Source organism: Psittacula echo, assembly GCF_963264785.1.
Source record: "Psittacula echo genome assembly, chromosome: 8".
In the NCBI taxonomy this organism is placed as follows: domain Eukaryota; kingdom Metazoa; phylum Chordata; class Aves; order Psittaciformes; family Psittacidae; genus Psittacula; species Psittacula echo.
This window is the reverse complement of record NC_137744.1, coordinates 170,733-231,680: the sequence shown is the minus strand read 5'-3', so window position 1 is coordinate 231,680 and position 60,948 is coordinate 170,733. Positions and strand designations below refer to the sequence as shown.

At 51.3% G+C, this 60,948-nt stretch overlaps 2 protein-coding genes across 6 annotated transcripts; both read left to right on the top strand.

The window, feature by feature from the left end:
• The first annotated feature begins 2,366 nt into the window (after positions 1 to 2,366).
• Positions 2,367 to 22,604, top strand: PHKA1 (phosphorylase kinase regulatory subunit alpha 1). Of its 2 annotated transcripts, none has more exons than XM_080625107.1 (33): positions 2,367 to 2,490; positions 2,658 to 2,816; positions 3,360 to 3,407; positions 3,947 to 4,115; positions 4,493 to 4,575; positions 4,771 to 4,851; positions 5,255 to 5,353; positions 5,466 to 5,612; positions 5,933 to 5,986; positions 7,605 to 7,727; positions 7,830 to 7,925; positions 8,560 to 8,667; positions 8,871 to 8,949; positions 9,382 to 9,516; positions 10,534 to 10,643; positions 11,270 to 11,414; positions 11,618 to 11,696; positions 12,111 to 12,190; positions 14,147 to 14,323; positions 14,683 to 14,777; positions 14,982 to 15,121; positions 15,255 to 15,411; positions 15,578 to 15,657; positions 15,852 to 15,930; positions 16,019 to 16,148; positions 16,508 to 16,609; positions 16,827 to 16,942; positions 17,275 to 17,313; positions 18,387 to 18,431; positions 18,638 to 18,808; positions 19,271 to 19,324; positions 19,459 to 19,659; positions 19,885 to 22,604. In XM_080625107.1, the coding sequence occupies exons 1-33, from the start codon at positions 2,413 to 2,415 to the stop codon at positions 20,056 to 20,058; spliced, it is 3,633 nt and encodes a 1,210-aa protein (XP_080481233.1). In that variant the 5' UTR covers positions 2,367 to 2,412; the 3' UTR covers positions 20,059 to 22,604. The 2 variants fall into 2 exon arrangements, with proteins under 2 accessions (XP_080481233.1, XP_080481232.1); XM_080625106.1 differs by having other exon boundaries at positions 12,111 to 12,286.
• Positions 19,927 to 39,626, top strand: HDAC8 (histone deacetylase 8). Of its 4 annotated transcripts, none has more exons than XM_080625105.1 (11): positions 19,927 to 20,012; positions 24,923 to 24,975; positions 26,001 to 26,131; positions 28,059 to 28,200; positions 30,954 to 31,066; positions 32,120 to 32,197; positions 32,653 to 32,761; positions 34,470 to 34,642; positions 35,712 to 35,806; positions 37,386 to 37,491; positions 38,758 to 39,626. In XM_080625105.1, exons 2-11 carry the CDS (start codon positions 24,929 to 24,931, stop codon positions 38,778 to 38,780), a joined length of 1,017 nt encoding a protein of 338 aa, XP_080481231.1. In that variant the 5' UTR covers positions 19,927 to 20,012; positions 24,923 to 24,928; the 3' UTR covers positions 38,781 to 39,626. The 4 variants fall into 4 exon arrangements, 3 of the variants coding, with proteins under 3 accessions (XP_080481231.1, XP_080481229.1, XP_080481230.1); XR_013957587.1 differs by lacking the exon at positions 19,927 to 20,012 and adding an exon at positions 24,366 to 24,480 and having other exon boundaries at positions 35,708 to 35,806; positions 38,758 to 38,782; XM_080625103.1 differs by lacking the exon at positions 19,927 to 20,012 and adding an exon at positions 24,366 to 24,480.
• Positions 39,627 to 60,948: the final 21,322 nt, after the last annotated feature.

Below are 60,948 nucleotides of genomic sequence, written 5' to 3'. Positions count from 1 at the left end.
GTGCCCACTGCTACTGCAGCCTCGAGTGTGTCACCAGGGCCTGCAGGTGAGCAGGGACCCCTGCTCGTCCCCTGCATTACCCCCTGCCCAGCTGTCCTGGTTTAGCAGTAGCAGTCATTTTTCTCTACTGGTGCAGTGCTGTGTTTTGACTTTCGACCTGGGAATAATACTGATAAAGCCGATGTTTTCAGTTGTGGGTCAGAATGTTTAGACTGACCAAGGACTTTGTGAGTCTCATGCTCTGCCAGGGAGGAGGAGAAGCCGGGAGGAAGCAGGGACAGGACACCTGACCCAAACTAGCCAAAGAGGTATTCCATACCATAGCACGTCATGCCCAGGATGTACAATGGAGAGGGCCCGGAAGGGCTGGATCACTGCGGGGTGGGGGCGAGGTACCGGTTGGTGAGCGGTTGTATTCTCTTCCTTGTTATTTCCTTTATCATTATTACTATTAGTGGTAGCAGTAGTGATTTGTGTTATACCTTAGTTATTAAACTGTTCTTATCTCAACCCGTGGGAGCTGCATTCTTTTGATTCTCCTCCCCATCCTTCCAGAAGCGGAGAGAAGAAAGGTGGGGGGGGGGGGGGGGAAGTAGACTGCGTGGTTCTGATTTATGGCCGGGGCTTAAACCACGACACCAGCCTTGCCTGCACCCCTGGGACCATGCATATTTCTACCTCTGCATTGTGTCTAGCCCTGGCACCCACCCATGTACCCCAATGTCGCCATCCCTGGAGCTTCACAAGTACCCCAACCCCACCAGCCTCCTCAGCTTCGGGAGTTCTCCACCCTGGGACATGCCCCTACTCCCTGCTCTCCTCAGAGCAGGGACCTTACAGGCACCCCACTCCCAGTGTCCCCCCATCCCAGTGCCCCAGCCTGTGCAGCCCCACGGCCAAGCTTCAGCAGAGCCCAGCTTTGTCCCCAGTCCAGAGATGCGCCCCCCCGGGACTCTGGCACAGTGCTCATGGCCACTCTGCCTCACAGGGCCTGGTGCTGTGCCCCACCACAGTACAAGTGCTGACAGCCACCAGCAACCCCAGGAGTGTCCACGCTGCACTGGGACCACTGGAGACCAGAGTGCACCTTGTGTTTACTGCCAGGACAGGACTCCCCAGCAGCCACATGTACCCTGGCTACCCTGGAGAAGGACTGTGCCACCGAGCCCCTGGGGCACTGCTGTGGCTCAGCCACTCCGGATGCTCCATGTAGGCAATAAACCCGCTGCTCCCTGCCTGTGTCCGGCAGCTTTCTGCCCTGCCTGTGCAAAGATGAACAAGTTACACAGGGGTTACCCTATGCCCCGGGGTGGCATGGGGTGGCATAGGGTGGCACATGGGCTCCTGCCTCTCGCCCAATGGCTGCTGAGTCCACCACAGCCCCCACTTGGCCCCCACCTGCCCCGATGGGGAGAGGGATGCTGGGAATCCCCAGGAGCCCACTGCACCTGCACGCTGCCAATGTGCCTATGTGCGTGTGAGCGTATTTGTGCATATGCACGTGTCTGCTTGTATATACATATATACACATGTAGGTGTATATATATGTGCCTGTGCCTATGTCTGTGCATGTGCATGCGTACGATTATGTATGTGCATGGGAAATGTATGTGCGCTTGTGTGTACGTATGCCTATGCATGTATAGATGTGTGTGTATATGTGGGTATGTATATGTGTGTACACGTGTGGAGGTACATATGCGTGCATGTGCATGTATTCCTGTCTCTGTATGTGTGTATGTGTGGAGGCCAGTATGTGCCACGTGTGTATGTGCTGCGTACTCATGGAAGTGCACGAGTGAGTATATATGCACAGGTGTGTACAGACGTGTGTGCATGGATGTGTGTGCACACACGGGTCTGCCTGTGCACGTGTCTACGCCAGTAGGTGTATGTGCAGGTGTTCATGTCCATGCCGCTGTGTGCCTGTCCACACTGATATACACATCCATGTCTTTGTCCATACGCCGGTCTGTGCGCCCGTGCACGCACCCTGCACGCGTGTCCCTGTGTCCATACAGTCCCCGTGTCCGCACAGTCCCGGTATCCGCCCACAGCGCAGCGCGACCTCCTCCCACCAGGAGGCGCCGCCCGCCTCTTCCATTCCCCGCGCCCTCCACCGCATCACCGCCAAGGCCCCGCGGAGCTGGGTCCTGCCCGCTCCGTAGTGAGCACCTGACGGGCCGGGACCGCCGCCTTTGGCGGGAAGCGCTGAGCAGCGCGGACGGAGAGGGCGGACCAGCGCGGACGGGGAGGCCGCTCCTAAGGTGCCGCGATGTTCTGGGCAGTGCTGCGGGCGGCAGCGAGCGGGCGGTGCCGGGGGGCGGGGTGCTACCAGGACCCGGAGCAACGCGGGCCGGCCCCCTAGTGCCTCTGGCCGTCGCGCCCGGTGTTGCCGCCGTAGCCGCCGCCATGCGCAGCCGGAGCAATTCGGGCGTGCGGCTGGACGGGTACGCGCGCCTGGTGCAGCAGACCATCCTCCGGCACCAGGTGCGGAACCGTGTCCGGGGAGGGGGTTGGAGCAGGGCGGAACCTGCCCCACCGCGGGCCCCCGCCGGCCTCTGGGCCTGAGGCGCTGCTGCCCGGCCCCGCTGGCCGCGTCTGCCGTGGTTAACTGGGAAACGGGCCGCGGCCCCTCGGTATTGCCCCCTCTGCAGGACGCTGTGACGGGCCTGCTCCCCGCCAGCGCCGACCACCGGGATGCCTGGGTGCGGGATAACGTCTACAGCATCCTGGCCGTCTGGGGGCTGGGTCTGGCCTACCGCAAGAATGCCGACCGCGACGAGGACAAGGCCAAGGCCTACGAGCTGGAGCAGGTAGAAGGGAGCCGGTGGGAGGGAGGGCCCGTGACGGCCGCTCAGTCTGACCGGTGGTGCCCGGACCCAACTGTCACCTACCGGCTGGGTTGCTTTTGGCACAGCCAGGCTCTGGGACCAAAGGGCCATGGGAGGCTATGCAGTGAGGATGGGGACAGCGCTGGCCCTAGGCGCAGGGAAGGACACACAGTAGAAAGGGACCTCAGAGCCTGCTCTTCCCAGAGCACGGTGGAGCCCAGCTAGAGGGTCCAGCTCTCTGGCTCTGGGGTGATCTGGGGATGCAGTCCTTCTCCCAGAGGGCTAGCAAGCTGCGTCCTGCAGCCATGCCCTCCGTTCCCCTGTACGGTAGTTTGGCTTTGCTGGCAGGCCAAGAAATCATGCTTCCCTGTGCTGTTGCCTAGGGAGAAGGGGCCCTGGAAATGTTAGCAGGGGCTCCAGTTACAGACTCCAGAGCTCCACAAAGGTCAGCAGCCAGCTGATCCTGAGTCAAGACTTCTGCTGGCCACATGGGGATTTACAAGGCTGCTTTCCTTGTTCCTGCAGAGTGTGGTGAAGCTGATGCGGGGGCTGCTCCAGTGCATGATGAGACAGGTAGGGGGCTGGGGAGTGCCTCCAGGGGTCAAGTGGTCCCCTCAAAGCCCAGCTCTGCTACAAAGACTATCAGTCCCAACTGTGCCATCTCTCCCCAACCTTCCCTGGTGAGCGAAGGGAAGGCCTCCTTCCAACAAGTCTCGAAATAAAGTCTGAGTTGGCATCTGTCCCTAGTGTACTGGAAGTCCCAGTGCTGTGGGCTGGTGGCCAGCAAAGCCTTTGCCACCTGCTCCCTTCTTTTGTGGGCTGGCTGGTGCTGGGACTCTGCAGCTCTTCTCCTTGAGAGCATCTGTGGCCCTTTTTGCTTCACTCAGTGCAGCCATGTTTGCGGGCCTTCGATGGTTGCAGCCCTGCACTAGGGTGGCACATGACCCTTGGTGGGTGGAGGGGCTCAGTCTAGGGGCTGTAGGATTTCTGCTCTGCCAGGGGTGGCGCAACATGCTGGGCTGATGGCATGGGTCAGCCCTTGTCTCCAGGGCTGTCAGACCTCTCTGGAGACAGGGTTTCATGAATCCCTGCATCTCCTTGCCCTTCTCAAGGTGGACAAGGTGGAGGCGTTCAAGTACAGCCAGAGCACCAAGGACTGCCTGCATGCCAAGTACAACACCCATACCTGTGCCACTGTGGTGGGGGACCATGAGTGGGGTCACCTACAGATGGATGCCACCTCTCTCTACCTGCTCATGCTGGCGCAGATGACAGCCTCAGGTGATGCTATTGGGGGATGCCATTGCAGCTTTGAGCATGCTTATCTCCCAGACTTTTCCACGTTCTTGGTTTGGGTGCAACTTCTTGGGTGCCAAGCTGCTGCAGTGGTCTCCGTGACTTCCCTCTTTTCTTATACTCGCAGCACCCAATATGGATTTAGGCCCCTCGGTGGCTGTCTGTCTAAGAGCCCCTGTTTGCCTGAAGCCTCAAAGCTTCCATAGCAGGGTGGGAGTAAGGATGAGAGCCAATCAGGATGTGGCTCCCCTGGGGCAGACGTGCTATGAGGAGCACAGAGGCCAGCTTGGGTCACCACAGCCCCTTCCTAGGGTTGTCTGTAGGCTTGGGGCGACTAATGTGAATTGCTCCCCCTGCTTCAGGCCTCCACATCATCCACAGCCTGGATGAAGTCAACTTTATTCAGAACCTCGTGTTCTACATTGAAGCAGCCTACAAAACTGCGGTGGGTAGCCCATGCTGGGAAAAGAGGGTGAAGGTGGTGGGCTGGTGCCCAGGGGCAGCTGTGGGTCACTCCTGGGCTCCAGTGGGCAGAGTACCACTGTGTCTGCTGGGAGCACCACCAGTGGGTGGGATTTGAAGGCTTTCTGGGCATGCTGTGAACTATTGCCCACTCCAACGTGCCACTGCCTCTGCACAGGACTTTGGGATATGGGAGCGTGGAGACAAGACAAACCAGGGTATCACCGAGCTGAATGCTAGCTCTGTCGGCATGGCCAAGGTGAGCTGGGAGGAGAGGTGCTTGTGCCAGAGAGCAGCGGTGACCCCATGCTGCTTTTTTGTAGAGAAGGCTGGGTATGTTGAACTACTGAAGCTCAACTTCCCAAGCAGTGATAGTTCCCGGGGAGGAAGGCTTTTCACTGTGTGCTGGGATAAAACTGCTCCTCTTGCCCAAGTTGTGCCTGAACCAGGAATGAGAAGTTAATTGGGGTGTGTGGCAAAAATGGCCAGGGCCTGTGAGATGTAGTCATGTTCTTACCGGGGTGCTCTGCAGCCACAGCAGGGTTTGCATTTGTTTAAATTTCGGAAGTGTGGCACACACAGGGGCTGGCACAGGGTGAGAGTGCTTTCAGGTGAGCAGCGTGGTGCAGGACTTGCTGCTTTGGGTCTCACCCTGCTTGCAGGCTGCCCTGGAGGCACTGGATGAGTTGGATCTCTTTGGAGCAAAGGGAGGCCCAGAGTCTGTGATAAGGGTGCTGTCAGATGAGGTCCAGCATTGCCAGGTGAGACCTGCATGGGCTTTACACCATTGCAAGATGAACTGTGATCTGCTGGGGTTGTGTGAATGATGCCTGGCCTGGGAACCTAAGCACCCCTACTTTCCCCTCCAACCAGTCCATCCTCCACTCGATGCTGCCCAGGGCCTCCACATCCAAGGAAGTTGATGCCAGCGTGCTGTCTGTCATCTCCTACCCAGCGTTTGCTGTGGAGGACAGTGAGTTGGTGGAAATCACCAAGCACGAGATCATCACGAAACTGCAGGTGAGTAGCTCTGCCCTTGTCTTGCCCTCCCCAGGAGGCAGCTGCAGTCCCAACTGCTGTAGTCCTCTTCTCCCCAAAAACATGCTCACGGATGAGGTGCTGGGCCGTGTCTTCTCCCAGTCTCCGTGGCTCATGGCCAGGGTGTGCCAAATGAGTCCTGTGTGCTGTGGCCCTAGGCTGTGGTTGTAGTGCCTAAGCTCTAGGTGAGCAAGTGAGATGGTATTTTGCTGGAGGAGGACCACCCCTGCTTCTGCACTGAAGGTACGAGGTATATCATGCTGTTCCTCCTCCTGCTAAGCACTACTCTCCCTCTTTCCCAGGGGCGCTATGGCTGCTGCCGCTTCCTGCGGGATGGATACAGGACCCCCAAAGAGGTGAGTATGCTCAGCCCTGCCCCCTCCCCCCACCCCCGAACAGCAGTGTCAAGCATCAGCAGTGTGAGCTGCATTTGCAGACCCCCTGGTGCAGTGTCAAGGCTATGGTGGGCAGCACGGGGAAGATGTGAGCCCTGAGCAGCCCCAGGCAGTGTCATGGGTCTGGGCAAGGCTTCTCAAAATGCCAGAGCCCACTGCAGAGGTGGTACATCCCGTCAGTGCCCATGGCAGATGGGCAGAGACTGGCTCTGCATCTTGGGACCTGGCGGTATGTATCTCTTAGGCTTGGGGAAGATGGGACTATGCCCCATGGAGAAGCCCTGCCAAGGTGGGCTCTTTCCCCGGTTCTTTCCAGGCTGTACAAGTCCTGAGTGAGGGCCGGAGGCCTGTGGAGGTGACTGCAGTGTTCCTCCCTCAACACTGTATAGTTACTGTCACTGCACAGGCACAGTCTGCATCTTGGGACCTGGCTCTGCAACAGCACTGGAGGTCACAACCCTGCTTCTGCCTCTCCTGGGACAGAAGGCAGCTTGTGTGCTACCACACTCGGCTCTCAGCAGAGCGAGTGGAGCCTTTCTCCTGCTGCTCTGGGGAGGGAAACCAGGAAAATTTTATAAGCAATGTCCTGATTTTATAACCACAGAACCAGGAAATGGTACTTGGAGGGTCTTAAATCATCACCCATTAGGCCCATCAACTGCTGGGGTTCCTTTGGGCATGTGTGTCTCTAAATGCTTTTCCTCTGCTGTGCCTCTTCAGACCTGACTATAATAGGCAGCATATGTGGCTGCATCTCTCCAGAGCCAGGGAAGAGCAGCAGTGTCTCCAGTCTTTTTCCACCGCTCAAGCTTTGCCAGAGTCCAAAGCTATGGATTGCTTTTGGGGAGCTGTGAGGGGCAGGAAAGGCGGTGCTGCCTGCAGAGGCACTGCAGCTGCCTGGAGTCAGACTGGAGTTTGGGAGCTTGTGGCCATTGTGCAGGCACTATAGAATACACACGCTCCCTGTGTGCTCTTTGCCTGACAGTCTGCTAAGGCCACCCGTTTCCCTTCTTTGCAGCAGAGTTAAAGCAGGCAGCAGGGAAGGTCAATGGTTATAGGTCCCCTGGAGCCCTACAGCACACACATCTAGGGTGGGAGGATTCATCACAGGCAGGTCTCCATCCTGACCCCTTCCCTTGTGCCAGGCTTGCAGTCCTACCCGCTGGCAGAAGGGCCCCTGCTTGGGCCCCTGCTCTCTAGCCCAAGCCCTGGTGACGCTGGAAGAGGCAGGGCTGAGGGGCTAGCGGACAGCAGGCAAGGTGAAGGGGGTGCAGGTGTCCCCAGGGTAGCAAGGGGGATCTTGTGCTGTTGTACAGGGTTCTGAGGTGCTCTCCTGGGGACAGGGTAGATTCTGTTTGCCCAGGCAGGGTGAGTCCCTGTGGCATTAGTGCAGGGATTTGGGAGAGGATGCCTGATGGCAAGAACACAGCTTGGAGGTGAAGCTGCTTTTTGGCTCTCAGCCATCATGTGCAGAAGAGCACTGGAGGGCATTTTGAGGCTGGGGCCTCAGGGGGAGTAAGAGTCCTGTTTGAAGTGATCCTGCCACCCGTGACCCTCACTGTTGTCACCCTCCCTGCAGGACCCCAACCGTGCCTACTACGAGCCTGCAGAGCTGAAGCTGTTTGAAAACATCGAGTGCGAGTGGCCCCTCTTCTGGGCGTACCTGATCATCGATGGGATTTTCAGTGGAAACATGGAGCAGGTAAAGGAGGCAGGACCTGCCATGCTGCTGGAAAGAAGTCTCTGGCAAAGTAGGCGTGCAGGGAGCCATGCCCAGGGCAGACTCCCTTTCCTCTCTCCTCAGGTGCAGGAGTACCGGGAAGCCCTTGAGGGAGTTCTCATCAAGGGGAAGAATGGGGTGCGCCTGGTGCCAGAGCTGTACAGCGTTCCACCAGATAAGGTGAGTGGTCCTGAGTTGGAGTGGGAATATCTCATCACCAGGTAATTACGATCAGGTTTTAATGGTTTGTTAACTCACACGTGGTGGCTTCCATGCACATGGAAACCCTGTGAGAGAAACAACCAACCAAACAAAAAACAACCTGCTGTTCCACCCCCACCCCAAAAAAATAAAAAAAGGCATTTCTTGCTCCCGTACACAAGTTGCTGTGCTGACAGGGTGCAACTGGAGTTTGAGTCCTCTAAGGGCTCAGGACACACAGACCTGGGCTGAGGAGGTGCTGAGGATGTGTGAGCCTGGGCTGAGAGTGATGGCCTCCTCATGCCCAGGTGCTGTAGCATCCAGAGCATTGCCCCAGTGCTCCTGGGGAATGTCAGCCATTCTAGGGGAATATCTCAACATCTTGGGAATGAAAATACTGGGCAGCTGATGTGGTGTTTGGCACGGGTGCCTAGGGCAATCACAAGAAAGTGTGAGGAGCTGGGAGGTTTTGGGCTGTCTGTGGCAAATGCTTTCACAGGTTCTTATTTTAAGCCTTGAACTGCTGGACTTTGAAATGCAATGATGATGATGATGCATCCTTCTGGATCCTGTGCCTGTGGATCCCTCCCTGACCTCCTGGCTTGCCTTCCAGGTGGACGAGGAGTACAGGAATCCTCACACTGTGGACAGGATACCCATGGGCAAGCTGCCGCTCATGTGGGGGCAGTCCCTCTATATCCTGGGCTGCTTGATGGCTGAGGTATGGTCATCCCTAGCGCTAGAGGGGGCTGCAGGGCGAGGCTCTGAGCTCTGAAAGGGCAAATATTGCCACCCTGTGCCACCTACCATGGGGAACCTGTCACTTCCATCCTGCAGGACCTCTTAAAGGTGAATTGTCTGTAGGCATCACCCACTTTACCGTGCACATGAAATGTTGATTTCCTCATACCTCTTTTTCCTCAGGGGTTTCTAGCTCCTGGTGAAATAGATCCCCTCAACCGCCGGTTTGCGACTGTCCCCAAGCCTGATGTGGTGGTCCAAGGTGAGAGAAAGGGCCTGGTTCCAAACTACTGTGCCTAGCAGGCCTGGGGACTCTGCCTGCATGGAGTTCATGGGGGTGGCTCTGCTGGCTCGGTGGCTGCCAGTGCAGCAGGTCTCAGCCCTGGCAAGGTGAGTGTAAGATGGGGTATTAAGTCCTTCTGCTCCACCCTGCATTGCCCCAGGGAAACACCACCAGCTACAGCCTCCTCTGCAGACAGGTTGAAAAGGTTGAAAAGCCACACGGGACAGAAGGCTTGGGTGGGGAGAGTGTCAGGGGGAGCAAGGCAGACCTCTGCAGTGGGAAGTGGTTCCCAAAGAGACCCCAGACAGCTGCCTTCATGTGACATAGCACCTGCGTGTCCCCAGAGGTGCAGAGCAGCGCTCCTCACTCTGGTGCCCCTGCCACACTGAGCCTGTCCTCCTCCCTCTGCAGTGTGCATCCTGGCAGAGACAGAGGGGATCAAGGCTTCCCTGAAGAAGGAGGACATCGATGTGGAGACTGTGGCAGATGTCTACCCCATCCGAGTGCAGCCGGCTCGCATCCTTAGCCACATCTACGCCCGGCTGGGTAAGCTAGGCTCCCTGCACCTGCACAAAAAGGGGCGCAAAAGGGTCTGTCGCATACCCTGGCATTCCTGCTCATCAATGCCTATCTGATGGTGGCTCTGCTACCCTTTCCTTGGCCTGGTAAAGGGGAACTTGGGCCCAAGGGGAACTGGGGTGGCAGACAGTGCTATGCAGGGTAATTCTAGAACAGGTAAAGCTTTGGCATTGCAGTTACACGGTCACCCCAGGGACAGGCAGGGGTTATAGGGTGGACTTGGTGTGGACAGGAGCCAGCTTTTGTTCATGTGTCCCAGATGTCAATGGGGGAGGCAAGCCAGACCCCAGAGAAGGTCCCCTGGCAGTTTTTGGCTTGCTGAGAGAGCCTGTAGCTGAGGTGAGGTGGCTGCTGTTGGAGGGCTGGCAGGGCCATTCCCTGATGCAGCGGCCCTTTGGGCACAGGGCTTGTGTGGAGCTGGAGACCTGGCCTGGGCCAGAGAAGGAACCTGACCCACTGCAGGCTGCATGTGCTGGCTAATTTAAGCCACCAAAATGCCAAGTGTAACATGGGCAAAGGGAGCAGGGGAACAGCTCAGCAGCTGCCAGGGCTGACGTGAGCAAGGGGTGATGCTGCTGCTGCACAATCCTGGGCTCTGGGAGTAGTCCCAGGAGCAGTGGGAATGTTTATAGAGCTCTCAGCTTTGGGGAACCAGCCCTGTCCAGGGGGGAACCCCTGGTTTTGCCCCAGCTTCCAGCGTACCCCAAAACCCAGAAGTGTGGCACATTGTGGAAGCCAGGACAGGCTGTTCCTGTTTCAGCAAGCATTCCTAGGGAGGGCCTGGTGTCTCTAGCTGCTGGGCAGGGCTGTGAGGTAGAGCATTGCTGTGCTTTCGAGCCATGACAGCACGGCACAAGGTCCTGGGGTATCCCAAGCACAAACCAGTTGTTTCCTGCTGGCTGAGAGCACAGAAGCCTACCTCTGCTTGCTGCATCCCTTTCATGAGGAGGCTTGCCATAAAAACTCCTCCTCCTGGACCCCTAGGCCGCAACAAGAAGATGTGCCTGACAGGACGGCCCTATCGGCACATGGGTGTCCTTGGGACCTCCAAGCTCTACAACATCAGGAAGAATATCTTTACGTTCACTCCACAGGTGGGTGTCGTTCCCCACTGCCAGGAGATCTGGAACTAGGCAGGAGGGTTCTCTGCTGGCTGAGTGCTCAGGAGCTGCCCAACACCCTCTGAACAGCCTGGAGCAGCCCCAGCTCTGTGGCGTGGAGCAGCAGTTGGTGGTCCTAGCTATGTGCATGCTGGGAGAAGATGGTTTCAGCCTTCCAGTGATCAGTGTGGGGTGGAAATCTCTGCTCACCCTGACAAGAGCACTAGGAAAAGGCTGATGGCAGGACAGGGATCCCTCTGTCCCCTGTGTCCAGCATGGTGCAGGGATGAGCAGGGTTGCAAACCTGGCACTGTGGGAAGTGCGTGTTTGCTTGGGATGGGCACAGCACAGACTGGTGGCTGTGTGGGGCTTGTGTGACACTGCTACTGAGCTGTAGTGTTACCTTGCCATAGTTGTTAGTGGCCAGCAGCTGCCCTGGGGGCTGAGGGTGCCTTTCTAGGCTCTACTGACGATTACCAGGTTAGGTGGGGCACGCTGCTGGTGCAGGGGATCACTGGGTGCACTGTGTGGCTGGCCTGGCTGAGTGCCTGTGGGAAGATGTGGGTGGCACTAAAGGTGGCTGTGGGAAGGGCTGCTCATGTCTCCTCCCGTCCTCCCAGTTCATAGACCAGCAGCAGTTCTACCTGGCTCTTGACAACAGGATGATTGTGGAGATGCTGAGGACAGACCTCTCGTACCTCTGCAGCCGCTGGAGGATGACTGGACGGCCGACAATCACCTTCCTCGTCTCCCACACTATGCTCGGTATAGACCCTCCAAACTCGCAAGGTGTTTGGCTAGATCAGCCCTGGGAAGCAGCCCATGCAGGAAGAAGTGGGTGGGCAGTTGTCTCAGTAATGGTGGGGCTGGAGGAGCCAGAAGCATCCTGTGAAGAGCTTGCAGCTCAAAGGAGCTGCACTGGCTTAGCAGTGGGAGAGCCTGACTGCCTCTGTCTCTGTCCCCAACAGATGAATCCGGCAAAAGTGTGCACCCCACAGTGCTGGTGATGCTGCGGAAGCTGCAGGATGGGTATTTTGGTGGTGCAAGGTGAGTGCAGCTTCCTGGAGAGGCCGGGGTCACCCCCAAGAGCCTCTTTATGAGGGTACCTGCTGGGCCTGAGCATCAGCTGTTGGGGAACAAGCTGTGGAGAATACATTGGGGTGTGCTAGGCTGTAAGTGCACCCGTGGGCTACAGTCCCAACAGAGGAAATGCAAGAAAGGACATAGCTCTTTATGCCACTAAGCCCATGGCTGCAGGATCCCTCTGATACCTTTTGGGCAGCCCTTTCATGCCTGCCTGTGGCTGGAGGAGTTGCAGGCAGCTAAAGCAGGTGTGGGGGCATAGTACACTCCTGGGCAAGTGCATCTCCCTGTCAAAGGGCCTGTCCTGGATCCAGAAGGCAAAGCCAAAGGTGCTGCTCCCCCCTTCCTCTCTGTGTGACCTCCCCTCCTCTTGCCCAGGATCCAGACGGGTAAGTTGTCGGAGTTCCTGACAACGTCGTGCCGAACGCACCTCAGCTTTATGGACCCTGGGCCAGAGGGTAAGGTCTTTGCCAAAAGTTACGAGCTCAGCACTGGCAGCTTTGAGAAGCTAGACGCCGAGGAGTGGCTGCATGGCTTGCAGATAGCAGAGGATGGTAAGGGGGAACAGGCCAGTTGCTGCTGTGGCGTAGCAAATGCCAAACTCACCTGTAAACCCGTAACACCCAACCACCTCGCCAGCACCTGCCACCATGTTCTTCATACACTTGGGTGTTCACCATGTTTCTGTTCCCATCTGACCCTCCATCAATAACCTTGTCTGTGTGACACTCAGGGTGACACCAGTGGAGTGGACCAGGTGAATTCATGCAGCCCCACCAAGGGGTTTCCCAGCCAGCCAGGGCTAAACCTGTTGTGGACATGGAAAGCATGGAGGATGCTCTGGAATGAGCCGGTCTGGTTGTTGCTTAGGGAAGAGACACAGGTTTGGCAACCTGCCTCTGCTTGGGAGGTCTAGCTGAGGATCTTTGGTACACCAGTGACAGTGCAGACAGTGATGGGACAGTGCCCAAGATGGTGGGGAAGACTCAACCATGTCTCTAAGCAATCCAGGTGTTGTTTTCCCAAAGCCTTTGACCCTCTCTAGGCAGGGTTGCTCCAGTGGGTGCCAAATTGAGGTCTTGCAGCTGTGGATATAGTGCCTCAGAGAGCCTTGGCCCAGCACAGTGTGATGGACCCATCTTGTCCTGAGACCATGGTGGGGTGCAAGGTTTGCAGTTTCCCTTGCAAACAGGCCTGGGTGTATCCTCCTGTGTGACCTAGTATTGGTCATCTTCCCAGCCTTCCCATCAGTCTGCTCTGCCTCTGCTGCTTCTGCAGCCAATGTCTGCACCGCTATGACTGAATTACTCACTTCTCTTGCCCTCCTTTCGCTTTGCCTGATGTCTCCTTATAGGCTGCACCTGGGCTTCTCTGAGGTGTCTGCTTCTCCGCAGCCCCAAGGGGAGATGGGGCCTGCCTGACCTGTCTACAGCACTTACAAAATGCTTAATTTTAAGTGTTCCCTGTGGTCAGATGCTGCAGCCAGACATGATGCTCTTGAGACTGATGTCTGGAGAACTTTTCCTTCAGGCACTGTCATAAGGCATCCCTGCCAGATATGGAAAGGGAATGCTGTGATGTGGGTCTCTGATGCTGTCTGCATCTCACCTCCTGAGGAAGGACACACCACGGAGCTCATCTGCCAGCTGGAGAGCAGCATGGCTTTGCTCTGGGCCACTGGCTGGAAGCACTCAACAGCTCTTGGTTGTGTTGCATTGCTTTGGCATGGGGCATCTCCGCCTTGGGACATGCCCATCACTGTTATTTCCTGGCTGAGGAGAGAGGTGGCCTCTGAGCACCCTCATTTATAGTGCAGGAAATGAGCGGTGGGCCTTTGTGCTCCTGTTGTGGCAGTGGGAGTGATGGCAGCTGCTGTAGGTTGGACAAAGAGCAAGGCAGGAGCTGTAGCTCCTTCTCTAACTCCTAATCAGAAATAACTGGTAATTTCTAATTAGAAATAACTGTGTTGTAAAACCCACCCTGCCTTGCTCCCATGCTGGAGTCCTGCTTGGATGAGGCCCCTGCTGTGCTGGGTGCTCCCAAGTGCTCCGCATGGACAGGCTGCCTCTGGCTGTGCCTCACCCTATCATCGCTGGAGGGAATGAGCACGAGGGTTTCGCTGTGGGGTTGGGGCAGGCTCTGCCATCCTTGAGCAGGCTCAGACCCAGCACATGCTGCATCCCCATCGCTTCTTTCATCCGGGTGGGACTCCGAGGGAGCCCGGCTAGAAGCCAGTGTCCCAGGCAGTGGAGCAGAGTGGGAACAGGGGTGTCATGGCTGTGGGACTTCAGGCACCAGCCCCATCTTGTCATTTTGCTCAGCTGGCAAAACTTCGCATCGCTGAGGGACAGGCGGGAGCTCTCTTGAGCCGGGGGCACAAAGCAGCTGAGCCTCCTCTTGTGCCTCCCCTTCAGCAGACACGTACGACGAGGTTGCTCAGTACCTGGACCACTTGCTGCAGCGCACAGCTCCGCAGGTGAACCTGCCTCCCACCGCACAGCGGGGAGGCCTGAGCCGCTTCCGTGCTGCTGTCCACACCACCCGTGACCTCATGTCCTTGGCATCCAAGGCCAAGGACCTTCACATTCAGAGTGAGTAACTCCGGCACCCTCTGTGCCTTTGGTCAAGCCCAGGGGTAAGGCTGAGGTGCTGTGGGAGCTTTCCCAGCTGTACAATGCCTGGGTCCCATAGACTGAAAAGCTCACATTATGTCCCCCATCATGTTAGTCCTGGCCATTGGAGTATCTTGGAGTTGGTGCATGTGCATTCTTCATGGAAAATTCTGAATGATAAGCAATGACAGCTCCCTGTGGTGTTCCTCTAGCGCAGTGGGATGGGGCTGCTTCTCCCACGGCCCACTTCTCTGCAGGGGCTGACAGGGGAGCAGTGTGTCAGATGTGAGGTGGGTTGGGGTTGGGAAGTGTCTGCACCAACCTTGGTTTTCTTTTAGATGTTGGGATGTATGTCCCCAGCAAGATCTTCCAGGCATCCCAGCAGTCAGTCAAGCTGCTGGGTTCACCCCACCAGCATGATGTGGATGGCAAGGTGAGCCCCGTCTCTCTCAGGCTGGCCAAGCAGTGCCATTGTTTCAGCTGGAGCCAGAGGGTGCCTGTGGGGCTGCATGGGGAAGGGTTAGTGTTTGGTAAGGGGGAATGTCTACGGGTGAGTGTCCTCAGCTCCACAACCAGACTGCACTTGGTGTGGGGTGCTGGTGGTGCTAACCAGGAGCATGGATCTCCCTTCCTTCAGAGCCAGACACTCTATGCAGAGATGAACCTACCCCGCGATCAGGATGGCAATGTGGACTGCAAGGCACTGGTGGACCAGCTGCGTGTCTGCCCCACGCTGCAGGAGCAAGCAGACATCCTCTATATGCTCCACATCCTCAAGTATGGCGAGCTCTGAGTGCCGCAGGCTCACTGAGCAGAGCACAGTGCAGCCGTGCAGTCATCCCCACCTGGAGAGCCCAGGGCTGCTTCAGTGCAAGCTGCTGGCTGTAACCCAGGATCTCCTTCAATGCAGAGGACCTGAGTGGCACACAGGGCTTGACAGTGAGCCTGGCCCCACGGTGAAGGAGCTCCTCACTGAGCTGTACATGCGGGTGGGGGACACGCGCCAATGGGCCCTGATCCGCTACATCTCTGGCATCCTCAAGAAGAAGGTGGAAGCTCTGGATGAGGTAACAACCATGCATTTGGCCTCCAGCGGGCTGAGATCTGTCGGGGAGGAGGCTGCAGAGCAGGCAGGCAAACTGCAGCTGCATCTGCTCTGTCTCGCCCTGCCTTGGGCCGAGGCCCAAGCCCTGAGCTGTTGGTGGTGCCCGGGGTGACCCTTTCTGTCCCCAGGCCTGTACTGACCTCCTGTCTCACCAGAAGCATTTGACAGTGGGGCTGCCCCCGGAGCCGTGTGAGAAGACGATCTCCGCGTGAGTGTGGGCCTCTCTCCCTCCTGGCACGTGCTGGCCTGGGGTTGGATGCGGATCCGCTGCCCTGGAAGCCTGTGGGAAGAGCAGCTCTGGGTGGCCATACCCAGCCTGCATCTCTCCCCTCTGGGCAGTGCGGACCAGAAGGGACGCAGGGTTCGCTCTGCTGCCTCTCACCTTCTATGCTCCCTCCATAGCCCGATCCCCTACGAGGAGCTTGTTCGCCTCATTGATGAAGCCAGCGAGAAGAACCTCAGTGTGTCTATCCTCACCCAGGTGATGGGCCAGGGTAACAGAGGGAGCCTGGCCTAGGGTTGTCTGCTCTGGTGAACAGCAGTGGAGTGACTTGCCCCTTCCCCTCTAGGAGATCATGGTATACTTGGCCATGTACATACGCACGCAGCCCGCACTCTTTGCTGAGATGTTCCGCATTCGTATCGGGCTCATCATTCAGGTGATGGCGACGGAGCTGGCGCACTCTCTGCGCTGCTCAGGTACGTGCAGTGGGGACAGCACTTGGCTTGGGGGGTGTTGCAACCAGGACCCCATCAGCAGGGAAGAGAAGTGCTGTTAAAAACTGGCAGCTCAGCTCCAGGGCAAGACCCTGCACTGAAAGTGCCAGGCACTGTTCTTGGGCACAGCGGGGTGATTTCACTTCAGTCCGTATTCAGTCGTGTGTTGGGCTGGCATGGGGAAGAGCTCCTGTTGTAGGCAAAACCTGGAGTTAGTGTGCGTCCCTGGAGGATGAACTCTTGTACCAGTGCTTCCCCTGCTGACAGAATGGTGTGTAGGGTAGAAATGCCCCAGGAGGGCTCTGAAGTGGGGTACGACATCCCAGCTCTGTTCTCTCCAGCTGGAGAAGCCACTGAGAACCTGATGAATCTCAGCCCATCAGACATGAAGAGCCTCCTCTACCATATCCTCTCTGGCAAGGAGTTTGGGGTGGAAAGGAGCGGTGAGTCTCTCAGCAGGGTTGAGAGAGCATATCTGGGCAAAGCTGGATGCTGGTGCAGAGCGTGGCCTGAATCAAAGCAGTTGTGTGCTGTGCTCAGGGATCTCTAGTGCTGGCTGGGATAGAGGGCGAGGGTGGGCAGAGGTACCAGTGCCCAAGCAGAGGCAAGGAATGTGTGTGCCCTGAGCCATGGTACCCACTCCAGGCCTCTCTTCTCCAGCGCGATCAGTCGACTCATCGCTCACCACTGCTATCTCCATCTGTGAGGTGGGGGCCATTGGGGCCACCAAGCACGAGCGTTCCGGCATCATCAGGCTGAAAAGTGAGATCAAGCAGGTAAGGGCAGGTGGTGCAGGCTGCTCCTGCCAGGAACAGCTACAGGACAAGCAGGATTGATTGGGAAGCAGGAGGGCCCTTGCTCCTGGGCTTCAGAGCTTACAGCTGCTTCCAGGATCTGCTTTTAGCTCCAGTCCTGCCCTGTGGGGAGAGCTGGAGCAAACCTGTTAATGGGACTTGGGGTTTCTTTGGCAGAGCAAGCAGTACAGGGGGAACACAGGAGTGCTCGGGAAGTGCAGGGGTGGGGAGGACCATGCAACGTCCCAGGCGTTGCTGGTGTCCTGGTGGGCCTCTTCCAGCAGCAGAAACGTCATTTCCTCCTTCTCTTGCAGCAGCTGGATAAACGTAGGCAGTCTCTGCCTGGAAGTAAGGTGAAGCCCCCTGGTCCTCCTGCACCCTCAGCTTTTGTCCCTTACACCACACACCAGGGCAGCTTTCGAGCATGCATGAGTTAGCAAGCTTTCCTAAGCAAACCTGAGCGAGCTGCTGCAGCAGTGACCTGGCTGTCCCTCTGAAAGTGCAGGGTTGCTGTGTTCAGGACTGGAAGGGAGCCTGGCTCCCTGGGAAAAGGTTGGCATTGCTCACCATGCTGTGGGGCCTACATGTGGCTGTCCCACAGCCTTTGGGGAGCTCCCCCTTTGTGTGAGACCTGCCATATTTGGGCTGGCAGGGAGAAAGCCTTTTTTAGGTTGTGTGTTGTCATTAGAACCAGCTGGGATCTGTGCTCCATAGTTGCTGTGACCTAATAGGCTCCATTATACCCATGAAAACTTGCTGAGCATGATGGGGTGATACTACTCTAGTGCAATGACCAGCAGTGGCCCTGTCTAGTAGCTCACTGGTGTTTGCTGCATCCTGACTGTAGTCTCAGCTATTTCTTCTCTGGGGGAAGAAGCTCCTGCCCAGCTACAAGGACTTCCTCTGTAGCTTAGCATGCGTCCAGGACAAGTCCTGACTTCTGGTCTCAAAAAGACAGGGCCTGCAGGGACCAAGCTGTTGCAGCAGGTTTATGGCCAGTCTGCAGCAATGGGAAACCTGGCATTACAAGAGCGACCATGTATGTGATGAGGAGGGTCGTCTGCGGGCAGTAGCAACCTTGCTACTGGCCCCCTGGTCTGCCTGAGACCAAACCCCACCTATGCCAGCAGCCAGCAGAGCAGTAGCAGCCCTGCTCCCATGTGACCACCAGCACGAGCTCGCTGCCACTGCAGCACCAGTGTGTAGAGGCCTTGCAGCCCCCCTGCGAGGTGCAGCCCTTCCCCTCTGGTGCTAACATGCAACTTCCCGCAGGTTTGCCCTTTGAAACTGCCTCTCCAGCTAAGCGCATCCCCTGGGATAACTGCCCTGCGACCTGAGCTTGATCTGTGCTGCTGCTGCTCTGCTTGCCATGATGGCTTGCTTGCTCCAGTATGGTCTGATTTTGGTCTCTCCCTTTCTCCTCCAGCCCCTCAGTTTGCAGTCCAGGGACGCTGACCTCAAGTCCTCTCTGGTAACTGTTGTTTGTTGGCAGCACGTGTGGGTCTGACCTGCTTGTGGCTGCACAAAGGAGCTGTGTGCTAGGGGTGCTGCAGGGTTGCTTTGCTGTGGCGGGGGTGGAAGCCAGGCTGGGGGAGCACGAGCTCTTGGGCAGCAGCAGGGTGTGTTCTTGTGGGTATTTACAGCAGTCTCTGTGGTCCTTATCTTGTGTTGGCTCAGTCTCCTGGGCACACAGAGCTGCTGGGCCAGGGTTCCTTTTCAAGCATGCTGGAAGACCAGGGCAGCAAGGACAGCCGCCAGGGCCAGTGGCAGCGGAGACGGCGGCTGGATGGGGCCCTCAACCGCGTCCCTGTGGGCTTCTACCAGAAGGTCTGGAAGGTCCTGCAGAAGGTGAGCTGAGTGCCTGTGGGTCCCATGCACCAGCCTTGCTAGGGCAGCTTGCCAGGTACCCGAGGATGGTTCCTAATGTCATGTGGGTTTATGCTTCCTGGACAGGCTGGCCCTGGAAAGCTGCCTTATAGGCACACAAGACCTACCTCATACTGTGCTGAGCCTTGCACAGTAGCAGGGGCAGGCTAGAGCCGCAGCTGAAGCAGCTGTGGGCACAGCTTGTCCTTGGCATGGTGAGCCAGGGAGCAGAGCCCCGTGTGGAGTGCGGGGTGTGTGTGTGCTCTGGCTGATGCTGAACTGGTGGGGAAGGAGTGATGCTGTGCAAGAAGTTAGGAGGTGGAGCTAGGGTGTGTGGGCAGCGTGTACCAGTGCACAAGGGGGAGCGAGCTGGTGGACTGGCCCTATGTGTTCAAGCATAGGTGCTTCTTAATGCCATAACCACGATCTCTCTTTGTCCTGCAGTGCCATGGCCTTTCTGTGGAGGGCTTTGTTCTCCCCTCTTCAACAACCAGAGAGGTAGGAGGTTTGTGTGAGGGGGAAGCAAGGCAGGTGGGTTGGTGCTGGGTTGCCCTGTGCAAGCACCCAGCATTGCTCAGGACTTCTGCTGGCGATAGGGTGCTGCAGGTGCCTTTCATTCTCCCTCCTCACAGATGACCCCTGGGGAAATAAAGTTTGCTGTGCATGTGGAGTCGGTCCTGAACCGTGTGCCCCAGCCAGAGTACAGGCAGCTGCTAGTGGAGGCTATCTTAGTGCTCACTATGCTGGTGGACATGGAGGTGCAGACCATCGGTGGCATCATAGCTGTGGAAAGGATCTTGCATATGGCCAACGACCTCTTCTACGAGGAGCAGGTAAGGGCCAGGCCTCACACAGGAGGCACAGGTTGCACTCAGGGCCGCTGGCTGCGTTCCCTGCAGCCAAGCAGCAGTAACCCACACAGATGGTCCTGCCTGTTGCCCTCATTGTGTTCATGGGGCACAGCAAATACGTAGCATACTCCTCCCATTGTTCACCATCAGTGTGTCACACTGCCTTATTCCTGATGCTTCCTTTCTCCTTCCCTGTCCAACATCCAGAAAGCCCTGGGTGCTGATGAGCACATGCTGGAGAGAGATCCCACGACAGGCATCTGCAGCCTACTGTACGATAGCGCGCCAAGTGGGCGGTTCGGCACCATGACCTACCTGTCCAAGTCGGTGGCCATGTACGTGTACGACTTCCTGCCCGCCGATGACTGCTCCATGCAGTAGCTCTCACAACTCCTCACTCTGGGTTGCAGATGCTGCAGAAGGGTTGTTTCATATAGCTTATAAAAACAGGCATTAGGTAGCTTGCAGGCAGCCTGCGTGGCCATCTCCCCTCCTGGTCCTGGCCTCTTGGTGTCTGAGCAGCTCTCCTGAAGAGCTCTGTGGGAAGCTTGCGTCGTCCTAAGCTGTGTGCAGCCTGGGCTGGCACGGAAAGGCTGAGCTTCGAAGCCTGCTTATGTTAGAAGTGTCTGCCTGCACAGCGCCTTCTGGGCCATCACCCCCAAAGGTACCTGTGTTTGAGGGAGCTGGAAAGGGCCCCCTTCACCAGGTGTATGTGCAGTGCTGCAGTGTGCCCTGCAGATGCCTCCAGCAGATTTTATGTTTTTAACTTGTTCTGTGCCGCTTTTTATTCCAAATCTGTAGGGTTTACACTAGTGTAGGCTGGAACTCCTGCTCTTCCTGCTGCTGGTGGAAAAGCTTAATTAGAGGAATACAGGGTGCCACCTGAGCTTCTCCACCAGCACACCCAAAAGCAAAATGGTCCAACCCAGCCACAGCTCTGCTGATTGGAAGTAGGCAGCCCATCTCACCAGAGATGGGGTCAGAGGTCCTGTATACAGAGCTGGGGAGGCTGTGGGAGCCAGGAGCATCCCAAGGTGGTAACAGATCCCAGTTACCACCAAGCTGCGAGGACAGGGCTTCTGGCTGGGGGTTGTCAGGGGCAGCCCCTCCATGCCATCTTCTCTGCTTCTGGCAGTGTCACTTACGGCCAAGTCACAGGCTCCCGAGCTCATACACGTCCTGTAAAGAAGCTTTGAGCTGGCTGCTCGGGTTGGTGTTAGCTGTGCCATCACAAATGTGCTGTGAATGCTCAGCTCTGCCCTCTGCTCCCATCTCCTGCAGCCTTGCACTGGAGAGGGGTTGTGACTTTAAGAGTTGTTCCCAGTTCTGCTCTATCCTGCAGGTCAAACCCTGCACAGGATAGTGTGGTCAGACTGATGGGGAACAGGCACACACACCACAGAGTGGCAGGGTGAGTGAGGTTATAAAATCATAAATAGTTTGGGTTGGAAAGGACGTTTCCAGGTCATCTAGTCCAACCCCCCTGCAATGAGCAGGGCCATCTTCAACTATATTGGATTGCTCAGAACCACAATCAGACCAGCCTTGAATGTTTCCAGGGACAGGGCATCTACCACATCTCTGGGCAACTTGTGCTAGTGTTCTTCACCATCATCATCTTAAAACCTTTCTTCCTTAGACCACACATAAACCCTCTTAATTTAAAGAGAGGTTGCCAATGAAGACTGAGGCAAAAACATTGTTGAGCACCTCAGCATTCTCCTCACCCTATGTTACTGGTTTACCAGTCTTACTCATCAAGAGGGTTTTGCTTTCTTTGACCCTCCTTTTCTGGCTGACATACCTGTAGAAGACCTTTTATTATTCTTTTTGTCCCTTGCCAAGTTCATCTCCAGCTGTACCATGGCCTTCCTGACCCTATTCCTACACAGCCAGGCAGTGTCCCTGTACCCTTCCCAGGATACCTGTCTCTGCTTCCACTGCCTGTGCATTTCCTTCTTGCACTTTAGTTTAACCAGGTCTCAACTCTTGCCTTCCTTTGCTGATTTCTCACACATGGGGATCGAGAGCTCCTGTGCTCTATGGAAAGCATCCTTAAAGACCTGCCATCTCTGTGTGCTTCCTTATCCTTGAGGGCAGTGTCTCAGCGGGTCACACAGCTCAACCCCTCGAGCAGCTGGCAGTTGCTTTCCTAAAATTCAGGGTCCTGACTTTTACTCTTTGCCTGACCTGTATCCCTCAGGACTGCAAACTCCACCAGTGCGTGAGCATTGCAGCCCAGGGTGCTCCAGTCTCAATGTCACCAGCTGGCTCACTTGGGTGGTGGGTGACCATCAGATCCAGTATCGCTTCCCCTCAGGTACAGGGCTGCCTATTATGTGGTTTAAGAAGTTGCTCTCCATGCGTGCCAGGAGTCTCCTGGATTTCTGTGCTGGGTTGATCCTGGCTGGGTGCCCACTGCCCACCAGAGCCGTTCTGTCCCTCCCCTCCTCAGCTGGACAGGGGAGAGAAAATACAATGAGAGGCTCCTGAGTTAGGATAAGGACAGGGAGATCATTCACCAGTTGTCACAGGCAATGCAAACTGACTTGGGGAAATGAGTTTAATTTATTACCAATCAAATCACAGTAGGATAATGAGAAATAAAACCTAAATCTCAAAGCCCCTCCCTCCACCCCTCTTCTGGGCTCAGTTTTACTCCTATTTTCTCTACGTCCTCCTCCACATCACCACAGGGGAATGGGGGTTGTGGCCAGTTCATCACACCTCTGGCGTCCCTCCCTCTGCAGGAGGAGGACTCCTCACGCTCTTTCCCTGCTCTGACATGGGCTCCATCCCATAGGAAACAGTCCTCCACAAACTCCTCCAACATGAGGAGCTGGCATTGGCTCTCCCAGACATGGGGGAGGCTTCTGGCAGCTTCTCACAGAATCCACCCTGTAACCCCATCCCCACTACCAGGCCCTTGCCACACAGACCCCATACAGTTGCTTGCAGCTGCTTCAGCAGCTCTTGGGATGGTTGAGGTCTCCTGAGAGGATGAAAGGCTGCGAGTGCCATGCCTCCTGTAGCTGAAGTCAGAAGGCTTCGTCCACAGGCTCCCCTTGATAATGTGGCCTGCAGAACCACAAGGTTCCCTTTGTTGCCTTGGTCTCCAGTTCTTACCAATAAGCTTTCAACCTGCTCATGGCTATTTTGCAGAGACAGCTTTTCACAATGTATCCATTTCTAGATGTAGAGGGCAACACTGTGGCCCCTCCTTCCTCACCTGTCCCTGTTGACCAGCTTGTAGCCATTGACAGCCTTTGCACTTCCCTGGTGGGGTTCATCCCACCAAGTTTCAGTAAGGGCAGCCAGATTGTAGGTTTCTTGCCGCACAGTCACTTCCAGCTCCTCCTGCTTGTTGCCCATGACACATGCTTTGGTGTAGACGCACTTCAGCTGGGCTGTTGGTCACATCACCTTCCTTTGCCTGGTATTTCCCTCTTGGCTCCTATTACTTCAGCATGTGAGTAAAACTTAAAGTGTGCTGCAGTGTACCCAGCACATCCGAGAGCAACAGGCTGAGGGTCCTTGCCAGCCCCCTAGCCTTGGCATGTCATCAGACAGCTTGTCTGGTATTATCCCACTCCCGCTTTAAGTTTAGTTTAAAGCTCTATCAGTCAGCCCCACTAGCTTGTAAACAAAGACCCCTTCCCCCTCTGAGAAAGGTGAATCCCATGTTATGCCAGCAGGCCTGGTGCTGTATAGGCCATCCCATTATTGAATACCCCAAAACCGTGGCAGTGACACCAGCCACAGAGCTAGGTATTCATAGACTAGGTCTGTTACTTCTGGACACACTACCTACAACTAGAATGACAGAGTTACAAATAACCTGTGTTCCAGATTACCAACAGTGCCAAGGACCTGAAGTCTCTTGATTGCCCTTGGATGATGTGTTGTGGCTTCATCACCACTCACTTGGAAGAGCAGTAATGGGGTAATAGGCTGAGGGCTATACCAGGCTAGGAAGTTTCCTAGTGATGTCCTTAACACAGGCCCCAGGGAGGCAGCAGACTTCTCTAAGAGGAGGGTCTGTCCAACGTACTGGACCCTCTGTTACCCTCAGAAGAGAATCACCTGATCCTGTAACACATAATTTCTTCCTCACGAAGGTGGTCCTGACACAGGGGTTAGGCCTTTCTGACCTTGGCAATGCCTCTGAGGTAGGTGGAACATTATCTGTACCATCCACCGACTTGCCCTCCACCATCCAGAACATCATACCTGTCATACAGAGGCACTTTGGAAGGTGGGGTGGGCAAGGAGGGGTTTTGCCTTTGACCCAGCGTCGACTTGCTCCCATTCATTCCTTTCCTTTAAGCTGCCACCTTTAGCCTGGCGGGGAAGAGAGCGGGGGACGGACAACCGCCAGCCCGGCTTCTCTCCCTTTCCCAGTAAAATCAGGATGCGTTGGGAGCCGGCGGGGTGCGGACAGCGCCAGAAGGGAACGGCAGGCGTCTCCCTGCCGTGCTCCGGGAGCGGGGCTGCGTTTGTAAAGAACGGACACCAGGAGTTGAGGACACCCTGGTAAAACGCCTCCAAGGAGAGCGTGCGACTGCTCCCCACGCCTTGCCGCGCTGGGCACAACGGGGCAAGCACGGCCGGCACCGGGCCCGCGCAGAGACAGCCGTTCCCGGCGTGCTCCGGGGCCGGAAGTGACGGTCTCGGCGTGCTCCGGGAGGGCGGGTAGCGGTGCGGCGCAGCGCGGCAGCCCGGATGGCGGCGGTGCCGCCGGTGTACGTGTACAGCCCGGAGTACGTGGCCCTCTGCGACTCCCTCTGCAAAGTGCCCAAGCGGGTCAGCGCCGCGCCGGGGTCTGGCGGTAACGCGGCCCTGGGGGATCTCCGGCAGGGGGGGGTGTTGGGAGCGCAGGGGTGAGGCCTGGGATCGGAGGGGACCCCTGGAGTCCCGCCGGGAGGCCTGGGGGCGTTGGGAGGGCTGCCGGCGACAGCGGGAGCTTGCGGGGAGGGCGCAGCACCTGCCCCGGCAGCGGCGATGCGGGGCACGGGAGAGCCGGGCTCAACCCGCGCACCGCCTGTGGCCGGGACGCAGGAGGCACTTCCGAGGTGCCCCCCCACGCCGAAGAGCTGCAGAGCCCGGCTCAGGCTGGCGCCAACTGAACCGTGCTGCTCCTGGGAAAAGCCCCGGTTACGCCTTCGCTGCAGGTGGCTCTGCGCCGGGCGCTGCTGCCGTCTCCTATTGGGGAGCTGCTCACGGTCTTACTCTTTGTTTTCTTTAGGCCAGTATGGTGCATTCGTTGATTGAAGCGTATGCCTTACTTGACCAGATGAAGTAAGTACTCTCCTTTTCTGTTAAGAGAATGTTTTCTTCTCTGCTAAGGTGTGGAAAGTACTGGGTAGCTCGAGGGCTGCCCCTGCTGGCAGAATGATTCCAGGAGCCTGGCGGTATGTATTTCTAGGATATAAAGGATGTTTGAGTTTTGCTAAATGGACAAGATTGTGGTGATTATAGAAAATTGGACAAAAAAGTTGAAGAAAGTCCCACGTGTGAGTTCAGCAGGGCCAGAGGTGCCTGTTGGAACTTTTTAAGGATCTTTTTTCTTTCTGGTGACTTTGGCAAAGTGTGCTTTGGAAACATCTGTAGGTACCATTGCAGAGGTGGACCCAAAGGGCTGTTTGCCCTGGCATAGGGTTAGGAGTGCTCACCACTGGGCTAGCCTAGGACTGGAAGCTTCTTGTGTTCTTCCCATAGCAACTGTGTTGCCTGCAGCTGCCCCCAGGGCCTGAGGCTTGGAGGGGGCTTCTACATGTCATAAGATTTATTTAAGGAGACTGCAAAGCACCACAACTCGGGAAAGGTGATGCATGAATTGCTGAGGACAGAGACGGCCTCTGCTTTGAATGCAGGCGGGGTTAAGAGCGTGTGAGAGGTGCTGCTCAGCCTCCTCATCCAGCAGGCTGGTGTCTTGCTGCAGCACTGGGCTGGGTCAGGCCATTGTCACTCTGTTCTTTCCTCTGTATGTAACCAGAGTGTTGGATGTGCTGGGCACTGCTTAAACTGGGAGAATATGCAGAAAAGAGCAGAAAAACTTCAAGCAAAGTGGCAGGGTTAATGCAGGCAGCACCTGCAGGTGTTCCTCACTGGGACAGGCACAGCAGATAGTGCCATGCTGCGGGAAAGGACCGCTCAGTTGATCAGCTTTTTCAATCCAAGTGACAGTCTGGTGTGAGAGGAGGCGGGAGTTTTGTTTGCTTTGTCAACAGCAGCTGCCAAAAGAAGGCTTCTCATTTGAGGAGGTTAAAGCTAGGCTTTCTGGGCAAACCTTTGAATGTGCTCCCTTCCTCATCTCTGCCTAGGATAGTCAAGCCAAAAGTGGCCTCCATGGAGGAGATGGCGAGCTTCCACACAGATGCCTACCTGCAGCACCTGCAGAAGGTCAGTGAGGAGGGAGATGATGACCATCCGGAGTCCGTGGAATATGGGCTGGGTAAGGATCTGTATCTTCAGTGAGAGATTAACTGAGTATTAGGACCAGGATGCTTTCTGCTGGCACTGGGGTTAGACAGAGGGGTGAGCTCAGGTGGGCTGTTTATGGGGGGAAACACTGTTTGATAGGGTGCTGCTGAGCCCTGTCAGACTGGCGTTTTCAACTGTTGCCAGCAGAGGGTACTGTCAGCCTCACACTGTCCCTTGTGTGCGGGGAGCCAGTCCCTTTTGCTGCTGCTTTTAGGATGACGGGCAGGACAGAAGGCCCTGACTTGCTGACCTTGGCTTCCACAAGTCTACCATGGTGAAGGGCACATGTATGGCCTGAAGCTGCAGCCAGGCATCAGAGTCGTCCGGGTGTTTTCTGGATGGCTTTGCTTACCTCCTGAGCAAGGGCCACCAACTGCTTGCACTTAAGACAGGCTGAGCAATGCAGTAGTTAGAGCAGGCAAGGTGGCTCTGCGTACTCTTAGTGTCAGGAACAGGAGGAGTGACCCAGCACTGAGGCAGTGGTACACATTCTGCGCTGATCTCATGGGTCTCCCCTATGTCTACCCTTTGTGTCTCTGAAGCTGATCTGTCTGGAGGCAGAGGAGCAGCCCTGGAGTTTTGCCTTGCTGGGGAGCAGCTTCAGGGAGGCTGCTGTTGGAATAGGTGAAGATCATAATCTAGCTGTAGACCTGCAGTCTACCTATGCCTGTTTCCTTTGTGGATGTCTTATTTTTGTGGGGGATGTACATCAGTGACTGTGCCACGGCTTTTCTCATAGGGTAGCCAGAGAACTGAGAGTGTTGTTGCAAGACGGATGTGAGGGGCCAGTAGGTTGGGCTAGCCAGGCACACACATCACAAGTCGGATCAAGACCCACCTCTGAATGATCTGAGTGCAAGGAAATGTTTTGATTGTTGATATTTGTGGTGAGTTAACCTTGTCTGGCTGCCAAGTGTCCACCAAGGTGCTTCACTCTCCCTCCTCAATAGGGTAGGGGAGAAAATACAATGGAATAGAACATGGGTCAAGATAGGCGAGATGGTTCGCTAGTTACCGTCATGGGCAGAACAGACTCAGCTTAGGGAAATCAATTCAGTTTGTTGCCAGTTAATAACAGAGTAAGACAGTGAGAACTGAAAACAAAACTGGAACTGCACTCCCCCTCATCCACCCTTTTTCCTAGGCTCAACTTCATTCCCAGCTTTTTGGCCTTCTTAAGCAATGCAAGGGGACGGGGAATGGGGGTTGTGGTCAGTTCATCATGTGTTGTCTGGAGCAACAACACAGAGGGACATGGAGCTGTTGGAGTGAATCCAGAGGAGGCCACAGAGATGTTGCAAGGGCTGAAGCAGCTCTGCTCTGGAGCCAGGCTGAGAGAGCTGGGCTGGTTCAGCCTGGAGAAGAGAAGGCTCCTTAAGGGGAGACCTTATAAACGTCTTCCCATACCTAAAGGAGGCCTACAGAAAATCTAGAGGAGGGCCTTTTTACAAGGGCCTGTAGTGAGAAGACAATGGGAAATGGTTTTAAACTGGAATGGGGTAAATTAGGTTAAACATTAGGAAAAAATTCTTTATTATCAGGGTGGTGAGGCTCTGGCAGTGGGTGCCCAGAGAAGCTGTGGCTGCCCCATCTCTGGCAGTGTTCAGAGCCAGGTTGGATGGGGCTTGGAGCAAGCTGCTCTAGTGGAAGGTGTCCCTGCCTGTGGCAGGGGGATTGGATGATCTTTAAGGTCCCTTTCAACCCAGGCCAGTCTGTGATTCTATGATCTGCTTCACTGTTAACCTGCTTGGGCTGCAGGAGTTTGTGCTGTGCCTTTTTCATTGTGCCTAGTACAGAAAGTTAGAGCAGTGGTTAAAGACAGAGCTCAAAACAAATCGAATATGCTTCCTTCAGAGGAAAAGGCGTGTTGTGTCTGACACACGGACTCCTGCCCACAGGTTATGACTGTCCGGCTACTGAAGGGATCTTTGAGTATGCAGCAGCTGTGGGAGGAGCCACCATCACTGCAGCCCAGTGTCTGTTGGATGGCAAGTGCAAGGTAGCCATTAACTGGCCTGGAGGGTGGCATCATGCAAAGAAGTAAGAAAACAATCTCTTCCCTTGTGTTTTCTCAGCCGGTGTGCGAACCCTGCTCTTAGTTCCCAGCTTCCCTTTGAACCCTCAGGGTGCAGCCGTCCAGCTGGAAGAGAAAGCAGAATGTGGTAGGGGTGAGGGAAGAAGGTCAGGAGGTAGCTTTCTGCCCTGTACTCTGCAGGAAGAAGCAGAGTGTAGGGCAGAGGCCTGAGACTAGGCATGTTACTGCCCAGTCTTTATGTTATCATGAACTACAGTGCAGGTCTGGGGCAGATAGATTCAGAGGTGTCCTGACATCCGTGGATACTTGGTTATCTCTTGGAGTTAAGTGAGAATTGATTCTGCAAACTCTATAGAGAAAGGCTGTGGAGAGGTAAATGTTTGTTGTCGCTCCTAACTTGGAAGAGAATGGGAACACATTGTCCAAATTGGTCTGTGTGGCCTTTTGGTTTCTTAAATAAGAGGTCTGAAGCAGTGCAGGACTGACCACTGTTCTCTCCATGCTCTGTGAGTGGCTTTTTGTTCTGATCTCTGATGTTAATAACGATCTTCCAGAACAACAGGAGAGGAAGTAAAAATTTCTTCCCTGGATTGTGTGGTTCTCTAGTGGTAAAATAATTTTTCTGTGGCCTCCATTTTGTATGTTAATGAGTTGATCATGTTCCCCGTCTCCCAAAATATGAGGCCTGTCAGGATGGCGCCCTTCCTTGTCCCCAGCAATCTGGCCTTTGCAGCGCCATTCTCTTTCCCTGTGGAGCCCCAGAAATCAGCAGGAATCACATCTTACCCTAAAGACTTGCATGTGGGTGTGCAGATTTCTCTTGCTCCAGTGACTCTTCTGACCTGGCAGAGGAACCAGAGGTGTAGCAGTGGGTGCAACCACCAGCGATGCTGGTGTTGCACTGGGACCTTCTTTGCTGAATATGGGTTTGGCTGCAGCTTGCTGGGGAAGGAGAGGGTCCAGCCTGGCCGAGCTGAAGCTCTTCACAGGAGGGATGGCTTTTAAAAATCTCTTTTATCTTGATTGCACAGCTCATAAAATGCCTGTACCAGAAGAAACCTTTGCGGTGTTGCTGCCACCAAGCTGTGCTGTTACCCCTATTGTGGGATGCAAACAGTGTTTAAAAAAGGCACTGAATGCCTGCTGATCTCAAAGGAGCCTTCCCAGTCACTCCAGTGAGGTGATGTGGGATGCTCAGGGCAGGCAGCAGCTTTGGTAGGTGCCAGTCCAGTGTGAAGGTCCAGCAAGACTGATGCTGAGCTGCAGGTGTCTGGTGCTAGGACGTGTGTTCTAGCAAAATACGTATCCTTTTGTCAAAAAAGACTTGCTGTCTGGTGCCTTAGTTATTTACCTGAAGGTAGGAATGGTAACCGCTGTCACTATGCTCAGTTCCCTGGAGTGCCTTTGAGGCAGAGGGCAAGATGCTGAGTTGGTGCCTTTTCTTGACCTCTGCCTGAGCTCTGCTGTGTGGATCTGGGGTGGGGAAATCCCAAGTACTTTCTTTGAGCTGCAGCTCTGATGCTGGTCAGCCTCTGAGCTGGTGTCATGCTCTGTTTGGCCTCAAGGTTGAAAGAGTGAGTGTGTTACGGCATGGAGAGAGCGTGACATGACGTAGTTCACTTTGCTCTCTTGCAGGCTGGGAACACAGGGAGGAGTGTGGCTTGTAATCACAGTTAAGGAAGATTCCCAGGGTACCTGCTAGCATCCCAGTTCTCAGCATCACTGTAAATGAACAGAGTCAATGGGAAGCATCTGTGCTCTGTGACATTTGCAGGGAGTGACAGCAAGTGCAGTTATGCTACCTCATACCTGCTCCTCAATGTTTCCAGCTGTTTGCTGAGCAGGGGAGTGTCAGGAAATGAGTGGAATGCTGTGGCTGAAAGTCAGGAAGACTTTCCAAGAGGCGTATCTCAGATCTTGGAGTCTTTGAGCCTGGGGAGTGGGGGTTTGGACACTCCTGTTACAAAGTGTAAAGTTTTGGTTTAAATCAGCTCTCCAGGGCTGACTAGGAGTGCAATGGGCTACTGCCAAGCAGTGCTGGGGACTTGACTTAGAAGAGAGTTTGGAGTAGGGATTAATAAACTTTTTTCTGTGATACCAGCAGTATGGAAGCTGCTCCTTGATGCATGTTAGGAATGAATAAATCTTTCCATGCAACGTCTGTCCTCTTTTTAGCTGTTTTCCTTGTTTGGCTGAGCCCAGGAGTCGCAGTGTGAGGGGCTGCCTTGTGGGGTATCCTTTTTGTGTTTTCTTGGGGAGGAAGGGAGAAAGTTGCTTTGGGAAGAGGCTTAACCTGAATACCCTAAGGGCCAAGCAGGACTATCCAGGGGCCTGTTCTCTTGCTGCAGAGGGAGAGGAGGTAACATTGGAGAGTCTGTTTGAGTTGGGTGGCTCTGAACTTACTTAAAATACCTCAGCTGTAGAAAGCAAAAATTTTATTTGTGCAACAGCGAGATGGTCAAGCCCAAGCCCTCCATGGCTCAGGCCTCTCTGCAGCAGAGCCAGACGATGCTTTACCAGCTGCTAGCAAGCCCAGGGTTGTGAAGCCATTGGCACAAGGAGTTATGTTCTCTGTGCTCCCCAGCCATGCTTTGAGCTGTTTCTGACCCATCCTTTGGTTTGTGCTGGGCCTTGGCTGAGCTCTTCATACTCCTCTGTGCACCCACAAGGTGGAGACTTGCAAAATAAAGGAGATAATGCCAAAATCAGATTAGTGGTGTGTTGGTGATAGGCAAACTCACGGATGTTGTTTCCACAGGGATGAAGCTTCTGGCTTCTGTTACCTGAATGATGCTGTCTTGGGCATCCTGCGGCTGCGCCAGAAATTTGACCGTGTCCTTTATATCGACTTGGATTTGCATCATGGGGATGGTAAGGACCAGTGCAGGCTGCAGACCGCACAGCAGAACCGCTGGGTGGGTGGGGGAATGGGAGAAATCAAGGCATGTCAGTGCAGTGGGGCTGTACCTGCTGCAGCAGCTGTGGCTTTGCCTCCTTTCAGTGCAGCCGAGTTCCCTGAATCCATTTCTGCCTTGTCCTGCTTTATGGACTTGCCCTGTGCTACTCATCAGACCTCTCTTAACGGTCTGGGCAGCAGTCTTGTACCTAAGGCAACAAACAGCATGTTCCTATCCCAGTAATCCGCTGTGCCAGTAGCTCTCCAGCAAGAACTTCCCCTAGTCCCTTGTCTCCCCTTCTGGCAGAGCAGCTGCTGACAGTGTTTGATTGATTGATGCCACCAGTGCAAGAGGGAAGCAGTAGTAAATGGTGCTTTTAAAAGAGTTCTTGATGCTATAAAATTAAAGCTAGTGCTGGCCATGCTGGAATCACTCTTTCCTTCAGAAGCATTATTTCAACACCATTTAACGTTTCCTGCTCTTGTGAATTTTATGGTGTGTTTCATTTTGCTCCGTTTCTCCCCTGCGTTTGGTTTCTGTTAGGTTTCCTGTTACTTCTTTTTCTCTTCCCACCCCAACCGTTTTAATGTGTCTTTAAAGAAAAGAAAAGGTATACTTAATCGCAGCAGGGCTGAGGAAAAGCCAGAGAGCCTGGGTGCTCTGTTTCTAATCACAGCCAAGCTCTGGCTAAGGCATCCCTGCTCAGCTGCCTCCCCCAGCCTGGCAGGCCCAGCAGTGCAGACCCTGAGTGCAGTTAATGTGGGCACTGATCCTGAGGCATTGAGACCCATTCAGTACTGATTAGCATGAGACCTGTCAAATTCTTTTCAGTTGTGACCTTTGCAGTCAAATTCAGATCTCCATTGATTAAGGATGGAGTTGCTGAGCCACATCTGTTTTTTTTGCTTTCTTTGTTCTGTTCTTGCTCTGTTTGCAGCCGAATGGTTATCAAGTGGCTCATTTATCCAGTGGCTGTCATTTATGTGAATGATGCATGAAAGCTTTTTTTCTCTTCCTTTTCTGATAGGAGTTGAAGATGCCTTTAGCTTCACCTCAAAAGTAATGACTGTTTCTCTGCATAAGTTTTCACCAGGATTTTTCCCAGGCAAGTTGAACACTAGGAGGTTTGTGCTAATTCAGTTCACATGTAGAATCGTAGAATGTTTAGGGTTGGAAAGGACCTTAAGATCATCACTGACAAGGCCCCAGCAAAGACAGATCCCATCTCTTCTGTCCAATGGAGGCATCTCACTGCCCTTCCTGTTGACCCAGAAGAAGGAAAGAAGGGGAACTATATGTTTGACATTTCCCTCTTTGTGGTTGTAGCTGAGCTTGGCAGAGCCACTGCTGGGTGGCCACCTGCACACCTGTGAAAGTTGCACAACAGAATTGGGCAGGGGGTGAGAACCAGGTCCATCCAGCCCCTCCTTTTATTGGTGGTGGCAAGTGGACCTTTCCATGAGCATGCCAAAGGTCTGAGCTCTCTACTCGCATCTGAGACATTTCTCTTGCTCCTGATCTGCTTCCCTTAATTCACCGTGGGGTGTTTCTGTTTTTCAGGCACTGGGGATGTGACAGATGTTGGCCTGGGGAAAGGTCGCTATTACAGCGTGAATGTACCCATTCAAGATGGCATTCAGGATGAGAGATATTACCAGATCTGTGAAACGTAAGCCCTCTTGCTTTGATCTGGTTTACTTGGATGGGATTTCATAGAACATAGACTGCACAGATTTTTTTCATTTACTATTTTAAATTATGGTCCTTTCTTAAGGAAGGACCTTCCCCTGTTAGAGATTTTGGTTACAGCAAACAGTGATCTTAAGGGGTCTCAGAGGTCTTGTGTGAATCCTTAAGCAAACTGAACATACAGAGGCATTTGTGGATGGCTGAAGGGTCTCTTTGCCATGGGTCAGCCTTTTGTGTTTAAGGAGAGACTGAGAAGGACTGTTGTGGTTTAAGCCCACCTGGCAGCTGTTGGCTTGCTCTGCCCCACTCGCCAGTGGGATGGGGAGGAAAATCAGCAAAAATGTAAAAACCTGTGAGTTGAGGTAAGAACAGTTTAGTAATTAAATAAAATTAAATTTTTGTAAAAAATAATACTAGTTAAAAGGGGAAATGAAAAGAGAGAAAGGAATAAACCCCACACCCTGCTGAGAGAAGAACAAGTGATGCCCAATATCATTGCTCAGCACCCGCTGACCAGCCTGACCCAAGCAGCGACCCATCTCTTCTGGGTGACTCCCCCCAGTTTCTAGACTGAGCACAATGTGCTGTGGTATGCACGGAATATGCCTTTGACTAGCTCAGATCTGGTGTCCTGTCTCTGCTCCCTCATGGCTTCTTGTGCCCCTCCTCACTGGCAAAGCACAAGGGACTGAAAAGTCCTTGATCAGGGTAAGTGTGACCAAGCAACAACTGAAACATCGGTGCATTACCAGGGTTATTCTCAGAGTAAAGGCAAAACTCAGCGCTGCACCAGATCTTAGGAAGAGAATTAACTCTGCTACAGCTGAAATCAGGGCAAATACCTTTTAGCTGTGGAGTTGAACCCTGACCATCTGTGGGAGATCTGCTTGGGCTTGAGCTGAAAGTGTTTTCCAAGCAGCTTTTGTTTTGTTTTCACATCTGTTTCTACTTTAGCAAGATAAAAACACGGTTGTGGAGAGACCATGCTTTTCTCCATTATTTTTCCTTGTATTTTGGGCTTTGGAGCACAGTGCTGCAAACAGGATTATTATCTCTGTGGAGTTCATAATACTAAAAACCTGGAGCAAAGCCAAGTGTCTGACATGCCCAACTGCCTTCTGCAAGAGAGAATACTGCTCATGAACTGTCTCCAGGCACCCCAGCATCCACTAGAGCCAGGGAAAATGTATTTCTGACTTGAGCCATATGGGAGAGAGGAGAGGGGGAACCTAGACAAAGCCTTCCTTTCTTCATCTTGCCCGGGTGAGAGGTGTCTGAGAGTTTAGGGTTACTGTTTCTCTAGACCTATTTTTTCACTGTGACTTTTACAGGAGAGAAAAGCCCCTGGGTTTTCTTGCAGCCCTTCCACTCGGGGCAGCTGATGTAAACATGTGGTTTGATGCTACCACTAAACTGATCAGGACTAGATCCACTTCCCCTGTGTTCTCAGTAATGCTTTTGCCTTCATCAGCCTTGTGATGAGTGCTTTGAGAGCAAAACTGTTTGCCTGATAGTAGCAGAGGCAGAAGGCTGACTGGGAGCAGAGGGAGCATAACTTGTATGAGGGGGTAGGAGCAGAGAATGCAGAAACCTTGAGAAGCATAAGTTAATCTGAGGGACCAGGGCCATACCATCAACACCCTCTGAGCTGTGCCTGTGGTAACCCCTGCTGCTGCTTCTCTTCGCAGTGTGCTAAAGGAGGTGTATGCTGTGTTCAACCCAGATGCAGTTGTGCTGCAGCTGGGGGCAGACACCATTGCTGGGGATCCCATGTGCTCTTTCAACATGACACCTGAGGGAGTGGGCAAGTGCCTGAAGTACGTCCTGCAGTGGCAGCTGGCAACCCTCGTCCTGGGAGGAGGTGAGTGTGCCCATCCTGCTGTTTGGTCATGAGGAAGATGGGTTTGTCCCATGGCCTGTCCTCAAGCGAGTATCCTGAGCTCAGCTCTGGCTGGAGTTCAGCAGGGTGGCTGCAGGCAGCACCAGGAGAGTGCTCTGTGCCGCAGTGCTGTCTTCACACAGACCTGAAATCCTTGATGCTGGCTAGTGCAAGTCTCAATCCTGATCCTCATATCTTGAGTTAAAGGGTCTTTGGCCCCTCTGGAGATGAGCAGAGGCTGTTAACCCCGATGAACTGACGCTGGCTTCTCAATGGCACCTCTGATTCCCATCTCTGCTCATCAGCTCTTCAGTGCTTCTCCTTGAAAGCGAGCACTGTGTTCCCAAATTTACCTTGGGCATCTGGCAATGAACGATTTACTCAAGCAGGACTTGGGAAACGGGTTGGCTGCCTGGACAATGCAGCAGGGCTCTGAAGGCTAAAGATGACTTAGCTCTGTCATACTGCATCACCAGCTGCTTATCTAGCAGGGAGAGATCAGGACAGGCTTTATACAACAGCATTTGAGATCACCAAAACTCACTGAGTGGCAGGTTGTACCAATGAGCTTCATATTGGTCCTCTCAAACATGACACGGCTGAAGGGCTCACCAGCGAATGGCCTTACATGTATATCATGCTTTATGGGTTGGAGGCTGGCATTATAAAGCAACGATCCCCCATATCCAAGGCTCCCTTGCACTTCCTTCTCTGCTGCCTTTGATTCCCCCCTCCTCGTTGCCAGGAGAGAGCCCAACACATGAGGCTGGCAGCTCATGCTGGGTCTGAGATGATGACTGGAGGACCCATGCCTGTGCCATGCTGGGTGTAACTGAGGTTCAGTTTGTGAGGTCTGCCCTTGCATACAGTGTCATTCTGACCTGGCCTTGTGTAGCCAGTGGGTGCAAGATGCAGGGCACAGCCTGAGTGGATGGAGCAAGCTGAATTCATGTAAACTGTGTGTGTTGCCTCCACAATTTGTTCCTTTCACTAAAATCTCCCTCTTCTTCCACTCTGCCCCCTCCAAAATCACAAATCTTGCTGGAGACAGGAGGCTACAACCTTGCCAACACAGCTCGCTGCTGGACATACTTGACTGGGGTCATCCTTGGGAGAACGCTGTCCTCTGAGATCCCTGATCACGAGGTAAAGCTTTGACAAACCCTCCCTTCTCCATGCACAGGAGCTGAGTTGTTCTCCCTAATCCAAGTGGCTTCCTTGCTGCTCAATACTGTTCTGTTGAGACACTCCTGTAACAATAATGCACTGTCCTAGCAATGTAGCAGGTGCTTGGTCCCAAATGCTGGGACTGTCTGCACCTTTTCACAAGGAATCGCAGTTGCCAGTAACTTCTAGTCTCTGGTAATTATGGAGAAGATGGGGAAAGGAAGTCACCCGTGTGCTCAGATTGCTCTTCTGGATATGCATGTGCGTTTTGTGCCAGGCCCGTATGAAGGCTTTACATTTTAATCCTGCTTTCATAAACTTACAGGAAGTACCACGAGTAGCTTTGAAGCTTTTCTGACCATCAGTGCTGCAGTGGGCTGTGGGGCCAGGTACTGGTCACGACTGCACATGAGCTGCCTCAGTTACCGTCTTGAGTGGGGCTGGGCAGCTGGTTGGAGAGGCACAATCTAGACTGAATCTGGGTGGAATAGCTACAGGTTCATAATAGGTCTCAAAATGCAGATCAAAGTTATTGACCCTACAGAAACAAACCTGCATGTGCAAAGCAGTTCCAGCCTGCAGTGACTCAGAGGAGAATTAGGGGTTTGCCTTTGCCTAAAGATCTCATGGATCAGTATGCATGAGGAAGTAAAACATTTTTGTGCATTGAAACTGGAAATTCGTCATTATATAAACTGGTTTTTACAACTACAAGATGCTTTTTGAGAGGTGTGCTTAAATAACTTCATTTTCATTGTCAGTACTGGCATGTTGAGGTCTGCTGCCCATGCTAATGCAGAGATGTCAGTCTTGGGTTGCCAGATCTGCCATTTCCAATCTCACCCTTAAAGAAAACCTCAGCCCTGTGCGTCATTAATCGCTTGGGAGACTGTGGTTCTGTGAATATCGCTGTCTGGTGCAATAGCTCAAAGTCCGAACTAGCTCTCCATGCAGTGAAGCTCCAGGGATAGCAACAGGACCTATTGCAACTTCAGCACTGAATTTTTAACCCTAGCATGTCGTTGTCTTTGGACAGCGCTGTGTGCTTGTGAAATGAACCTGCTGGCAGTGATTTGGGATTCTGCATTACCATGTAGAGTCCATGTGCTGTAGATTTTCTCATTCAGAGTCACCTGCATGCTATTGGAAAGACACATTATTAACCTTAAAGATCTCTGATTTTTCTCCTTCCAAGTGTTTGACAGTCATGTCAACACAGCACTCTGCAAGGTGGGGTGGACATCTGAAAGGATATCTGATAGGCAGCACTTGAATTTTGTTCATAGAAAAAAAGCCCAAACAAATGGGTTTGCAGGGGACCATGAGTAAAATGAGTGTCACCAGCTTTGCCTAATAAAGCACTGGGAAAGACAGCTGGCTGCTTTTGTTTGCACTGCAGAGTTCTGCTTTGTTCTCTTTGACACAGTTAAGATACATGTGCACCTCAGGTGGAGAGAATGCTCTTCTCTTTTTACAAACGGGTCCCTATGGGGAACCCTCTCACAGCCACAGCCCACCAGAGACCTCTACACTCACTCTGCTCTCCCCTTCCTTGCAGTTCTTCACAGAATATGGTCCGGATTACGTGCTGGAGATCACCCCGAGCTGCAGACCAGACCGCAACGAGCCACAGAGAATTCAAGAAATCATTAGCTCAATCAAAGGTGAGTTGTCCAAGCCAGCACTCCTGCTCCAGGCTGACAGGTCGTCTTAGAGAGGACTGGCAGGAAAGCTCATTGGAGTCTTTTTCACAGACTAGAAAGATGAACCACATTCACTTGACTGGGCACAGAGGTGAGGCTGACTTGCCAGTGTTTCCCTGTCCAGTCACTGGGGACTCCAGCTGGTTGTCATGACTTTTCGAATAGGATGATGTTTATATTTTTCAAGTATGGTCTCTCACTGTAACTGAGAGTGTCACCAGTTCTTCACAAACCTGACCTTACTTTTAAACAAACCCCCCTTAATAAGGTGACAACCCTTTGGGTGCACCAAGCTGCTGCAGAATTGAGGGCTGGATGCCGAGTGCTTTGCCCAGGGTCCCACAAAGCCCCAGCTATTCTTATTTCAGGCCTAATGAGAGCCTGTGGTCTGCCTTTGGCAGGAGTATGTGTAGTGTCCTTGAGGCCACCTTCTGCAGCATCCTTCCATTGGCCCTTGGGGCAGAGCCAGAGCTGCCTTGCTCTTCTCAGAGCTTCCTGCAGAGCTGGGCCTTGCCTGAGGGCAAAGATGGTTCCCCACCTGATCTCCATGCATCTCGTAGTCCGGCAGGAGATTGAAAGCTGTTGGGAATTGAGGGTAGGCAGCTGGGTGAGCCCAGCAAGCTCCTGCCAGCCTTGTTCGGTGCCCTTGCCCGTCTGTCTTGCCTCTGTCCCCAGGAGGAACTGGAGGTAGTGAGACAGGTCTCTGCCCCCCTTTCCACTCTCTGGATGTTGTGATGTGTTGGTGTTCGAAGCAGAGTAGGAGGTGGGTAGGAGATGCAGTGGCTGTGGATGACTTGAGGTGTCCATTTGCAAACACAGGCCAATCCTAGTGAGGGGACATCCCCCCCGACCTGTCCAGGAGAGGAGGAACAGCATTGCTCCAGAGTAGGGAGGAATCTGTGCTGCACGCTTCTAGCAGTGCATCCGTCACAGAGGAAGTACAAGGCAGCCTGGAGTGAGTGTGTGTCCCTCCAGTGCTGGCCCATGAATCCAACCAGGCCAGTTGCAGGTTGTAGCGGGCAGTGGTGGCAGTATCTCCCTTTGGTATTTGGCTGAGTCTGACTGGGAGGAGGGCAGCAGCCTCTGTAAAGTGAGAGAAGAGGGGTCAGCAGGGAGCAGGGGCTGCACTGAGGCTGTCCAGGCTGTCAGGCATAGGGATGGCACCACTGCCCCTGGCAGGCTGAACCATCAGTGGAAATCCCGTTTTCTGCCTCATTTTATTTGCAGGGAATCTGAAGCATGTTGTTTAGCAGAAAAGGAATCTTCAGCTTTGTGCAAGATCATTTCCTGTGGGGAACATGGTGTGTTTATGTGAGCAGCTGGTGAAATTCGTGGCTGTTGGGGCAATCTGGAAGAAATTACTGGTGGTTGGTGATGTTTTTCTCTTCAAAGAAGAATAGCTGCTGTGCACCATGGGCACTGTGGCGCTTCGCAGGTAGGAGTCTGGGCCCTGGAGCTGCAGGCTTCCAGTGTCTGCAGAGCCTCCCTTGCTCCTTCCTCTTACCTTCTTCAACACCACAGAGTTTATTATCACAACTAGTTCTAAATGTTTTTCAAGAGAGCTGTGACCCAGGCCCAGCACCGCATTGCCCTGGGGGCAGGAGCATGGCCTCTACACTGCTGTGCTGGAGACAGGCCCAGGTCCAGCCAGGGCGTGCGGCACAGCCTGTGCCTCTGCCCAGGGAGGGGCCCAGCCAGGGTGTTTTTAAGTGGGACTTTTTTTTTTTTTTTTTTTTTTTTTTTAAATAAAGTATTTGAAATACTCCTCAGCCCTTCCCTTTCCTCCCGTGCCACACTGCCCTCCTAGTGTTCTTTTTCCACCGCACTTCACGCATTTGGTGCTTAAGGCAGCACAGACACCCGTGCCCTGGGCCATGGTGTTTTACAGGGATGCTCTCCAGAGCGTCAAGGGAGATGCAGGGCAGCGTGGCAGCTCTTGGCCTGGGAGATCTCGCATGAATGCCCCAGCGCCCCAGGAGAGCTGCTGCTCACATCTCAGCAAGGGGACAGGTACACACACGTATGGGGCCTTGGGCTGTGAAACCTGCCTCCACTGCTGCTGTCCCCTCCTTCACTGGGCCCGCAGAGCATTTTATTTGTGGTGTTTCTTGTTAAAGATGTCTTGTCACTGTGGGAAAGCATATTTCCTGTGGCTTTAACTAGAATATGCTGGAATAAATAGGAAGACAAAGGGACTTGCAGCCTGGTTTTGTTTCGATCTCTTGTTTTTCATCCAAACACCACACTTGGGTTAAGGAAAGCCCCTGACTCTGTAAGGTGGTGGTGGGGGAATCCACAGAATTATTGGGGAAAAAAAATGCTGTTTGGGGTTTTTGTGGTGGTGCTGCCGTCCTGTGTCCAAAACTGTACTGCAGATAGTGGTGGTGATGGGGGGGGGGGGGCTATGGCCATTCAGTTGTGATCCATGGCATATGACACCCTAGCACTTAACACAAGACCTTTGAAATCTGATCCCAGCCTTTGACATTTCGACCCTTACCTCTGACCCCTGACATATATCCCCAACCTCTGAAGTGTACCCCTAGCTATTATATATAGAGGATTGGAACTAGATAACCTTACAGTGACCCTAACTATTCTATGAGTCTATGAAACTGCATAAAACCCCACCCAAATTGCTGTAAATCAGCTCAAATGACCCCCAAAGTGGCTTTAACAATCCTAAACCAGCCCCCAAATAGCCCCAAACTCCCCCAAATGCCCCACAAGTCCCCACAGCAGCTCAAAATTCATGCAGAATGCCCCCAAACAGCTGGAATTACCCCAAATTAATCACAAACAGCCCAAATTGTCCCCACCTCAGCTCAAAACGTTCCAGAAATGCCCCAAACCCACCTTCAAATGTTGCAAATTACACTCAAACCACCAGATCCCAAAGTGCAAACATCCAGCCCTGCTCCTAAGCCTAAGGTGCCAGCAGGTCAGAAAGCTGCTGCTGGGCGTCACCTACACGCGGTGTCCTCGGGAGCAGCGCTACCAGCGTGGCAATCCACCCTCACTTGGCCATGTGAAAGTCCATCTGTGCCAAGCCTTGCTGGGCAGCACGCTCAGGCAATCCAGAAACCAGCTCCCCAAGTGCAAATGTCCAGCCCCTGCTGCTAAGCCTAAGGTGCCAGGACAGAAAGCTGGCGCTTGGCGATGATTTGGCAGAGGAGCAGTGGAGTAGAGGATGGGAGCGTCCTCTGAAGAAAGAGGGGTAACAGCTTGATTTGAGGCAGGTGCTCCCCAAAAGACCTTTGTGAGGATGGAAGACACAGACCCAGAGGTAGAGTACAAGCTGGATTGTTTATTACAAGGATTACATGATATTTATATGCTTCCAAGCAATTAGCCAAGCACATCTGTGTCTGCTTTGCGGTTACATCAGGTGAAGGGTCTATCTGATTTTCTTATCGACGTCCTCTTCCCAGTTCCGGCATCCTCTGTCCAGTTCCGACGTCCTTGTTCCTTGCCAGTCCCATCATCTTCCAAGTACCAGTCATGGACGGGTCACTCTTAATTGCCTGCTGTAGTTCCTACTTCCCGTAACCGCTCTTGCCTGCTATAATTCTCCCTTCCCACGGTCTCTGACAGCTTTGGTACATTCCAACCCCCACAGTCCTTTCCGTGACGGGCTGTGCTTGTGGAGCCGGAGCCGCTGTAGTGGCCCCAAAATATCCAAACCCCTTGATTTGGGGTCTGCAAGGGTTGGGGCAGGGGGGGATGGTGGAGGGGACGCCCCCCAAAACTCGGTGCGGCAGGTGGGGGGGGCGCGCGTGTGGCGCCGAGGGCCGCTCGCTGCTGCCATCTGTGTGCAGAATGCGGTACTGTAGTTCGGGCTCCGCGCGTGAGCCGTGGCGCTCCCTTTGTCCCCGCTGCTGTCCCCGGAAGTGGCCGGTGTCACGTGGTGGCTGCCGGCTCACGGGGAGCGGTGGCTGCAGCAGCTCCACGTTCGGGTGCGCGGGGTGCTCGTGGCCGCAGCCCGGTGTTCGTGCACCGGTTCCGGTCCCTCGGGCGCGCCGTTTTGGTGTGCGTATGTGCAGCGCCCGGGAGCAGCGTGGCGGCGGGCAGGGTCTGGGTCCCAGCAGTGGCGGCAGCCGGTGAGATCCGAGCCCACCGGCGGTCCGGCGTTATCGGGGAGGCGAGCGAGCCCGCCCGCCCGCCTGTCCCTTAGGCAGGCGCAGAGGGGAGTCTCCTGCCCGCTGGTCGCCCTGCATGGGAAGTGTGAGAAACTATGGACTAGGATATTGTTTATTAAGACTTATACTAAACCCAATGTAAAGGTCGGATAACAACGGATGTGAAATCGCTTGAGCCAGTATAACCGACGCTGCTTATCTCTTAAGCAAGCACAACCGACAGACGCCGCTTATCTCTTAAGCAAGTATAACCGACGGGGTCAACCATAGGACAAAGGAGGAAGACTTCTGAACCCCTAGCAACAGCTGGAACCATGCGCAGAGTATCTCCACCACTCTATGAACACGGAAGTCAGGATGTATAAAAAGGGACAGTCTGATTTACTCGGTGCGGTAGTTGGCGGAGCGCAGACTCCCCTGCCGTCCAGCGCTGTCTTTGCTCATATTCTACTTGCTACAATTAATAAAATTTTAATTGGAATTACGATCCATTGTGGTCTCAATTTATAACAATTTTCTGGTGCCGTGACTTGGATAAGGAACGGTGGGCTTCTGTCCTCCGGGGAGGCGCCCCGCGGCAATCCGCGGCCCCGTGACCGACAGCCTACCTCAACCTTACCGACGAACCTAAATTCTAGAATAATGAGCAAAGGAGAAACCGGTAAAATCCCATAAAATTCTGTGCACGGGAGTCCGGACGAAGACGCAGGACGCGTAAGTATATTGCGAATTTGTTCGCGGGTTTGCCGTTCGGGCGGGATTGGGTTTCCTGGAATATAACGAGTGAGAGGTTCGATATACTGAACCAAGTGAGTGTGGACTCTTAAGTACTGCGTTTCCCATCTCCCGCGAGGGACTGGGCCAGGAACAAGGGGAGTGAGTGAGTGTGTGTTTGAGGATATTCCAGAAGATGGGGGCGAAGGGCAGCAAGCCTTCGACTCCCATGGGAAGGGTACCCACTGTACCTAAGAATACCCCTCTGGCATACATCTTAGACAATTAGAAATACTTCCCTGGAACCCTAGGGAAAGATAAGCAGAAGATGATAGAATATTGTACTAAGATATGGGGAGGGAAGAAGATTTCTGAACATGTCTTTTGGCCAGTCTATGGGTCAGAAGAAGATTGGGTAAGACAGCAATTAAACCTCTGGGTTAATAGTAAAAATTCCCTTAACCCAGAGGAGAGTCAATATGCGGAAGTGTGGCTCGAGAAACCGAGAGCTAGACTTTACCCGCTGAATGAAACAAAAACTAAACAAAAGAAAAAGAAGGAAGAGTTAGATGAAACCCTTTTAACTCCCCCTCCTTACGTTCCCCCGCCTGCTCCTGCAGCCCCTCCAGAGGTCCCCAGAGCGCCCACTCCCCCACCAGAATCAGAACAAGGGTCTCCCCCTCCCCCTAGACGCGTGACTAGAAGTCAAAAAGGGGCAGCTCAGATGTATCCTTTAAGGGAAATGCCCATGGGGGGACCTCAACCTGTGATTGGATATATTTCTGTACCCCTAAGCTCGGCAGACCTACGAGATTTTAAAAGAACCGAGATGGGAAACCTAATTGAGGACCCACTCGGAGTGGCGGAAAGATTAGATCAATTTTTAGGACCAAACCTTTATACTTGGGATGAAATGCAATCTATCCTTGGTCAATTATTTACTACCGAGGAAAGAGACATGATTAGACGAGCAGGAATGAGATTGTGGGATGCTCAACATGCTCAGGGACCTCAAGCAGATATTAAATGGCCACTCCAAAGACCTAATTGGGATAATCAGGATCCGGTGCATAGAACTCATATGCAGGACCTAAGAACTATAGTAATTCAGGGGATTAGAGAAGCAGTACCCCGTGGCCAGAATATCAATAAAGCATTTAATGAAATGCAGAAGAAAGATGAAAGCCCTACTGAGTGGCTGGAACAACTGAGGAAAGCCCTTCAGCTGTACTCCGGGGTAAATCCAGACGACCCTTTAGGGCAAGCGCTCCTCAAAACTCAGTTTGTGGCAAAATCGTGGGAGGATATCAGAAAGAAGATTGAAAAGTTAGAAAACTGGCAGAATAGAGGGTTAGATGAATTATTGAGGGAAGCTCAGAAAGTATATGTAAGGAGAGAGGAAGAGAGCAGCAAGCGACAAATAAAAATGATGGTAGCAGCGGTCAGAGAGGATCGTAAAGGACGGACAAATGAACACAGATCTGCTGAAACGAAACAAGGGAACGTAGTAGTAAAGAAGGAACAGAGATTTTGTTTTTACTGTGGAAAGAAGGGACATATAAAGAAGAATTGCAGAGAAAGGATCAGGGATGAGGGAATATTGAAAACGGAATAGGAGAGTCAGGAGCTCTATATCTTAGGGGACCGGAGTCATCATGAGCCCTTGATAAAATTAAAAATAGGTCCCCATAAACAAGAGTTCACCTTTTTAGTAGACACTGGGGCCGAGAAATCAACTATTAAGCAAATACCTGAGGGATGTAAAGTTTCCCCTGAAAAAGTACAAGTAATTGGGGCAAAAGGAGAACCCTTTAAAGTAAGCAAAATCAAAAATGTTGTATTCGAAACTGAAAATAAATTTGGAATGGGTGAACTCTTGCTCGTCCCTGAAGCAGAATTTAATCTGTTAGGACGAGATTTAATTGTTGAATTGCAATTAGAAATTAAAGTAAAAAATCAAGAGCTAACAGTGTCTGCTTATCCTTTGACCATAGATGATCAAAAACAGATTAACCCCAATGTCTGGTACTCCCCGGACACAATAAGTAAACTGGAAATCCCACCGATTAAAATTCAAATTTCTGAACCCCACATACCTGTGAGAATAAGGCAATATCCCATATCCCTAGAAGGACGGAGAGGATTAAAACCAGAAATCGATAGATTGTTAGCACAAGGGATTTTAGAGCATTGTATGTCACCCTTTAACACCCCCATTTTGCCTGTAAGGAAGCCAAATGGGAAATATCGGCTTGTACATGATTTAAGGGAAATAAACAAAAGAACTATCACCCGGTTCCCTGTAGTAGCAAATCCGTATACACTGCTAAGCAAGCTAGGACCCCATAACTCCTGGTATAGTGTGGTTGATTTAAAGGATGCCTTTTGGGCCTGTCCACTGGCAGAAGAATGCCGTGATTATTTTGCCTTTGAATGGGAAGATATAGAGACAGGCCGTAGACAGCAATTGAGATGGACCGTGCTCCCCCAAGGGTTCACTGAGTCCCCTAATCTGTTTGGACAGGCCCTGGAAGAGCTCTTAAAAGAATACCAGGTACAAACAGGAAACGTGCTGTTACAGTATGTAGATGATCTGCTCATAGCAGGGAACAGTAAAGAAGATGTAAGAAAAGAAAGCATTCGGCTCCTAAACTTTCTTGCACAAAAGGGCCTGCGGGTATCACAAGAAAAATTACAATTTGTGGAAGAAAAGGTGAGATATTTGGGGCATTATTTGTTTAACGGCAAAAAGATATTGGATCCAGAGCGCATTAAAGGAATTCTGGAATTACCTATGCCTGTCACTAAGAGGCAAATTAGGCAGGCATTAGGGCTATTTGGGTATTGTAGGCAATGGATAGAGAACTATAGCTTTAAGGTTAAATTCCTATATGAACAACTGTCTAAAGACAAAATACCCAAGTGGACCCCTCAGGATCAAGAGCAGTTTGCCAGTCTCAAAAGGGAGCTAAGTCAAGCACCGGTTCTAAGTTTGCCAGATTTAAAGCGGCCATTCCATTTATTTGTTAACATACATGAAGGAACGGCATTTGGAGTATTAACTCAGGAATGGGCCGGACAAAAGAAACCGGTGGCATACCTATCAAAGCTGTTGGACCCTGTGAGCAGGGGTTGGCCAAATTGTTTACAGATCCTTGTTGCCGCTGCCTTATTACTTGAAGAAACAAACCGTATTACCTTTAATGGGGAAATTGTCCTATATACGCCTCATAACATAAGAGGAGTGTTACAACAAAAAGCAGAAAAATGGCTTACAGATAGTCGATTATTGAAATATGAAGGAATACTTATAGAATCCCCTAAATTAACTTTGAAAACTATTGGAGCAGTTAATCCCGCTGAATTTTTGTACCCAGGAGAAGGTGATGAACTATTGCACAATTGTTTCCAAACAATTGAACAGCAGACACGCATTAGGCCAGACCTAGAAGAAGAAGAACTACAATGTGGGGAAATATTATTTATAGACGGATCATCACGAATAGTAGAAGGTAGACGATTGTCTGGATATGCCGTCGTTAAGTTGGAAAAAGGAGAATTTAAGACAATAGAATCAGGCCCCCTGAGTGCCAGCTGGTTGGCTCAAGCCTGTGAACTATATGCATTGTGGAAAGCATTAGTATCACTGAAGGGAAAGGATGGAACTATATATACAGACTCACACTATGCATTTGGAGTAGTACACACTTTTGGAAAAATACGGGAGGAAAGAGGATTCGTTAACTCGCAGGGAAAAGAACTGATACACCCGGAATTAATTCGGCGAGTTCTGGGGGCATTGAAAATGCCAAATAAAATAGCAGTTGTACATATAAAGGGACACCAACGAGGTACAAGTTATCAAGTTAGGGGAAATAACGCAGCTGATACAGAAGCAAAACAAGTGGCAGGCAACTATAATACGATTTTGACGATACAACAAGTACCTGTTAGTAAAAATTTGAGCTTTGAGTCTGCAGAAAAGGAAAAACTAGAACAAATGGGAGCTAAGGAACAAGAGGGGAAGTACATATTGCTAGATGGGAGGGAAGTCGTGCCAAAAGGCATAGCTCTCGAAATATTTTCAAAAATACACAGTAAAACGCACTGGGGAACCCAGGCGTTAGTTGATCATTTCAATCAACAGTTTGCCTGTATAGGCGTATATAACATAGCAAAAGCAGTCACAGCAGCCTGCGAGACCTGTCAAAAGGTTAATCGAAACAATACGAGGCAAAAACCTCTTGGAGGACGTCCCCCAGCATACAGACCTTTCTCACACATACAAGTGGATTTTACTGAGCTACCTAGGGTAGGGCGTTACAAATATTTATTAGTAATGGTGGATCATTTAACACATTATGTTGAGGTTTTTCCTACCTCCAGGGCAACTGCTAACCAAGTTACTAAAGTGTTACTTGAACACATTATACCCCGATATGGGGTGCCTGAAATAATCGACTCGGACAGAGGAACACACTTTGTGTCAAAAATTGTTAGAGATCTAACCGAAAGTCTGGGTATTAAGTGGGAATACCATACACCATGGCATCCACAAAGTTCGGGAAAAGTTGAAAGGATGAATGGAGAAATCAAAACCATTTTGACTAAATTAATGATAGAAACCAAATTATCATGGATTAAGTGCATACCCATGGCACTATTAATTCTCAGAACCAGACCTCGAGCTGATGTGGGAATATCAGCATTTGAAATGGTATATGGAATGCCATATAGAATTGAAAATCCACAAACTAATATTTTAATTCGGGATCATGTGATTAATGAGTATATTTCACAATTGGCAGAACACCATAATAAGCTCTGGGAACACGGACTGATCGTGCAACGACCCCCATTGGATTTAAAAATTCATAATGTTAAACCTGGGGATTGGATACTAGTCAAAGTATGGAAAGAAGAAACCCTAAAACCCAACTGGGAGGGACCTTACCTTGTTTTGCTTACAACAGAAACGGCCGTCCGGACTGCAGAGCGCAGATGGACACATGCCAGTCGCATTAAAGGACCAGTAACGAAACCTCAGTGGAAAATAATTAGTACTCCAGGCGATACTAAAATAACTTTAAAGAGATAATGTTAAAAAACTTTACTGGACTCTTTTGAGGCGCTACCCTTTGGCATAAAGTGTGTATTGTTGTTTTTGCTTGCAATAATAATTTCTTTGTTTCTTTATTACATATGGAAATGTACTAAATGGGGTAGAAAGAATTGTTAGATATATGCAATCACACAATATTGAATATAGAAAACATACTGATCTAATCAATATATGCACTTCAGATATACAAGTTAGGTGCAATGATTTAAATTGTAACTGTAATCCATTTGTCTGCTTTAAGTGTAGGATATGCCAAGATAAATGGTGGACACATTGTGAATCTGGATATCCTCCAATAGGAATTTGTACAAAGTGTTGGAAAATCCAAAGAACTCTTACTGAATGGAGACTAAAACAATTAGAATCTAGACAAGAAATTATTCGAGAATCTTATGAGTGGTGGGAAATTATTGCTAAAGGAATAAATCCTCAATATTATTGCTACCACCCCAACGAGCCAGTCCCCTTTATAGCTGAAATTTGGGCTATAGAGTGCAGAAGGGAAGTATTAGCCGTGTCTTGCCTTGCCCCATTAGTAAAAGCGGCAAAGTGGGAAGTCTATGTAAATAGGCATAAAGCCCAAAACAATTATTCTCCTGAAGAATTCCCTTGCTGCCGAGAAGATGGTACACCCCGTGGCTTGAAGCAACCGAGTCGACGGGCGAGGCAGAAGAGGAATAAACTGTGGAGAAAAGAGCCAGAACAATGGGACGCAAAAGCAGCAATGGCCGAACTTCCCCAGGACTGGTAGAAACACAGTTCAGTCAATGAAACTAACAAATACTAGTACAATTAACCCAAAACTATTAACAACAGGAAAATGGAAAGGATTCCACCCTTTTTGGCACATCCTAGACACACTGCTTATACTACTTACAATATGTCTACCACAAACATGGGCTAAGGGAATGAACTACCAACCCCACCAACCTTTTAAGTGGACCCTACTCCGATTTGAAGATCAACAAGTTATCAAAACCCAAATAACACCAGGAGGACCAAGCTTTAATGCTACTCTATGTCAACTTGTCCCGAGATCCCGATGCTGGGAGTACCTGGGATTTTATATGTGCCCTAATTCAAATCTTGGAAAGGGATATTGTAACTCCCCTAATCAATATTACTGCAGTTATTGGGGCTGTGAGACCATAGCCCCTAGTTGGATACCGGGTAGTGGTATAGACAAATACCTAAAAGTTGAGTGGGGTCCATATGGGTGTAGCCCACCACAAGGGTGGAAAGGACGTGGAAACTGTAAATATCTCTTCTTAAATGTTACCAACCCCGAAGACGAAGGATGGATAATCAGAAAAATATGGGGAGTGAGGTATACGGAACCAGGGACAGATAGAGGCGGTTTAATTCTCATAAGGAAAGCAAAAATACCACATGATCCACTCCCTGTTGGGCCAAATAAAGTGTTGAATCCGCCCACTTTTTCTAAGAAAAGGATTGTTCCTGCAAGTGTTACAACCACTCGTCCAAACTTCCTATCAGTAACAGATAGAACAGCTAAGGACACGGTGACTGAGTCCCTCTTAGTTAGGGATTCAGGAGTGTCAGAATCTAAAGACCCCTTATGGGATTTAATGCAAGCCTCGTATCGTACCCTTAATGAAAGTAAACCAAACTTAACTGAAGAATGCTGGTTATGCTACAATATTAGACCACCATATTTTGAGGTAATCGGAATACCAGCTAGGATTCAATGGTCTAATGGCTCAAACCCACGAGAATGCTCATGGGATGACCAGAAAAGCAATATACAAGGAATTACTATTCAATTAATAACAGGTCAAGGAAAATGTATAGGTACAATTCCCAAAAGATATCAACCCTTGTGCAACCAAACAATCACTAATACCAATATAAAAAGACACAAGGATCGAAATGACAAATGGGCTATCCCGACACCAGGAGCTAAATGGGTTTGTTCAGACATTGGAGTAACGCCTTGTCTATCCTTAAACGTATTTAATCAATCTCAGTTTTGCATACAGGTGATTATTGTTCCTCGTCTGATCTATCACACCTCTGAGGAGGTGTTACGCCACTTTGAAGGAGACCTGAATAGACAAAAACGAGAGCCAATTACAGTGGTAACCCTAGCTACACTGTTGATAGCGGGCAGAGTTGGAGCAGGTACAGGCATAGCCTCCCTAGTAAAAGGGCAGGAATTACAAAGTTTACAGATGGCTGTAGATGAGGATTTAGCAAGAATAGAACAATCTATCCAAAATTTAGCCACTTCAGTAAAGTCTTTATCAGAAGTAGTACTGCAAAATAGAAGAGGATTAGATCTATTGTTCTTAAAGGAAGGAGGATTATGTGTAGCTCTCAATGAAGAATGTTGTTCTTTTGCTGACCATACGGGAATAGTCCAGGACACCATGTCTGAACTCCAGAAAAGGTTAGATCAACGTAAAAAAGATCATGAGGCAGGCAGATCATGGTATGAAAACTGGTTTAATGTCTCACCTTGGCTAACCACTTTATTATCTGCTTTAGCAGGACCGCTTATTCTGTTGATTCTGGGACTTACATTTGGACCTTGTATAATACGCTATATTTTAAACTTTATTAGAGAACGGCTTGACATAGCTAAATTACTTATTCTAAAGTCTGAGGTAAAATATAAAAGTGTATCTATTAATGAAGACGAAGATGATGAAGATTGTTGTGAATGCGTTATGCCGCGGAAGAACTATGATTGTAATTGTGAGGTATTACCCTGTGAATGTTATGATAAATGTTGGGATTGTGGAAGAAGGTTTGCTTACAGTGCCAAGAATGAAAGTAGCTTCTAATAAACAATAATAGAATAAAAAGAAAAAGGGGAGATTGTGAGAAACTATGGACTAGGATATTGTTTATTAAGACTTATACTAAACCCAATGTAAAGGTCGGATAACAACGGATGTGAAATCGCTTGAGCCAGCATAACCGACGCTGCTTATCTCTTAAGCAAGCACAACCGACAGACGCCGCTTATCTCTTAAGCAAGTATAACCGACGGGGTCAACCATAGGACAAAGGAGGAAGACTTCTGAACCCCTAGCAACAGCTGGAACCATGCGCAGAGTATCTCCACCACTCTATGAACACGGAAGTCAGGATGTATAAAAAGGGACAGTCTGATTTACTCGGTGCGGTAGTTGGCGGAGCGCAGACTCCCCTGCCGTCCAGCGCTGTCTTTGCTCATATTCTACTTGCTACAATTAATAAAATTTTAATTGGAATTACGATCCATTGTGGTCTCAATTTATAACAGAAGCTTCACAGCGCCTGTTGAGGCAGGGTTGCGGTCTGCCGGAGGCAAGCTGGGTGAGAAGCCCCCAGTGCGCTTGATTCTGCCTTCATCTCCCTAAATGAATCTCAGGCGCCTCGGAGGCTCCTGGCCCGGCGTCCTGCGCTCTGCCACTGTGCTTGTCTTTCTCCCTTTGCCCTGGTTTCAGCTGTAGCAGAGTTAATTCTCTTCCTAGGATCTGGTGCAGCGCTGAGTTTTGCCTTTACTCTGAGAATAACCCTGGTAACGCACCGATGTTTCAACTGTTGCTTGGTCGCGCTTACCCCGGTCAAGGACTTTTGGGTCCCTCGTGCTCTGCCAGTGAGGAGGGGCACAAGGAGCCGGGAGGAAGCAGAGACAGGACACCAGACCTGAGCTAGCCGAAGGCGTATTCCATACATACCACAGCACGTCGTGCTCGGTACTGGGGGCAGTAAAGAAACCGGGGGGGGGGGGGGTGTTACCTGGAGCCTCTTTAATTCACACTGTACTTTCATTGATAGGGAAAGAGGCGAAGATGGAAATATCCGTTTAGAAACTAGCCAAGAAATTCCGTGTTCCTCGCTTCCATTCTAAGATTGCAATTATTTTGGAAATGAGACTGTTCACCGTAGCTTTAAGATGCTGAAAGATCTGGAGACTGAAATTCTCTCTCCATGAAATCGGTGAGGTCTGCAGCAGGGCAGGGCTCATTGCCCTCCTTTTCTTCTGCAAATAGACCTTGCTGTGTTGTGGGGACCCCACCCAGCTCATCACAGCCTTTCTGTTGAGACTGTCAGCGAGGATTTCAGTTGCTGCTGCTGCTCTTCTGGTTTTCCCTGGTTTGGACACCTGCCTTGCTCCAATAAATTCATTAGGTTTCTTCGTAAATGCTTCCTATTCTAGGTGCAGAGACAGCATTGTGAGGAAGCTGATCCAGATCTCGATCTGTGTTGCAAGGTGGCTGTAGCAGGAGACACATCAAATTACCTGGCTGGGTGATTTTAGGGCTTCTCTGTTTATGCTAAATGATTTCAAGTCTCAACCTGTTGAGAACAGACAGAATCTTTATTTGCTCTGCTGCTGATTTGCCCTGACCATCGAGCTGAAGGCTTTAGATGTGGGAGCAGTTGGTCTAAGGCTTGCTCACGGAATTTTTTGCCATCTAAAAATTATGCCGTCTAAAGGTTAAACGGAGTTTCTGTCATTAAAGCTTTACAAATGCCCTTTAAATCCTAGTGCTTTTAATGTATGAGACAGCTGTGGATGGCCCAGTGTGCAGCCTGTGCTTCCAGCACTCTACGGGACAGAATATGTCTGACCTGACTGGTCACTGCGTGTGGCTGAAAACGAGTGTAGTGTCACAGGAGGTTATTTGAGGATGAATTGAAAATGTTCCAGGACTTGTTTCTGGGGAAGTCTCTCGTTTCTAGACTGTCCTGGTGCTCTGTGGACAGGCTCTTGGCCATGTGTTGTCTGTGCAGGTGTCCAGCAGGCCCCTTCCTCTTCTTTCTTTCTCTATGTCCTTTTAGGATTTGATTTCAGAACTCTCTGGCAGACACATGGTACCCCAACTTACTGTTTAACTACAGCAGCAGTTTGCAGCAGCTTAGTTTCATAGGTTGTACAAAGATAGCATTCTTCTGAACCACAGAGCGTCTGTCATCCAAAAGTGACGTTGTCTTTAAGCAGAGAGTGTGCCTGTTGGAGTCATGGTATTTCAAACCCTTCTTTTCTTGCAGCTTTGTGTCTCAAAGAGCCCAGGCAGGTTTGTGACCTACACTGATGTTCAGGCTTCCTACAGATACAAACGCGATCAGTGGAATTACTTCAAGCAGTTCTGCAAGCCTGGTGTTAACAATCCTTGCAAGGTCTGTATGGATCAGGAGGTGATGGAATACTTCCATGTGATTGCGGTACTGTGGCAAGTATCCTTTAGTACTTAAGTACTCCACAGCAGTAGAACAGAGTGTCTCAAACCAGTTCTTAAGGCTCCTGAATTAAGTAGAGCTCCTCAGTAATTCAGCTAGGAAAAGAAGTCTGTCTTTCTCGGAACTGATTATGAACTCAAACGTACTGTGTTATTTCTCCCATCTCTAAACCACCTTGCAATTCAGCTGTTAGTTGTGTTAAATTCTTACTCTTCTTTAAGAGAAAAGTAAGGGGGAGGCAAGGAACTATCCCCCAGTTATTACAGTCTTACCTGCCGATCCAAAGTGAACAGATCTTTTCTTTTTTGTCACTAGAAAAGTAAAGAATAGTCTTTTCCCAGATCACATTGAGAGGTTGGATTCTCGCATCATGAATGTGTCTTGCAGCTCCACCAGTCAAGTTTGGGGAGGAGGCTACAGAGTCCAGTTGGGGCATTTTCTCAGAGTGGGTGAGAAACAAAACCCACATAGTTATTCTGCTGTGTATTCAGCATTCTGATTTTCCCTCTTTTTAGTCTGTTGCTCAAGTCCTATGTGATGAAGATTGTCCTTTGATGATCATTCCAAGCAGGCCTCATGAATGGATCTATTTCTTACACACATCTTAGCAGATTATAAGTGTAGGGATTGGTGCATGGACGGGAGGTTGCCAGGAGGGACAGGAACCAGCTGACCCTGGGGAGGTGCTTAGGCAGCAGATATAAGGAATTCTAACTGCGCAATAAATCGTTGATGACCCGCATTCCGTGAATGCTCTATGTCTCAGCCCTAGTTCGGAGGGAACTAGTGCTTCCGTCCCTCACCACACGAGTAGCGAGAAACTACAAGTGGTGACCCCGACGTGATAGCGATGGATGTGAGCCACGTGGTACAGGTACTGGAGGCCCTCGTGCCGCAAGCTGGGTTGCCGAAGGCGATAAACTCGGAGCCAGCGGGCCACTGCATCCAATGGTTGCGAGGTCGGGGGGCGGTGGAGGCCCCCGTGGACGTATTAGATACCTCCCGATGGGGACGGATATGCCAAGAGCTTTTGGAAGCGGTCTTGGCGGGGGAAAAGAAAGCAGGAGATCTAGGGGAGACGTGGGGTGCCATCGAGAAAAGTTGTCTCCAGGACAGGAGCTGCTGGAGCGGCTGCGGGACACGGAGGCGCTGCGAGTGGAGGAGCCGCGGGTGCAAGCGCGGGAGCTGTGGAGGAAGGTGCCCCGGGAGGCGCGGCCGGAGCCCGCGGGCCGCGCGGCCGAGCGGGCAGCTCCGGAGCTGCAGTGAGAGTGCCAGAAACCGCGGCCGTGGCAACGGCAACAACGGCAGCAGCAAAAAAACCGGGAAGTGGAGCGTTGTGAGCCCTGGCAACACTCCCCTTTGTGCGACAGGGCGAGGGACAGGGGGGTTCCCCACAACAAGCGACAGCAACCCTCAAAGTCTACCCTGGGGGAATCCTCCCTACTAACGACATTGTTTTTATCCTTGGCTACCAGGCAGGAGTGTTTAGTTTGGTTTTGATTTTCTAGGAAAAAAAAAAAAAAAAAAAGAGAGTTACCTTTATAGCCTTTTGAACACGTTGTGTGAGTGCCGTGGTGGGCTGTGGACTTGAAACCCCATATACAACTCGTTTGATAGTCTGTCTGTGATCCATATGTACTAGAAGTTGGGAAATATATATCCATGTATATCCCTGTTTCTATTAGCCCTTGGAGAATTTTTTATGGATATTGCTGACCACTTCTCCCGATGTAGGCTGGCCACCTGCATCAGAATGAGTGTGCATTTTAGTCAGTGTAAAAGCCCAAGGCTCATGCGATGTGGGGGAGGCAGAGCCTCTGCGGGGACGCCCGCTGAAGTTGAGCCTGCAACCTCACACTGCGATGATGCTGCTTGGAGCTGATTTTTGATTGTCTTCACAGGGTCCTTATGCTACGTTCTGTATGAGGGACCGTATAGTGGGAATAATGATTGTCTAGGTTTTGTGTTTCAAATATTGTAATTGTATGGAATGTGCTTGTGGGATCCCATGCGCGTGTGCGTGTGTGTGTTGAGGGCTGACAGTGTTCTGTATATTTTTTGTTGTTGGGCTTGTGTAAAAGTTTTAATGGGTAGCAGATTAACATTTTGGACAAGAAAGGGTTAATGCAAAGTGCCGTTGCTGGCAGGTATTTACTGCTGCTGATAAGCAGGCAGGCAGCTGTAGCTTCACATTTCTTTCCGATCAGAATGCCTTTGAATCACTTTAACTGGCCTCCTTCTCAGGAGCTGATAGCGAGGGAGAGGGGGTATGTTTGTGTCTTCCTACCTACAGGTCCATGGCAGCTGCCTGCAAAGTTTGCAAAGCCTTGCCATGAGCTGGACAGACAAGTGGAGGAACTCGATGCCTCAGCTACAGGGGCTGGCAGTGAATACCCCGAGCAGAATGAGATAGAGGAGGAGAAAAATAAATGATTACAGGACATCACTTGAGGGCAACTGAAAAGTAACAACTTGAATATGTGTGCTTGTAACGTAGCTGTTATTAGAGGCTGTGATTTTGTGTATAAAACCACCTGTATTTACTAGCCAGTTGCTAATGAGAAACTATACCTTGTATTGTGTGGACTTGTTACTTGTAAAAGATGTTAGAGCATGCAAATTTTCAGCAGTTCCTAGAAAATGCCAAGGCAAAAGCTAGAAAGATTCTAATGTGATGGTAGTGTTATAAACCAGGTAATGGAACAAATTAAGAGGGTGGAAGAACTCCACTGGCAAGAAAGTTCTTTGGCTAGTTTCTTGCTGCCATCAGCATCTTCAACATGCTGTTGTAACCTGTAATAGTTACTCTGGTAATGTCAATCTGTGTGTGTTTTGCCACAGTAGCAACTTGTTACTAGATGAAGCAGGTGAAACTCTGCATTGACAACGAGGTACAAGAACTGAGGTTGACCAAATGTCTGCTGCCACAGTCAAGGGCAAGACTGGGTTGGCCTCTGTGTTTGCCACCAAGAAGAACCTTTAGCTCCGCTGCTGGCTGCAACCCAGCAGGCGTGGAGCGGTGGGGACACATGCCATGCCAGACCTTGATGTGAGGGGATGGCCTCCCCTGTTATCAGAGAGACATCAAGGAGAAAAATGGCAGACCCAGCAGCCTGTGATTGGCATATGTTGAAGAAATATGGAAACATGCTAAGATCTTACACATGGTGTATGAGGATGGGCAAGCCTTTTGGCTGGACAATTTGTTAGGTGAATGGGGACTGACAGGTTGGCTGGTTGCTCTAGTAAAAGGTGGACTAATGGTGTTTATTGTCATTTTAACGATTTTGATTTTGTTGCTGTGTATTTTTAATGTATCCAACGAATGATAATGAGTGCTACAAAGCGTGTTTGGCTTGTATAGAAAGAAAAAGGCGGAGATGTGGATGACTTTCTGGCAAAGAACGGCCATGTACCCAGATCAGCAAGTGCCTACGTGGAGTCGGACATGAACCAAGGGACAACAAAAGCTGAAGGAATCACAGCAAGATAAGAAGGAACTGACAAATGCTACTGTGCTTGCACTAAGTGGGCTTTTGACTGATGTTGATAGTGTTTGTCATGCCACCTTACAAATAGGGCAGCAATCGACTTTTTATTGTTGGCACAGGGGCATGGTTGTGCTGAATTTGAGAGGAATGTGCTGCATGAATTTGTCAGATCATTTGGAATCAATTTATAAGAGTATACAACAATTGAAAGAGAGGGTTAAATGGCTAACGAAAGATGATGGATGGAGTAACTATATTATGTGTGTTAGTTTTATTTGTATTAGTAGCAAGTTATATGTTGTGGTGTGTGATATCTATGGTTAAGAAAAATGTAACATCCGTCTGGTTTGCTCAAAGCCAAAAAGAGAGAATTGTGGAGTGGCTGAGGGACGGTGGACATTTCATGACCAACCCAGAGGTCTTAGCCTTAGGAGATGGTGGTTATGAAGAATACAGCTGAACAATGGACATGTGAGCAATCCCAGCTGTTTGGTTTTAGCCAAACTCTGAATTAAGTTGCAAGGCCTGAACTCAAGTTACCCAAGCTGCAAGGCCTAGCCTTAGGTTACTAAAGGACAGTTACATGCAGTAGAATAAGGAACTTGGCATTTGCTCAAGGCTAACAAGATGTGGGAGCGGGATGGTGAAACTGCAAGTTATGTGAGAAAGGTAGCGAATGGATAATTTTAGCTAGCTTGTTATCTGCTTCAAAAAGTGTGGACTGCACTTCTGAGCCAATCACAATCTATATTGGTTACGTCTAGCCAATAGCAGTTCAATTTCTGGAAGCATATACTGTAGCTACTGTAGCTACTGTGCTACGACAGTGATCTGCGGACCCCATTAGCCATTGAGGCTACGACGGAGTGTGCGCAAGTCCTTTTTCAGGCTTTGTCTGAGCGAGCTACTGAAATTTGCCCAAATCACTGTAATAGTCATTTGCACATCCCTGGACTCCTGACTGAAGGTAACAATAGTGCAGACCGTGTTGCACAAGGTCTGCCAGTCCCTGACTGTTGCGCTCCAGTTTTTATGCGCTATTTACATGTCACGGTTGATACCTGTAGCAGTGTCATCTTGGCTATGGCGCAACGCAAGCAAGACGCTAAGGCGGCCATTTTGCATTGGCGCGACGTCATGGCGATTTTGGGAGTCCCTAGGCAGATCAAGACCGACAAAGGCCCAGCATATTCAAGTCAACTGGTGGCTTCGTTTTTACGATAGTGGGGCATTGAACATAAGACCGGTTGTCCTTATAACAGCACTGGCCCAGCTATCGTTGAGCGCGCGCACCGGACTCTGAAAGCTCCCCTCGTGTGTCTTGAGGCGGGGGAGACCGTACCCAGAGGAGCTCCTGCAGTCCGTGTGCGCTGACTTTTACTTTCTGCTCTGACTAGTTTAAATCAATTCTCGTGTGGATCAAGTGAACAATCCCCGATGAGCTCACACTTTGCTCTACCTCTAGACAAACCCCCGTATCCGCAGGTATGGGTGAAAGATCTGGAAAAGGGTAAGATAGGTCCATTTGCCCTACGTGCTCACGGGCGAGGCTATGCCTGTGTAGAGGGTGAGACTGGGCTACGCTGGGTACCGGCAAAGTGGTTATTACCATATTTGTAGCTGTGTCTGTAAGTTTGTATTTGAGCTATATTTCACAGGTGGTGATTGGCGCTCGGCTGTATCTGGGAGAGAGTGATGGAAAGAGGTGTGAAATGACATCCGTGGCCCTTGTGTGTCCAGATGACTTCACTCACGGATCCAGTCACGATGTGCCTTACGAACTTTGTAGCCGGCCATTGAATACGACATCATTCAGACCGGAAACACCTGCGTCTAGGTCCCTTTAGGCTGACACTGTGTGTTTATTAGTATTAGGATGTTTGTTTCCTTCTTGTTTGATTATGTAATGCGCACTGTGTTTGAATACTTAGTGGCACAAACCTTTCTTACTTAGTTAATAAGAGTTATAAGTTGCTTATCTGGAATAGCTGTTAAAACCCTGAGTTTTCTAGTCTTGAGGCGGGGGAGATGTAGGGATTGGTGCATGGACAGGAGGTTGTCAGGAGGGACAGGAACCAGCTGACCCTGGGGAGGTGCTTAGGCAGCAGATATAAGGAATTCTAACTGCGCAATAAATCGTTGATGACCCGCATTCCGTGAATGCTCTATGTCTCAGCCCTAGTTCGGAGGGAACTAGTGCTTCCGTCCCTCACCACACGAGTAGCGAGAAACTACATATAAGCATTCACATGAAGGCACAACTCCAGTCTGAAAAGTGTTTTGTGACAAAATCACGAGGAGCTGGCTGTTACCTGGTAGTGGTGTCCCTTCAGTTTTAAACAGTTTGAAAGTATAAAGATCTATCATTATTTTTTCTAGAGAGCCATCCATGGACACTTGGAGTGTGATTGACTCAGTCTAAGCTCTCTGTTGCTCTTGAATCATCACTGATAAGAAATACTTTACAGTGCAAACTGTGCCTTCCAAAACATGTGAGCATCCAACCCAAGCCAACCTGAAGGAAATGCCACAACTGTAGGAAGGCTCATCTGGACAGCTGTTGAAGTTCAGGTGGTACTTGGGCCCAGTTACAGCTTAGCTTGCTTTTCAGTGTTACACATAGTGCTGCCTATGCAGGGAGGCAGAGGAATTAAGGGGACAGAAAGAAATGGTTTTGTCACTATGGTCAGCAGGTGTTTCTGAGTAGACAAGCACAGGTCTCAGAGCTCAGGAGTATCTGTCGCTGACCTAGAAGCTCATGCAAATAAGGAACTGCTGTTTATTTTTCCATGCTTTAAAATAGAGATTGTGTAAACCAGGCACAGGCTGTCGAAAAGAGAAAATAATGGATTAAATGATAAAAAATTAAAAATCTGCATGAGAAATGATGTACTGACCCAAAAGACAGAAAATGATTTGCAAAGAAGCTGTTATCTTCTTTCAGACTACAGCTAGTGTAGGGATTGGTGCATGGACGGGAAGCTGCTAGGAGGGACAGGAACCAGCTGACCCTGGGGAGGTGCTTGGGCGGCAAATATAAGGAATTCTAACTGCGCAATCAATCGTTGATGACCCGCATTCCGTGAATGCTCTATGTCTCAGCCCTAGTTCGGAGGGAACTAGTGCTTCCGTCCCTCACCACACAAGTAGCGAGAATCTACAAGTGGTGACCCCGACGTGATAGCGATGGATGTGAGCCACGTGGTACAGGTACTGGAGGCCCTCGTGCCGCAAGCTGGGTTGCCGAAGGCGATAAACTCGGAGCCAGCGGGCCACTGCATCCAATGGTTGCGAGGTCGGGGGGCGGTGGAGGCCCCCGTGGACGTATTAGGTACCTCCCGATGGGGACGGATATGCCAAGAGCTTTTGGAAGCGGTCTTGGCGGGGGAAAAGAAAGCAGGAGATCTAGGGGAGACGTGGGGTGCCATCGAGAAAAGTTGTCTCCAGGACAGGAGCTGCTGGAGCGGCCGCGGGACACGGAGGCGCTGCGGGTGGAGGAGCCGCGGGTGCAAGCGCGGGAGCTGTGGAGGAAGGTGCCCCGGGAGGCGCGGCCGGAGCCCGCGGGCCGCGCGGCCGAGCGGGCAGCTCTGGGGCTGCAGCAAGACTGCCAGAAACCGCGGCCGCGGCAACAGCAAAAAACCGGGAAGTGGAGTCTTGTGAGCCCTGGCAACACTCCCCTTTGTGCGACAGGGCGAGGGACAGGGGGATTCCCCACAACGAGCGACAGCAACCCTCAAAGTCTACCCTGGGGGAATCCTCCCTACTAACGACATTGTCTTTATCCTTGGCTACCAGGCAGGAGTGTTTAGTTTGGTTTTGATGTTCTAGAAAAAAAAAAAAAAAAAAAAAAAAAAGGTACCCTTACAGCCTTTTGAACACGGTGTGTGAGTGCTGTGGTGGGCTGTGGACTTGAAACCCCATATACAACTCATTTGATAGTCTCTTTGTTATCCACATGTATTAGAAGTTGGGAAATATATATCCATGTATATTTGTGTTTCTATTAGCCCTTGGAGAATTTTTATGGATATTGCTGACCACTTCTTCCCATGTAGGCTGGCCACCTGCATCGGAATGAGTGTGCATTTTAGTCAGTGTAAAAGCCCAAGGCTCATGCGATGTGGGGGAGGCAGAGCCTCTGCGGGGACGCCCGCTGAAGTTGAGCCTGCAACCTCACACTGCGATGATGCTGCTTGGAGCTGATTTTTGATTGTCTTCACAGGGTCCTTATGCTACGTTCTGTATGAGGGACCATATAGCGGGAATAATGATTGTCTAGGTTTTGTGTTTCAAATATTGTAATTGTATGGAGTGTGCTTGTGGGATCCCATGCGTGTGTGCGTGTGTGTGTGCTGAGGGCGGACAGTGCTCTATGTATTTTTTGTTGTTGGGTTTGTGTAAAAGTTTTAATGGGTAGCAGATTAACATTTTGGATAAGAAAGGGTTAATGCAAAGTGCCGTTGCTGGCAGGTATTTACTGCTGCTGATAAGCAGGCAGGCAGCTGTAGCTTCACATTTCTTTCCGATCAGAATGCCTTTGAATCACTTTAACTGGCCTCCTTCTCAGGAGCTGATAGCGAGGGAGAGGGGGTATGTTTGTGTTCTCCTACCTACAGGTCCATGGCAGCTGCCTGCAAAGTTTGCAAAGCCTTGCCATGAGCTGGACAGACAAGTGGAGGAACCCGATGCCTCAGCTACAGGAGTTGACAGTGAATATCCCGAGCAGAATGAGATAGAGGAGGAGAAAAATAAATGA

Excerpts from the sequence above, each read along its gene's own strand:
- PHKA1 (XM_080625106.1), top strand. The coding sequence starts at position 2,413 with ATGCGCAGCCGGAGCAATTCGGGCGTGCGGCTGGACGGGTACGCGCGC. Across the intron at positions 15,122-15,254 it reads TATATGCTCCACATCCTCAA|AGGACCTGAGTGGCACACAG; the intron begins GTATGGCGAGCT and ends CCTTCAATGCAG. Across the intron at positions 17,314-18,386 it reads AGTCTCTGCCTGGAAGTAAG|CCCCTCAGTTTGCAGTCCAG; the intron begins GTGAAGCCCCCT and ends TTTCTCCTCCAG.
- HDAC8 (XM_080625103.1), top strand. The coding sequence starts at position 24,400 with ATGGCGGCGGTGCCGCCGGTGTACGTGTACAGCCCGGAGTACGTGGCC. Across the intron at positions 24,976-26,000 it reads GCCTTACTTGACCAGATGAA|GATAGTCAAGCCAAAAGTGG; the intron begins GTAAGTACTCTC and ends ATCTCTGCCTAG. Across the intron at positions 32,198-32,652 it reads TTCACCAGGATTTTTCCCAG|GCACTGGGGATGTGACAGAT; the intron begins GCAAGTTGAACA and ends TCTGTTTTTCAG.